Source organism: Perca flavescens, chromosome 11, assembly GCF_004354835.1.
Source record: "Perca flavescens isolate YP-PL-M2 chromosome 11, PFLA_1.0, whole genome shotgun sequence".
NCBI lineage: Eukaryota > Metazoa > Chordata > Actinopteri > Perciformes > Percidae > Perca > Perca flavescens.
In genome coordinates, this window is record NC_041341.1 from 10,598,167 (window position 1) to 10,670,255 (window position 72,089).

Consider the following 72,089-nt stretch of genomic DNA (forward strand, 5'->3'; position numbering starts at 1 on the left):
AACATTTCTGATGTGTAGGTTCTTATTATTTTCAGCCTTTTTAAAAAAAAAAAAGAAAAGTTTAAATTATGTAAGAAAGGACACAAGAGTCACACTTGAAGCACCGTTCATTAAGTTTTTCCTCGCACACTCATCATCCCACTCATCCAACCACTCACACACACACATACACACACACACACACACACACACACACAAAACACAGATACCAGCATAATGTCTACTTATTTATACCAAATATGTTTCACTTTATCTGAGAGAAATACATTTCATTTGGATAATCAACATTTTGGATGGTAGAACACTGATTCAAATATATGTGATGGGGTCTAATGTGAAAGGGGTGCTCAGTGTGCCAAAATCAATATGTGAGCTGAGGTGATGAAGTTGCCATTATAAACTAGAACAGGAGCAACTCATCAAACTCGCTGTGATCAGTGGATTCTCTTGCAAAGGCACATTAGCCTGTGTCTGCATAAATCTTTTGCATTGAGTTCACCAATTTTTGATGCGTTGAATGCAAACTGCTCCACAAAAGAGGCTTGCAGACAGCTGTGGGAGTAGAGTTGATGGGAAACACATCTCCTGAATTAATTGTGTGGCCACTTACGCATTTACCGTTACCATTGTGACTGACAAGCGGTACGTTCAGTGTGTTCCTGGCTAGCTAGCGTGTTAGCCAGGCTTAGTTAGATTGATTGGTTTAGCAACCAGCCATGTAGTAACTATGGGCCTCATTCACCAACATCTTCCTAAGTTTCTTCTCAAATTTGTTCATCACAAATGTCCAAAGAGAGATCTACGTCAGATTAATGAGGGTGTTCTTAAACCGCAGAATTGTTCGTACTTGTGTTCTCATTTTGGTGAACCCCATTGTCCTCCTAAATTGAAAGTGCGTGCCAGTTGATCTAGCGCTTAAACCCAAAAGATAATCTTGACAAAAAAATAAAACATACCTACTTTGGGTCTATAAGTAGAGTGAAAAATCATAAATTATTGGCTAGTTAGCTTAGCTAGCTTTATTGTTGTATATTATACAATACAGGATTGCCCAATGAGATGCAGGTGTAGCCCCCTCTACGCTACAAAGAAAGTTGTGTATGTGTTTGTATTCATATACACATGGAAAATATGTGCAATATCAATGTAACATGCAATCATAGTTTGTCCATGACCATGAGTGGGGAGCAGAGTGCAACAGTTAGACAGAGAGAGTCTGACTGTAATGAAATATGAAGCCGTAATGTATTTAACAAATAACCAGTTACAAGACTGTAATGCATGGGGAACATTCCAAACTGAAGAATAAATTGTAGAAACAAGCCACATTTGGACTGGATTTATTTCTCTAGGTGATAGTGGGGTGATTTTAATATTTACAAATGTTTTTGCCAATCTGACGGAAACATGCTGACGCCAACATTCAGGCCTATTTGAGAACAGGGGAAAATTAAAGCCGTCAGGAGAGCAAGACCCGGGAAATGCTCATCCAATGTGCTGTTATATTGTCCGCTACATGTAGATGCTGGCAGGATGTCCATGTCTATTACAGACCATATTTCACAGTGGTTAAAATGCCGTCCGGAACAATGAGTTAAATTACAGAGGGGCGCAGAGAATATTTCATTCTCCACTTCCCACCTTTAATGTTAATGCCACTGGAATGGGGCTATGGAATAAAAATAGAGCACCGTCCACCATGTTCAGATGCAAATAATATGCCTTTATATGAGCAAATCCTTTTTAGCGATTTAATATGTAAAATGAAAAGACTGCCAAGAAAATGAAACGATCATAAGATCTCAAGGACATTTCTAGTTTTCAGTGAGGTCACATCTGTAATAGGCTAATGTAGCTCTCACCTTCACAGTTTATAGGAGCAGCCTTGAGGGAAAAGGCCAGCCCGAGTCAGCCGAGCTGTGGACTTCAGGGAGGCCTGTGTGGGCCGCCTGCTGAAAGGGTGCCCTTCATTTCTAGACAGCATGCCCTTTTTAAAGTACAATCACAGATAGAGAGTGAGTGGCAGCCTCACTGTTGTCTGTCCCCGTCCCACTCACTCACAGACGTGGCCTCAAGGGTCTCATTTGCGCACACTTGTGCTCATGAGTCCCACGCGGGGGTTAAATTTAAGCAACAAAAGCACTTTAGGTAAGTTTAGGGGGAGAGTATAGTTTCAGTTAAATGATAATTTAACAATCTAAATACATGACAAATTTATTCTATAAGGGTAACAACAAGACTAGCTGGCTATCCAGCCATGTCATTGTCCCCAAATCAACATCAAGATCTTCACGAACAAATGACGTGCCATGCGTCGGTCGGAGCCTGAAGTAGCGAGTTTGAACAACTATTGGGGACGTGAGGCAGACGCTTATGTGACAGCAGCATATGTCTTGATCTCATCTTTTTCATATTCTATTTGATTTAATTCTGCAGGTGCAGCGCATTCATTTAGAACGGTGAACAGACAGTTTCACTGGAACTACTTAGTAGGTGTCCATTACCATGTCTAAATGAATGCCCTGTGGCCAAAATTATTATTTTCTAAGTTATTTTAACTTTGTTTCAAGTTTTGTTTAAATAATGCATATCAATATGTATAAACTGCTATTATTTTTTAAAAGTGTGTTGTGAAAGACACTATGGTATAATACACTTTTGCACTTTTACACTTACATTTTGACTGTTGCCACTGCTTATGTTTACATGTTATTGCTAAGATATCTTAAGTAAAAGAATGAGGCCAATAGTTCTGAACACCCACTGCAGAAAGATTTAACATTAATTGTGTAACTGCAGCTTGACTTCATTTGGAACAGGTAAGCCTTTCACTGCAGCCAGGGCATTTTCTACCATCTTCTCCACAATCCTTCTTGCTGTATTGTAGGTACTGATCCCAATGTGGGGTGTGATCAGCACATTAGGTAGGCCGAGGAGGGGATGGTCCCTGCACAAGATGAAGCAGAGAGGCTGAGTAATACGTTATTAGTTGTTACAGTAGTGAATCATTCTAGCTTTAGAACGTGTGTGGGTTTTGATTGGTCTGAGAGTGTATTTTCAGTGTAAAGGACCTTGGTAAAGGTTCAGGATGAGTCACATCTAATGCTGCTGCACGAATTGATCCCGACTGGAGAGCCTTAACTAAGGCATCCTGGTCCACAACTTGGCCTGAGAAAATGAAAAGAGCATTTTTATTAACTTGAACCAGTAATCATTACAGTGTGGGCAGGGGCGATTACAGATTTTTTAAGTGAGGTGGCACAGGGAGGACCAACAATCAGTCATGGGGGGCATTTTATCAGAATACAGCACAGAAAATATGCTTAGAAATATAGTAAATATTGGATAGGATAGAGCATAGTGTAATTCTAGTAAATATTGGATAGGATAGAGCATAATGTAATTCTGCTAAATAAAACATCACGTTCATTATTAGTTTCACTTGTTTTCATTTTGAACAAATTGTATATCAGAATACACACATTTTCTATAGGCCCAGTCTGCCACTTTAAATCGTTCCATGGTATCAGAATTTTGGATAGTAATCATGGAAATTGGTCATGTGACAAGGGCTGGGAAAATTGGCATAACAGGCAGCCAAGTGATACTGTGATCCAATGGAAATCACAACAGCACTCCAGCCCAATGGATGGGGGAGGGGCAATCATATTTCACACTTCTAGCCCGGCCCCTGAGTGTAGGAAACACATTGTTCCCACCTCTGCTGATGTTGACCAGTGTTGCTGTGGGTTTCATAAGGGATAGCTCTCTGTGGCCGACGAGACCCGTTGTGTCCGAGGTCAGTTTGACAGCTATCACCACAAAGTGCGACTTCCTCAGCAGGTCGTCCAGGCTCTCGCAGTAGCTCGCTCTAACTGCCTGCTCATCCTCCACATTTCTGAATAGAAAAATTAAGGAATAAACGTTTTCAGACTCATACACTAACAGTGCATCCAGTTTTTCAAGGGAGGATATGTTGTGTTTTTTAAAGAACGGTAGCAATCAGCTTCTTTTGAAAAAAGAAACATTGCTACAGTTGGTACAGTTTACCTTTTACCCTGCAAGAAAAATGCTACCTTGTTAAGCATTAGCTTGTTGTTGTCATTGATAAATAACGTGTTTGATTTCCTGCACAGTCCTAAAGAAACCTCATTATCAATAATGAAGTCATTGGTTATTTCTGTAAAATATACAACATAAAACATCCAGAATTTGTTTTACATGGCTATTAAAAAATAAACTCATTGGCGATGTAAAACGCAAACATTTTGAGGTTGTTAATTGTACCTTCTGGTCCTGTTGTGATACAGGATCTTCATTTCAAATCCTTTGCTTCTTTGGGCAATTTTGTAACCAATCTCTCCCATTCCAATGATCCCTAGAGTCGACCCTGTGACTTCAACTCCCATCAGACTTTGTGGTATGTGCATTGTCTTTGGGTCAATTGCTATTTGATGACCTATGAAAAAAACAAAAAGTCTAATTAAACATTTTGTGTAGTTATTACAGACCTCTGCAATCGGCTGTGACTAACCAGCTGGAGGCAGCAACAAGGTATTTATCCATCACCGGCTTCCCACCTGCCAACACAAATTGTTTTGGACAAAAACAATAATAACATATATATAGGTATATGTGTATATATATATATATATATATATATATATATATATATATATATATATATACAAATAATTGCAGATTTACAAATGATCTTTCAAGGTTTTGGAAGCTGATAATATGCTATGCTCCTTTGCCTAAAAGAATGACCAAATAATCTGCGTATCCATCTAAAAATTGCGGGCAAATTAGGATTAATTTCCTACTCAGAGACAATAAATATGAGCCCTGATCAGCAAGTTTTCCTGTAAACTGGAGCACACACAGATTGTGTTGCATTGGTTAACCTTTGATCTCACCGTCAAGGATCTTGCGAGCTGATGCCAGAAGCAGACCCATGGTCAAATCTGCAGTAGAGTCGCTGACTACGCCTGGCGTGTTGGCCACCTTTGCCCCGAGACTGTTAATGAACGGTACGTCAAGGTGGTCGATGCCCACTCCTCCGCTGACAACCACTTTGAGGGAAGGAAGCAGGCCAAGCAACAAAGGCTCGGCTGCAGGACAATACTTCCACATGAACAGAACCTGGATTTTGGGGCCGTGAAGCACTGGGTCTTCTAGAAGCTCTCTGTAGCAGATGATTCGGAAGTGTTGTTTCAGTATGTCAGCTAGCTCTTCAAGGTAACCGTGCTCGCCCCCCACCTCTGAGACCAACGCCCATGTTTTTTCCTCCGCCATCACCTGGTGTGACATAAGACATAAAAGTACTTTGTCATATTATTAGTTCAAATAGCACACTTCCAATTAGCTGCTAGTGTAACCTTAAAGGAACACGCCGACTTATTGGGACTTTAGCTTATTCACAGTAACCCCCAGAGTTAGATAAGTCGATACATACCCTTCTCATATCCGTGCGTGTTGTAACAGCGCTAGCTTAGCCTAGCACAGATCCTGGAGGTAACCGGTTCCAACTAGCCTACTGCTCCGAATAAGTGACAAAATAACAGCAACATTTTCCTATTTACATGTTGTGATTTGTATAGTCACATGGTGTACAAATAACAAGGTCATATGAGACACAGCCATCTTCTAACTGTATACAACCTGGGGACTATATTCTGAGGAAAGGCGAAGCACTGCTACTTCTGCTACTTGGGCGGAGTGATTTGCTAGCAGCACCTGAAGCCCCGTGGTGCGGAGCAGAGAGTTCGTTCAGAGTTGGAGTAATAGAGTCAACAATTACTAGATGGTAAAAGCATAGTGACCTTGTTATTTGTACACCCTGTGACTATACAAATCACAACATGTAAATAGGAACATGTTGGCGTTATTTTTTTAGTTATTCAGAGCAGTAGGCTAGTTGGAACCTGTTACCTCCAGGATCTGTGCTAGGCTTAGCTAGTGCTGGGGGCATCAGACAGAGTTACAACACGCATGGAGATGAGAAAGGTGTGTATCGACTTGTCTAACTCTGGGGGTTACTGTGAATAAGCTAAAGTCCCAATAGGTCGGTGTGTTCCTTTAAGTGACTTAGTGTACAGTAGGTAAGCTGAACATGCAACAATGTAAAATGTGTCAACAAGCAAGCATTTCCAACGACTAATTAATATTTCCTTGGGTTGAAATAAAGCTCTTATGTAAAGGGGTAAAAAAAACAATTTAGCCTCTGATTAATACCAAATTGCTAAATTCTCTCCATGAAACTTCCTTTAAAATGGTTAGGAAATTACATTAAAGTGTGTTATTATTCAGAGTTAGTTTTAATGAGGGAGACTCACCTTTTTAAGCCAAGCTCTGGTTTCAACCCTTCTGTCTCCTCAGAGTGATCCGGTAGGAGCTGAGGGCTTGGGGGTGTTTTAAAAACCTTTGACCAGTGTTGTGTTGTCATTTTCCCCGGGTGAAGTTGCAGATTAAACGTGGTAACCTAATGTGAAAACCAAACCCTGGGCTTTCTTCACCTTGTGGCGTAAAGAGGTGACAGGGGAAGGAATGTTGTGCTTAGTTTATAATTTACAAATAATAACGACATTGTTGTTGAAAGGTCCACATTTAAATTAGCTCGCCTTACAAATTAACTTAAAATAAAAGCAAGTAAAGCAAAACAAGACCAGAGACATCATGTCATGCTGACTCATTGCTTTTAGATTTTTTAAAGGCAGGTCTATCATAACGGGTAGTTTAGAGATTTTGCCACGGTTTGGTCTTTACATTTCTGTGCATTGATTAGCTAGCCTGGCTTTGTCAAAAAAAAAAAAAAATAATAATCAACATACCCACATCTCCAAAGCGCCCTTTGGTTTTTGTGCAGATTAAACTAACAAGATATAGTGTGTTAATAAGTGAGCTCAAGAGGTGCTGGTAGACACATTTTCTTTAACCTTTGGACAGAGTCAGGTTAGGTGCAATGCCCATCTATACTTTTCTAGCTAGATGTTAGTTCCAGAGATAATGTTTTTTTGCTTCTTTGAGTTCATTAATCTCCAATATCCCCCGTTCCAATAATTCCCAGAGTATATCCTGTTACATCCACTCCCATCAGGTTTTGTGGTATGTGGATGGGTTTAGGGTCCCCAGCTATTTAATGAGCTGTGAAGGAAAAGGACTTAAAAGTCTTAAACGTTTTGTTTTCTTATTTATTTGTGACCCCCCCCATTATTTTCATAAATAAAAACTGTGTTGCTGCTGCAAAGCTTTGTAATGCTAACACATAATTCACTGTTTCTCTAGGTGCGTACTGCATCTGAAGGCTATAACATGCCACGGCCATAATTAAACACATCTTAACCACTGTAGAGGCATGGTTCTATGTATGCCAATGCTGGTCTGTCAGTGGCACCGTCCACCACTTTGTGTGCATTCGTGGTTCCCAGAGGTTGAATCTTACAGACTCATTTTCCCCAGGCTCCACTATGAAGTTCACGTTTGGTTCAGAGTGCAATGTCTTGCTGGATGTATTGCCATGCAATTTGACATTCATGCCAGCCAAGCAAAGTGAGCAGGGAATGTTCAGCTCCAGGGTAGCAGCTACACATGGAACATGGCCTAGATTTTAGGGGCCATGCATCTGTGTGTGTGTGTGTGTGTGTGTGTGTGTGTGTGTGTGTGTGTGTGTGTGTGTGTGTGTGTGTGTGTGTGTGTGTGGGTGGGTGTGGTATGGTATGCTGTTGTTTCATTATGTCAGTTACCTTATCAAGGATGGTTTGTCCTTTCCCATCACCCTGAGGCACGGAACACAAAGATAAACACATTAGAACTACACAAACACTGTGTGGCTTGTCAATGTCATGAAGACGGCAGAGATGGAGTAAACACAACAATAATCTAAAGCTGTTTGATGGGCTTCTACGACACAACAACGTGGTATGCTCGTTGATATTCATCTTAGCTGGTTCAAAAAGCTGCCCTGTACCATATGTTGTTAGTATTTAAAGCTGTGTGTGCATTCCTATGTTGTGTGTGAATGTGGAGGACTGGTGGAATAACACTGAGTCATACAGCACAGCTCTACACACATGGTGTCACAGTATTGCATCATAGGGAGTTTTTTTTTACACCAGTTTCCAAGATGCCTAAGTCACTCAAATCACCTCTCATTAATCACACAGATATTACAACATGATTATGAATTAAACCAGTAAGACATCATACCTGCTTAGCATTTAAATGAAAATGGCAGCAAATGAGGTTCATAAAAGTGCATGCAAACTTAATAATAGTTCAAATGAATTAATTTCGCTGTTTCATAATCCCATGACATTAACCAAAAAGTATCTGCTCCTCCCTCCATCCTGTTATTCCTCCTCCACACCTGTCTGCTGTTCCTCTGCACCTTCTCTCATCTCACTCCATAGTTTCCTAAACACCCACTCCCACACTCCCTCTCCAATATTTCAACTCATTCGCTCTTCACTCATCCGGCGTCAGATAGTTTCAAATCGTCCCAGCTCCAGTGGTAGTTTCACGTTTTAGGCCGCTTGAATTGGGCATTCAAGTTTATCCCTTGTGTGTTTGATTTGCTTCTAACCGGATTCTCTGTGCCACAGGATCTCTGACTGCCTGCGTGCCTGCACAATCAGCTGCTTTGCCATGCTCTCATCCGGCCATCTCCATTACCTCTGTCTCCAAAAGCCAGATTCTCCCCCCACATCCATCTTTATTCTCTGCAACCAATCAATAAACCTTCCTTTATCATTCCAAACTAACATACTTGTCTCCCCAAGTTGATTATAACCCATCTGATCTGTATTCAAGTCCTTGCATCAGGAACATTACAGGTAGGCTCAAATATAAACAAACACAACCCTAAATAATCCATTCAGTTATTGATTTGACTTAGAAAGTAGCTTGTGCTTTCATCTACACAGAGCAGTGGAGCTTGTTGGTCATGATTCCTTTCATGTTTAACTCCTAATTCTTTCTCAGTATGGTTTGCCTCTATTTATTATGCAGCTCTTTTGATAACGGCAAGTGTTGCTGACGGGGGGGACATTTCCATATCCCTCCCAGTTATATTAGAAGAGAAAATATGACTGCACGGTTCACTAATGGTCTTGTCTTGAATCTGCAGACATACTGTAAATTTGGACCATAAAATCTAAAGACTCCATTTGCCATTCCCTGCTGCTAAAGCCCTGCTGAGCTGACGCAGTTTTTCATTTCCACTAATGAAAAGTAAAAGGAATGAGGTGCTGTATGGATTTTAAATTCAAGCAGAATTGCAAAACCGTGAACAGATTTATAAAGTTAGGTAAAAAAAAAGAAAAATTGGCTTTCGTAAATCACCACTTTTAAAAACAGTTAATTGAATCCATTACTTTAGAACTACTATGTCAAAACACTATGTTATAGGGATGATTCATAATTATATAATGTATCCTTATGATTCAAAAGTAATTGGGTTTCACACTTGAAAGTCTGAACCAAGGTCCGGACCAAGGTTCATGTTTTTGTTACATTGTATACATTTGATCCGGTAAGTTTTTGTTTCACACTGTGGTTATGCAATCGCACTAGAGAACTATACGTGACAAAACTATGTCCTTTCTTCATCACATACGTGCGCTGCATCTCCTGCCAGTTGTAATTGATTGGTTTGTAGACGGGCTTCGCCGTCCTCTTGTATTGAGTTTTTTGCAGCTCTTTTTTATTTGCTGCGTTCTTGAGAAGCAAGACACGGGAACTTTACTTGGGATTTGAGGAGCTGCAGCATTTATTAGGAGACAAACTGAAACCTACACTGTGAATTTACTACCACTTAACAAGTAAACTGCTGATTTATTCTCTGCTGTGATAGCCGACAGCTGTCTGCTCTGAGCACATTCACCATCACACTCTCTCATGTGGCCTTATATACAAAGCACTGTGCTATTCCTTAAAGGAGCTTCCCTGGTCTTATAACACGATGATAGCCTGCCAGAGCTTCCTGTATTTGGTCCAAAAGTCCGAACCATCCAAAAAATGCTTTCACACTAGAAACAAACCGGTTAATTTATACGTATGAGCTATAGTGGTAATGATTTCCCTCGGTATACAGTATGTCTACGTGTTATCACGCAACCGAAGTTCCACATTATGGTCACCTGATGACATTACAAGTCCTCCATTGTAAACAACATATGACTTTTTTTTTTCTGATGTGACACTGCAATGACGAGTCTAGAAATCAATATTTTATATTAGCAATGGATTACAAGATGGGTCATTTGTAACGATGAAACTCCCTAATGCCTACCATACACTAGAAGACTTTGAACAGACTTTGAAAAGACTAAAGTCTGACACCATCTCACATTCATTCACAAAGTCATTTAGTGTAAGGTCAGCATAAGCGCCACATATGATCTTTTAGCTTATGGTTTTAGTTATCTAGCAGCTAGAAATGTCAACCTCAAGGTGGTGCAACAGAAAGAGTCAGGAGATCACCAAAGTGAGTAAGATTTCTGCCATGGGGACCGTGATTACTGTGCGAAAGTTAAAGGTAATCCATCAAGTTGTTGTTGAAGTTTTTCAATCTGGGCCAAAGTGGTGGCGCGACCAACCATCAGACAGACATTAATGTACCTAGAGATTTAGAACATCAGCATAGCTCATATTAGGCTTTTGAGTCAACAACAAATGGTGTTTTTGTCTTGCTGTGAGGACAGGTAGGATCTTTGAGCTTGGATTCTCTTTAGCAAACTTGCTTACAGTTTGCGTGTGTAACAGGAATTCACTGAATTATTAAAAAAAAGGATGTAACCAGAATAAGCAGTTTGAAACAGAATCAGTGATGTAACAATGTTAACTGTGCAGTAAGAACCAGAGTAGTGGAAATTCACACCTTTGAAGAATCGCTGAAAAGTAAAATCTGATCTTCAAAAACAAATAAAAGACAAAACATCAGGTACAAGTGGAGCGGAAAATTTGAATAAACAAACTTGCTACTTGATTTGAAATTTTCTTTTTTCCTTTAAGTTGAGTGTACTCTTGTTGTTATGGCAGCGGGGGAACTCGTGTCTCAAAGTTGAACCAGCTTGAATTGTTTTACAGTGTACCTTTCATGAGCCCAGAAGAACACTATCAAAGTGCTTTGCACCGTCTTTATTCTACCTTGCATTGCTTCTGCTGAAAAAAAAGCTGTGGAGGTAAAATCCCACTGGAAATGGCAAAGTTTAGTCATTCTTTATTCAACTGGCGTCACACCTTTAAAAGAATTAAAAGGAATCAACAGGAGGAATTCCTCTGTAGAGACATTTACATGAGATTTGTAGGTAATATTTGGTATAAAGGCAAATCAAAGTTACAGGTTCAATACCGTGTTCACACAGAGACTCTGGGGATTCATTGCTCCCATATCAGTTTGTAAAACTTTGATAACATTGGAAGAAGAAAAACTGATTGTGTTTAGTTAGGGAATTATTAAAAGGTTTATATTTCTAGACACGCTAACAGAAATGTGAAATGTCTCGACAACTACTGGATGGATTGCCATAAAATGTGGTACGGATCAGCATAGTTCCCAGGGCATGAATCCTCATGACTCTGATATCCTGACTTTTTCTCTAATACCACCAGCGGATTAAACTGTTCCCCTCCCATCCAGTAAAATACTGTATCAAAACATCTACTGAATGAACTGGCACCACATATAGTCCAGACATTTATGGTTCCCATTGTCCCCAACGGTTTATACTGATGTCTTGACAACTATTGGATGGACTGCCATGACATTTGGTTCACCCATTCATGTCCCCGAAAGGATGAACCGCAATCACTTTGGTGATCCCCTGACTTTTCATCCTGCGCTATCATTAGGTCAAAATTTCAATGTATCTAATACTTTGGTTTATTACCAAACACCTGCGTAAACCAATGATGTTCCCATCAGCCCTCAGCTGCCTGTAAGCAAATGGTAGCATGCTAATCTAAGACGGTGAACATGGGAAATATCACATACCTGCTTAGCATCAGCATGTTAGCATTGCCTTGTAAGCATTCTGAAGTTAGCATTAATCTTAACAGAGCGCCTGGCGTCGTTGTAGACTCCTTGTGATGTATATATATATATATAAATATATGTGTGTGTGTGTGTGTGTGTGTGTGTGTTTGTGTGTATGTGTTAAAATTGGACTATAGTTGTTTGTTTATGTTTATTTTTGTTTTACTTACTGTATTTTAATAGTTAAATAGAATAACCTAGTTAAATGATATACATTTACATAACTCACTTATTTGGTTATGCATTCAGTCACACTTTGATCTAATCAGGGGCAAATAGGCTAACAGTAAACACTGTGGTATAAACTTGGAGCTAATTTGTTATTGTGAAATTTAATCAATGATTTTGGTCAAGTTTAAAGTCACAGGAGGCAGGCAACTCTTACAAACAACAAGGGTCTACAGAAACACCTTGCTGCTATAAGCAGTTGAGATACACATCTTTTGCCAAAGGATAAAAAGGATTTTTTTTCGTGTGTAGATATGTAGGAGGGCTGTTTAAAGGAGGATTGCTCTGTAGGCGAGCAGGTCGTGAATGGGTGAACAGCATTTCTTCTTTTAGCGCTTTCTTTTTAAAGCATACAGTGTGAAGAGGGAAAAGATCAGTGAGTGCTGTTCTTCACATGCTGGATTTATCTCTTGTGCATCTCATCAGCCCGAGAGTGTGTGCTTGGTGAAAAAGCTGAAATACAAAAGGACAGTACTCCTCTATGAGGTCAAGTTGCTAAAATAACATATTTTAATGTGGTTCTGTTTAATTCCCATTTGCTGACCATATAATACACTTCTACCCTACACTGTACTTTTTATAACCTTAGCTCTCATTGCTATTTAATAAACAATATACTGTAGGTTTAAATCATTAAGGGATTGCTGCTCGCTTTGGCCAATATTGACCTTGGAATTTGATATTAACACCACATCAGTGCTGTCTATATGGGTCAAATAGAGCCCAGTCTGATGATGAATGAGCATTGGGCTGACCTATAAGGGCTGAGACACTCTGGAGAGGAAGCTAACCTTTCAGCTCATTTACTGTAGCTTTAGGGTGCTTTCACACCTAGTTTTGCATTGCCAGACCTTATTCCACAGCGCTGTGGAGTAAAGTCTGGCTACACCACAGATTCATTCTGGGATAGGAGGAAAAAAACGATCTGCGTTGTTAGCATTTTGTTAAACCGCTGTTGGACGGTGCTAAGTGGCTCGCTACGGTGGCTCTGCAAATTAGTCTCGGGAAGAAACTTGTTTTGGTTGTCCATTTGCACCCCGCAAAAGAAAACATCACATGCAATATTATATAAAGTTAACTGTTCACACAATACAGTAACGTGAGCTATTTAAATTAACTGAAGACATGGTTAAACCTCATTTGCTCTTACCAGTGTATCACCCTTTGTTCGTCCACAGCAATCCCCGCCAATTGTTCCCAAAACCTCCCAGTTAGATAGTAAAAGCCGTAAAAATATTCTTTGTAAAATCTTTGAAATCATTCACAGAAAGAACCAAGCAGGTCTGCCTTATTGCGCGATTCAAATGTTTGTCAAAACCTTTAGCGATTTACCAATTTTAGCGAGTAACGTTAGCTTGCTAGCTCTGAGGTTTTTCTAGTTGTTAAGGAGCAAAGTCAGGCTTATAGTAGCTATTTATTTCAATTGATGCAGGCTATTTCCCACCTAACCTGTTTGGTAAGCTTTAACTGAACTCTGTTGCATTCGTCCATATAGTTTGATTAAGTGATTATAGCATGAATTCCAATAATTAACTACTGTTAAATCCATCTGTTGATGGTAAAAATGAGTTAAAACAAAGGTGTATTCAGCTTGTGTTTTGTCTTTCTCCATGTCCCCCATTTTTTTTACAACACGCATCTATTTTTATTGTCCTGCTTTTACCTGTACGTCATTATTTATGACATGGGAGGTCCAGTTGTAACCTTGATAATACATTATTTCTTAGTGAGCTCTTTGTGACGACCAGAGGAAATAAATAACCCAAACTGCACCTTAAAGTGCAGCATGAGAATAAAGATGATGATGGATGGCCGCCATCAGGACCGTTCAATGAATCAACTTGCAGTCCATCTCTTGGTTCATTCATTTGTGAGTGTAAACACAAAATTGATCACTCAAGATTATCATGTAACTGTATTCTTATATATTTTATATTATTTGCCTGCTATTAGTTTAAGTAGACATGTACTGTACGTTTTTAGTTTAGTTGGTGACCGTGTGACTGGGCTCACATGACGGAGGTTACTCTCTGATCACAGCTGTAGAAGAACCACCATAAGGCTGAACTAAACCTACTTCTAAATGTACTCTGAGTGAGAATGCTTTTTATGAAAGAGGAGGGACAGAGCTGTGGGTGTCTGCAGAGACTTTGGTTTAACAGAGTGAGAAAAAAAAAAAAAAGGATCAAAGTGCTCTAATGTGTTTTACAGAGAAATCCAGACTGAATCGATTCGGCTGAACTAAAACGGCGGGCGGTCTTCACACCAAACCACTGGGTTATTCTTTAGGGTCTGTTTATACAGTTTGAGCTGTGAAAGAACAAAAACAACTTGATCCAGAGTGCTGCTTTTATTTCAGCCCGAGTTAAGAGAAGAGATGAACTAAATATCTTGTAGCAATCAATGAGTATCGATCGATCTCCTACAATGTTTTTATTTCAAGCATAGCATAGACCAAATAGAGAAGTGGTGTGTCGTTAATGTAGAGAAGGGGGTGAAATAGGATACTGCGCTGTATGACGCCGCTTTGATTTCCTCCTGACCGCTCTGAACTCTCAGTGCTGTTTTGGTTAATGAAACAAGAAAAACAAGACAACATGCTTTTAAAGGCTTACGGTTGAAAACCATTTTTGAAAACTGAACCCAGTATTGAATTTGCATCTCAAGTAAGAATCCTGCTCTATCTCGTTTTGTTGGCAGAAAGGCCAACAGCCAGATGTGTTAGGGTTGTATTTTGCCACATTAAAGCTTGGAGTCAGTAACTGGGACCTGGCCTAACAACCCTGCCTCCAAGAAATGATGTTTATATACTAGTAATTTGTTTTGCCAAGTACGTTTTGCAGGGAAATTTAATTGGAGCCTGAATTATATGGCCTTGGTTAAGATCAGGGAAAGATTTTTTTTTTTATCAATTTAATTAATCCAAAAAATTTATTTCATGATCTAGCCATAGGTTATGTGGGTGCCTGATCATAAAATGTTTGTCCATGCAAATGCAAAACATTGTCAGTGAACATTTTACTGACACAGAGATAACCCTAAAGGTTTTTAGAAAGAAAACCAATTTTTGCACCAAGTAATTTAAAAAAAAAAAAGTAAAAAAAATAATTGGACAGTTTGTGAAGTTTCTTTCCTTCATTTCCACCCTCTCTCCTCTTTCTCTCATATGTTGTACATTTCTGAAGCAGATTCATAAAGCCTTAAGATACATAAGAGCGCAGATTAAAACCTTTTCAACCCACAAAAACATGGGCGAATTTATCTAATCGCATCTTTCCATTGAATTTGTACGCAATCACCACCACGTCTAGACTCGCTTTGCCAAACCTACCTCCACAGTACTGCGGAGGAGGGTCTGGCTAGTCCACACAGCATTCCGGGATGGGAGAAAAACGTGCTTGGGTTTATTGGCATTTCCTTAAACCAATCACAATCTTCTTGAGTGGCGCTATGCGCCAGACGCAATAACGGCCTCAGGAAGAAACTTGTTTTGGAGGAACATTTGAGATCCGAGGAGCAGTTAACCATAGTCCTCAGAAATCAACCAGAGTTTAGAATGCCAACACAAAGAAAGCGGGGGGTGAGGGACATCTGGCTGAAAAAAAGGACATCCGGCAGATCTTGCAGCGGCACCAGAGCAATCCCCTAAATTAATCGTCGTCGATATTGATTACAACACATCTAAAATTTGCCTCGCATTCTGTCTGAACACATCTTTTGAGACATTTTTCATTATATAGTCAATTATTAAGCAGCCTAGTTCTCTGGAAAGTTTGATCAAAGTCCAGCCAGTTAAAATTTTTCTGTTCTGTCAATGATTTTCTTAAAATGAGTGCAGTGCGGTGGTACAATATGTAATCAAGTCCAAGCTCCAATGGCCTACAACATTAATATAAAAAGCATGTACGTTCAGTTATTGCATTAAAGGACTGTTACATTAACAAAGGAGCATTCCAAATAGAAGCTGTAGCAATGTAAATCAATCTAACGGCTGAGATATTAGATCAGGAGCGTAACCAGAGGATGGGGCATGGTGAGAGCAGCATGAAATTAGATTTCAGGGAGGCAGCACCAGTGAAAGTGACTGGCTTCAGTTAGAATCTCTTCGTAGAAGAGAAAACTATGAGGAACATTCACCTCATAGGACATCTTTTTTAGGCTTTTGTTTCATGAGCTGTCACGAGGGAAGTAGGCTGTCGAGAAAAAAAGGAAGAAGGGCAGAAAAATCTCTTTGAATAAGGTCTGACGTCACTGACCGGAAAACATGTCTTTTTGCAGTGTCTGAGATAATCCAAAAACCACACGTTTGTGAGTTTAACTAAGATTTTATGAAAGCTCTAAGTCTATAATATCCTACAAAAAGTAGTTGGCATAAATATCAGCTCACTTAAACAGGGGTTGATCACCATGGTTACCGGGGTAAATCACCATGGTAACATATATATACTGCACAGGTAACCTGCCCCAGAGCAGGTTAACTTCAGAGTTGTTTTTTTTAAAAACAGAGCTTCTAAATAATGAATATGAATTATAGCTGCATTTTAATTGTGCAAAGATTTTTTTTATTCCTGTCAGTGTCGATGCGTTTACACTCTTTTTCCTTCACTGCTGCTCAGAATAACATGCGACGACTTTGACATGATATTTGTATATATGAAAAACTATACCGACTTGTGTCTTTTATTTGAAAATAACCGACACACACTGATGAATAATATGATGATTATAAATGCAACGTTTCTGTCAGATGGAACTCAGGCTTTTCTTCTACTCTCTCCTCTCTGCTTTGGCAGCAGAAACAGGCATTACTTTTAACTTTTATGTGCATCACATATTCATTATGGGTTGATTCATCATCAAACATAAAGGCAAAATATACTCACTCTATGTATAATAATAATTCCCGCACTCATGTATAGCCTTTGCCTTACTTTAATATTTGGGAATTAGTTGTAGTGTTTCCACAGCTTCTTATTCTGTAGTTATGTGATTCATGTATATTTAGTTGAATATCACTTTGCTGTCGCTATAACTTTCCCCACAGGTATGGCAGGCACTGTTTAATCTTATTTCATATTACAGTAAGTCAAATTCATGGTTATGATGATGTTGCTTTTAATTAACAACTCTACTTCTTTGACATAAACACAATCGTAGCTGGATTAGAAAACCCAGAGTTACCTGAACCAGTTTATAACCAACTTGGTGACACCAGTTATGCAGACAGCTCACTGAAGCCAGGTAACCCAAAGAGAGTTCACTCTCTCTAGGAGCCCTTGGTGGTAGGGCTGGGCAATATGTCAATATTATATCGATATCGGGATATGAGACTAGACATCGTCTTAGATTTTGGATATTGCAATATGGCTTAAGTTTAGTCTTTTCCTGGTTTTAACGGCTGCATTATAGTAAAGTGATGTCACTTTTTGAACATACCAGCCTCTTCTAGCTGTTCTTTTACTTGCCTTTAACCACTTAGTCATTATATTCAGTCCCCAGGACTAAGCTCAGGGTGATCGCGCTTTCTGTTCTGCTGCCCCTCGTCTCCCTGATCAACTCAGGGCACCTCAGACTACTGCGAGTTTTAAAAGAGGACTTAAAACATTTCATTTTAGCAAGACCTATGACTTTTAATTAACCTTTTAGTCTCCCGTTTTCATGCTTTAATCAGTCTTTTATACCGAGGCTTTTACCCTGTAGCACTTTGAGATTTTGAAAGTAAGAAAGTGGGTTAAAATAATATTATATAATATTTATTTTTATTTTTATTTTTACTGGTGATTATTCATCACAAATACCAACCAAGTCAACCCTACAATATCGTTGCAATAACAATATCAATGTAGTTGGCCAAGAATATCGTATTCTCGCTTTGTCAGACCTTCCTCCACAGCGCAGCAGAAGAGGGTCTGGCAAGTCCACACCGCATTCTAGGAGTGGAGAAAAACATGCTCTGGTTTATTGGCATTTCTTTGAATCAATCACAATCGTCTTGGGAGACGCCAAGCGCCGGACGGAGCCACGATGCCGCAGCAAAATAGCCTCGGGAAGGAACTTGTTTTTGTGTATGTTCAAAAGTTGTTTTAGTCGTGCAACAGAAACTCAGATTGGACAGATAGTCTAGCTAGCTGTTTGGATTTACCCTGCAGAGGTCTGAGGAGCAGTTAACCATAGTCCTCAGAAATCCACCAGAGATTAAAATTACAACACAAAGAAAGCGGAAGGTAAAGGAAATATGGCCAAAAAGAGCATAATTTGGCGGAAATTCCGGCAGCAACGGCGCAATCCCGGAAGTGAACCGTCGTGGATAAAGACAATAAGAATATTGGGATATCTGATTTTCTCCATATTGCCCAGCCCTACTTGGTGGTTTGGGCCCCTGGTCTGAGCTAACTGCAGCCAAAGACCAATGTAGTGGAGTAAACAAGCAATATAATATAATATTTCTCTCAATATAATTATCTTATTTTTGGTCCCATGTGAGAAATATGTAAATACTTATTGTAGCTTGGTCATATAACCTCTTTCCAGTTGTCCCATGTTAACTACAGATATTGACAGTCTGTTAATTAATTGGATGCCTATTGCCAACATTTATGAAGTGAACTGTTTTCACACCCACAGGCGAGGCAAACCGCATCGAGTTTTGTTTATTATGTCAGGAGCCATTAATTTGCTGCCAGCTTTATATTGAATATGTTATCAGAAACCTGGCAAGCGAGTGAGAGCGAAACAAAATGAGCCAATTTAATACTGTTTGGCAGGAGGAGTCAGATTTCACTGCTGGCTGGGCTTTTGTCTGACTTGGAATCTCTAAAATGAATTTGTGCGACCTGATTCTCCCGAGGTATTTGCACCTGTACCTTAATTTTATCTACAGTGCTTTCATTAGTGCTCCATGATGCAGAACTGCAATAGGCGTTGGATAATTTTCTGTTTTCTGACAAGGGAGCCCATTGTCTAATAACATGCTCTGTGTCCCAAGTCAAACGCATTTCAGTTAATAACAACCGTGATTTCAGCTCTGCAGTCACGTAAACATTCCTTTCATTTTATTCTGAGCTAAAGGTGGACTAAGGTTAGATAAAGTTAGTTGGCAACTCTGTGTTTCACTGAAAAGATCTGTTTATTCCCAGTGTTTGGAATAACGCTGTTGAAAAGAACGGCGTTAGCTAACAACGTTATTTTTTCAGTAACAGGGTAATCTAACTAATTACTTTTCCCGTCGTTACAACGCCGTTAACGTTACTGGACATTAAATGCAGTGCGTTACTATGCACTGATTGAATAAACTGTGTAATCCGAACGCAACCGTGGCTCGCAGCTAGTGAGGAGGTGGGTTAATAACGAGGTAAGCGATTATGATTGGCTAAGGCACAGTCATGCCAGTGTTTTTACACACACGGCAGCACACACGCAAACTAAACAGAGATTTGATGAAGCAGCAGAGATGGCGAGTCAGGAGCAATTCGATGAAAAGTTGGCGTTTTCAAGGTGGATATATAAGCACTACTTCAAATTCATTGTGGTCAAAGGCAAGAACGTGCATGTAATCTGTACATTATGTCCAGGAACTACTTTGTCGACATCCGTTGTAAGCAACTCTAATTTAATGAAGCATCTCACAATGGCACACGCATCTAAAGCTAGTGGCCAAAACACCGATACCTCCACCACAGATGATAGCTCGCCATCCTTTAGCAAAGAAGGACTCGGAGCAAAGTCCTCCAAGCAGCAAAAGCTAGATCTTTCTGCCTCACAACAAAAACCTATGACACAGGCTGAAGTCAACCGTATGAAAGGCAGGTATGTTGTTAAAAGTAGGCCTATGTGTGTCATATAAGTTTATATGGAGCAACTTTTTTTTAACAGTAACGCAAATAGTTACTTTCCCTGGTAACGAGCTACTTTTATTATAGAGTAATTCAGTTACTAACTCAGTTACTTTTTGGAACAAGTAGTGAGTAACTATAACTAATTACTTTTTTAAAGTAACGTTCCCAACACTGTTTATTCCACAGATGAAGAAATTGTGTGAATTGGGTATAACTGTAATCGTTACCTGCTAAATCACTCCTTTCACGGAGTTTAGTTACTGTCCGCGAGATGATCGTGGTGAATCAGCTGTTAGCCACTGGAGTGGTTATAATGACCAAAGTTTCCCTCGGTAAATCAAAAGTCTCAGTCTGTCCTAACTACACGTGGGGTCCAGACCTGGGTGGCTGAGGGAGCTGGCCATTATCGATAACTAAGATCAGAGTGTTTTCCTCCTTTATTCTGTTCCTTTTACTAACACACACACACACACGGACACAAGCTAGCCACGTGGCTCCCGAGCTAACGCTGCTAGTTTAACCACGTGGGGTTGCCTGGCAACCCCCCCTTTACCTGTTCAACCCCTCCTCGTGCACCCAGCACCACTATCGCCCTCTTGAGGCTAAATAGTTTTGTGCAGCTCACAGGAGTAGCCATTTTTGGAGTTGTTTTTGTGTTAGAACTACACTTCGACACCGCCCCTCCTCTTTCACTCACTCTCTCACACACTCACACACACGCACACACGGACACAGACGTGTCCATGCTGCCTTGTTTTTGGTTGTGATATTGTAAAAAGGTATAGAAGTTTATTTTTGAAGGATTATTGATTAGCTACTGATAATTGTGATGTTAATAAATCTTATTATACTTAATTAGCAGTTGCTTGTGATTATTTGTGTACTTGTTGTAATAATTGCTGGCTAAAAAGGTCCGTGCTCAAAATCACCCCTTCCTTTGATTCCTTTTAAAGGATTTTCACAGAAATGAGACTGTTCCACAGTTTGATTATTGGTCCCTGACTTGCATGGTGGTGCCCCGTTTTGATTGTCGATTTGATACAGTTATTAATAACCATATTCATAACTTTATTAATATTGATAAAACATCTTTTGATGATTTGCCAATGATCAAATCTGTACCCTATGGGAATCCAACACTATTGACAGTGAAGCTGTTTCCTTTTATAAATCCCAGTGATTCATGAGAATTCATTAAAAGAGCTTCTGCAAAGTTCGGACTTTTATCCCAAGTTGAAATATCCCATGTCCCTGTGGGATAGGGCTCGCCTGAAGTCAAGAACAAGGGGAAATTGATATCACAAAAAAAAACGTCCTCAGACTATATAAGGGAATTTGTGGGAGTCAGTTTGCATCATCTATCTTCACTGGACACTGTCTGTTCCCGTTCAGCACTTGTGTTGCAAAATGCTAATGGATGTCAACAAGGATTTAAAAAGAACCTGCAGCACTTGTTCCCAGCTTCCACAACGACCTCCTACTTCAAAACATAAAGGTTTCCCTTTTAGTTGCAACACCTCTTCTGTCTCTTTCTCTCTGGGAGCAGAGCAAGCACAAAAATATTAATGCTGACTTTTATGGTCATTGTACTGTGCAAAGCAATCGGCTGCAGGCCTGGAGAAAGCAGAAACAAACAGAGACTGTTTGTCTTTCTATATATGTCTGTATGGATCATGGCAGCATAAATGTGGTGTTAGGGGTCCCTGGGGCAAATATATGCTGCAGGGGGTGGAGGTGCGCTACCCCCACTGCACTCTGTGCAACGTGGGCGCACTAGAGATCACACAGTTCTTTGTAACAATAGTTTGTGATTAGGTGATGTGGTAGAACAGTGATTAAACACTACATACTGCATTACTTATGCATCATCTGAGCACAATATAAACTGACATAATCACAGTCATAATTAAGCTCTTTAAGCTAGACTTTGACACAGGGCTATACAACATTAGGTAATGGCCCTTCACACCAGAAACTGTCACAGCATAATATGTGCTTATAAGCACATATTTTGCAGGTACATTGGCTTGTTCGGCAAACTCCTGTCGCAAACGAGCTAACCAGCCAGCTGGGAACATGCTAGCGCCAGTCAGTCACAATAGCTCCAAATGAATAAATGTAATGAATAGAGCTCTCTGGCCTTATTTCTATTTTCTCAGTAGTGGGCATGAACGGGGATAAAAGCTCAGTCAGCGAGCTCATTAGATCACGCCACTAATGGACAATGAGTTCACACGGTTTATTCGAAAGATGTATTTGTGTCATCGACTCAGCTGTCTCATAAAATGTCCAAAAACATTACTTTTTTGTGTGCAGCAGTTTATACTCCTCAACAGAGGAGGTTAAATAAAAGTGGATGGTCCTAATAAGCCACAGTAATAGCTTCCTCCATTTTGGACTCTGACATCAGTGGGAGAGAGAAAGAGAGCAGACAGGTTGCAGTGAACACAGGATGCATAAAAAGAGGAGGCAGGGAAGGAGGAAGAAAGGACAGATGAGGGAGGAGGAGCTTTAATGTGCTTTGCTTTTTCTTTTTTTTTTTGCATGAATGGAATCAATCGGGAGATCTGGTGTGGGAGGTGGTGACGAGTATTCAGGGAAATTATGACCATGTGTGGCTCCCAAAAGATGGAATGTGAGAGGGAGAAAATCCTCACACCAACCACCCTCCACTCAGAGGGTTGGAGTGCTTTGGTGTCAACTACAGGAGCCAGAGCTCCTCCTACTGGCAGGTTTGGGCATCGCACTTCTGTAAGTGTGAAATTTAATGTCAGGTCCAAGACAGCAATAGCACAGCAGAAAGCATGCAGGACATGCACACGTGTAGCAGTGTATAAGCTGTAAGGTAGTGTATATGAACTGTAAAACAACTGGAGACTAATCCACATGCATCTAAATAGACATGTGAGATTAAAATGTAAATATGAATGATGGAAATCAAATTAGAAAACAATAACATGCAGTAGATAAAAGACAAAAAAAAACAACAAAAAAAACGTTTTAAAAGCCTTGGGATTTATTCTGTCAATCAGCTTCTTACTGCAAGTGATTTCTGTTCAGATTTAAGTTTTTCAATTTGACTTTAGTGCACCGATCAAGATTTAGCAACATTTGAATATGAATCAGAATCTGATGACAGTTGGTGGTTCAGATCAAACAACACAGTCCTGATGAGGCAGATTAGTTGTTAGATTAGTTAGTTAGAGTTTTTAAATGAGTGAATAAATAATACTTAAATATGTTGTTGCTGTTGTTGTTCTTTTTTCTTAATTAGCCTAGTCTCATTCTCATATAATGCCATAGACAAATACTTCAGATCTGAAGTGTTCAGGGGCTTTAAAAACAAAATAATAAAATATAGGAATCCAATAATGGCCATGAAACATTATTAGCAAAATCCAGGCTACAGTGGTACAGCTTTTAAGTTTATCTTAAAGATATCAACGCTTTCAGCTTTACTCACAGACCCTCCGGCAGGCTGTTCTAATAGCTTGCGGCAAAAGAACTAAAAGCATTAGCTTTTTAGAACAACTAAAAGACTTGTGTGAGAGGACCTGGGGGCTAATTTACCAGATTTGCAACATGCAATCTACAATTTGCAAATTAAGTTTGTCCTCCCATTTTACTGTGCATGAGTATAACAGACCTGAAGTACTTGCAAAATCTTCCACAATTTGCAATTGGCAATTTTTTTGCAAATAGAGCTGGGCGATATGGAGAAAATCAAATATCATGATATTTTTTACCAAATACATCGATGACGATATGGTGCCGATATTGAAGGGTTCACTATTGGTGCTTTCACAAATATTTACACAATGAGAGTTTTGATAAATAATCACCAATAATGTGGATACCATGACAAAATTATAAATAAGTAAGTAAGTCTAGTAAGAAAATGACATCACTTCACTGTAATGCAGCCTTTAAAACCAGGAAAAGACAACACGTGTGTCATATCACGATATTACGATATCCAAAATGTAAGACAATATCTAGCCTCATATATCGATGTCGATATAATATCGATATATTGCCCAGCTCTATTTGCAAAATGTGACTTTTATGAAAATTAGACCCTGGTTCATACTTTGCAAGCATGTCATACGAATATGTTCAAAACCATGCAGTGCTATATAAGCTGGTCAAATTATTTAAACAGCAATTCAAAAGAAAAACTAAAGGCAACCACTGTAAAGAATTTAAAATGTGTGCTCTCAGTCAACACTCAGGCTGGCAGCAGAGTTCTCAATCAATTGTAACTGAGTTTTGACTTTGTAGCTCGGTGCTACTAATACACAGTAGCCTATAAACAGCTTAGATATTACAGCTGGACAATGAATGGATATTGGCACAATATTCCTTCAGTAAATACAACCAGATAACTGTTCAGACTCAAAGGGAATGAGAAAGGTAACTCATATCTCTGGCGAGCCCTTGCTCTGAATAAAGCTGACTCACTGGCTGTGTCAAGGCTAATCAAAGAGAGTCTGGATGGTGGATTGGAGCAGTAATACTCCAATTACACACACATAGTGTCAACACTCACACTGTGGTGCTGTCTGCAACTGCTTGAATCAGAAAAAAAGGCGAGGGAGATAGCTGCTATTAAGACCTGACTGGTACATGAAGAGATTGGGTCTATATGAAGGGAAAAATACCCTCGGTCTGTATACAGAAGATCATTTAAGGTTGGGAGTATTCATCTAAGGGTAAACTTCTTTCACAGCCTCCTGCTCATCACTCACCCAGATATTTGGGATCTCTTAGTAAGTCAGAATATTCTGTTCTTTTATCTATGATCCTCTCATCGTTCTGCAGCTTCTCAGAAGCTTTGGAGGTTTCTGGTACCTGATGATGCAAGAAATGGCAGCTGTGTGTGTGTGTGTGTGTGTGTGTGTGTGTGTGTGTGTGTGTGTGTGTGTGTGTGTGTGTGTGTGTGTGTGTGTGTGTGTGTGTGAGAGAGAGAGAGAGAGAGAGACAGACATTCGTTATTGATTTAATTATTATTCAACGTTTAACAATCACACGGCGGAAAGAAGCTCTGATTGTGATGAACTTGCCTCTGTCAATCTATTGTTTCCTTTCCAGCATGATGAATATGGTTATCGTCCAATTTGTCATCCACAAATTTTCTTGGAGCCAAATACTCCCACTTCTTCAGTAGCTCACACCCTCAGTATTTGCCAAGATGATGGTGTTACATTTCTCAGCCAAATTGTGAGTGATGTGCTTGTCTGCATACATTAACACTAGTTACAGTTTCTGTTTTTGGTGCTGCCCTGTTGTGCTTCACAGCTCGGTCAATGCACTTTGCTGACTTAAACAAACAATTCACTTGGGATAGAACAGCACTTATGTTCGAAAAGGACAACTGGGCTTGCTCTAGGCATCTGTGTAACGTCAAGTATTCACATAGGAATGGTAGGATCCTGTGGACATCAATAAACATGACACTATCCTCTACAGAACAATGTAGCACTGTTGACATATTCTGTTTGACCGTTTCTACATCCATTCTGGGGCTTGATGTAACCATAGACTAAAGGTAACAGGTGTTACAGATGGTGCCCATAAGCGCAATAAGAATGAAGGAGTCAACCGATTCTACTTTGCTTTGCCAAACACTTCCTGCAATCGCTTCTTTTTGTATCGTCGGTCTTTTCTTGTAATTTGTAGCCAAGTAAACAAACCATCAACAAAAGGTAGGCTAGTATACTGTTTATTGGGGTAGGCTGTGTACAGTTGAGACATGTGTACAGTTGAGACACCTTAAATTTGTGATTTTTGCTGTGCACATGCGTTGTCCTCTTTGATCGGGGTACATTTGAACAACGGATGCATCTCCGATCCGAAGAGATCGGCAAAGTTGGGGTTTTTTTCTAAGGGACTGTTCTTTATTTATATAAAAGGGCCACCGGAGGAGTTTTGGGATATTTGGTAAAAATAGACTTGACCCTCCCTTCGCCAGTAAAAAAAATTCTATGACCTTCCCCATCAATTTGAAGAATCCTTCTGTACTTATTAGCACTTGGTAAAAATGTGCAGATGCCATTTATTTTTATAGCCATGACATACGTGATTAAACCTCTGCTTTCTCATCTTATGCATCACACTCCTCTGTTATGGTGTGGTGGCCATTTCAGTAGATTTACTCACTAACACTGTTATGGAAACACAATAAGCATGGAAACTAAATGCACGCTTCCTCTCAGTTCCATCTGGTAGCGGGGGCCGAGACTGAGAGCTACAGGGATAAATATGCTCCAAACAAGCCACTAATTTAGCTGTTTTATGAATACAAAAGTTCTTATTATCCTTATGTGACTGTTAAACATAACTGGTAGCCTATCATCACAAACGTTATTCTGTGCCCTTAAAACTGGCATATTTCATGTTATTGTGTCATGCAAGGTCATTGCAAAATCTAGAGAAATGTGCGAGGTGACAGTTGAGACACACTGTATCAACTGTCCCCCGCTACACATGCCATCGTCATCAAGTGACGCGAGACAAGTTTTCCTTTGTTTGTGAAGTGTGTGAAAAATTGGAATGCAATTATTGAAAAAAAAACATGAAGCATTAAGTTGAGTTAAACTACCAGTATTTAACGTTTTAAATGTCCTCACAATACGTATTTATCCACTCCAAATATTCCATCTTAATGTGCATTTTTGTCTATAGGCACACATATATTATCCCCAGTGTTGGCTTAAAAACTGAGGTTGTTGGTTCAAATAGCAAGAAACAACATCCTATATATACCACACACACACACACACACACACACACACACACACACACACACACACACACACACACACACACACACACACACTTTGAAATTGAATGTGAACCAGGAAGTCAGCCTGCAAATTAAGTCTGTCAAGTCACAGTAACTGACCGTGACACTTCCATTCTTGTCATTTTTCCTTTCAATGTAAAGTCAGACAGGACAAAAAAAAAAAAAGAAATTAAAACGTCCACAGTTGGAGCATGCAAGAAAGCAATTGACCATTCACAAATTGTGTACTTGATTGTAAAGAATGTTGGCACTTTACATGATGAAATCAACATTAAATTAATTTAATTCAATTGATATACGAAAAACAGAGCCATTTTGATGTATTATTTGTATTAATCGATTGTATATATTGTTAACAGTTCATTATGATAGTGGGAATTAGGTTTTAGGGTGAAAGCAGTGGAAAACATTGACTCAGGTAGGCTACAGTAGGCTACTTAAGTACAATTTTTACATACTTGCACTTTGCTTAAGTAATTATTTTAACTATATATTTTATACTTCTACTCAATAACATTTCAAGGGGGAGTTTTGTATTGTATTGTATTTGTTTTGTACACTTTAACGTCACAACCTTTATTTTGAAAACACATCGGAAAAGGGCTGTATGCTAAAGTAGTACACAGCAGTGGCTTATCTCTGTGTAACTTGTATCTGACACACAGGAACTATAAGTCCCCCTATGCTTTCTGACAACAACCGTAGCAGTAACGCCTGGATAATTACGGTCAAGTAAGCCTCAATTTCTTTATTTAACGTAAGATAACGCGTTAACGTTACTTTTATTTGCAAAATGTTATCGAAAGCTCATGTTTTTACTGTACAGTTTATTGGAATGTTAGGGCACCAATTACTTTACTTTGCCTACTGTGTTAAGTGTTTTGTTTCCTTATTGTTTTCATACTCGTTATATACAACATTTGACAGCTAACGTTATTTAAAGTAACAACGACGTCGTTTGGGTGCGTCCTCTCCTTACAGGCATGGCTGTGTTTGAGAACTGCTCCATGCTTTTTGAGCTGAAAACTTTGCCCTTCAAGGAGAAGACTAAGCTGAAATCAGCAGTAACAGAAAATGGAGGCAACATTTCCTTTGTGGTCAATAAACAGGTCAGATGATCATGTGATTATTCCCCACCAGCTAAGGTCTTTTTAAAAAAAAAAAAATAAACATACTCCTCCAACATGATTTATGTGGTTGCAGCTTGCATGATTATACAGTATATTATCCTAGTGGGACAATATTCATATACAGTAATAAAAATCACATCTTTCTTTTTGATTTCTGCCTTCATTTCCCACAGTGCTCTTTGATTGTGACCAGTAATGTGTCCAACCTGAGCTCCAACAGGCTGCGTAGCATCCAAAAATACCAAACGCCTGTGGTCGGGGTGGATTATGTGTACAGCTGTCTGGAGAGAGGTGTTCTTCTGCCTGTGGATGAATACAAGCTGGATACTTCCTCTGCTTTTTCACTTCCTCTTCCTTTCTCCTCCATGATGCAAAGTCCACTCTCACATCAAGGTATTATACTTATATAGGCAGTAATTGTTTCCATAAAAGCACACAGAGCAGATGCTATATGCAACAAATATTGGCAAAATAGAAATGTTGCACACTGATTTATGTTTTAGCTGCAAAAATAACTTTGTCAGTCAGGTCCACATGAAATAAAAAAGATAAACATGTAGATTACTGTTGGTTTTAAACCTGTGTAATGTAGCAATGTTTTGCTGGAATTTCGTTATGTCAGGAATCAGGATGGAAATTCTATGTGAAATAACAAATCTTCCAAACCAAGTTGAAGAACACAGCTTGTCATGATTATTCAAGTTCAAGTTACTTTATTTATTTCCAGAGGTAGATTTCGTTTGCAGTAGAGTCACACATCATCACATTATCCCACATCCTCACATTATCACACATCATCAGAAAAGTTCTTATTGGTCCAGAATAAGATAATACATAAACCTATATAAAAGACAAGTAAACACTTAAAATATAGCCATAACTTATTACAGTTTATAGTGGTACATGGCATTCTAATGTGGCCCATTACAAATGCAGAGCATCTGTATCAGTTAAATAATTATTGGACAAATGAAAAAATATCTTCTTGATCCAGGAAGTTCAGGTCTTCGTTTCATGGAAACATTTCAAAATGCACTTGTTATTCATAATAATACATGAATAGATGTCTGTTTTGCCATGATAAAAAAAAAATAGTGTGGTAGTCAATGTGTCTCATTTGTTTTAAAGTAAATTGGAGAACAATTGACCATTTAGCATTAGTAGCAATAGCTATGGTTGGATAGACAAAGACAAATGCATCAAACTCAAAGTAGACTTAAGTTACCAAAATCCCAAAACAGGAAATCACACTTCTGCCAATGCTGCTATAAAACAAAACTGGATAGGGAACCAAGGCTGTGCAAATCTGAATTTGATTAGCCTGGAGCCTGGCCAGAAAATCTTCCACACCGTGTATGTGACGGATGGTCCCTAGAAAATGTTCAACAGTACACCCCTAACCCTGATGTAAATGCACATTATTGTCTATCAAACTTTAAAGTTCAGCTGTTTTAAAATGTGCAGAGTACGTGTACGTAGTGCAAGTTTTCACACTGTTTGCGCAATCAGAGATGTGCAGATGTAAAATGCTAATCATTCATTTGGTAACAGAGGGCAGACTAACGCAGTCTGAAGCAGGACTCCACCTAGTTCCAACGCAATGACTCACTTATTTAGTTTCACACAAGTCATGAGTTCATTGTCTTGTAGTCAAAGGTTCAATCGATTTGTCCTCCCACTTCTGTTTCCACATCGGCATATGGATATTCTGAAAACACAGTGCAGACTCAGTCAGCAGGTTTAACTACATAGCAGCTTTTGGGTTAGATAAATAGTGTGTTTGCTCATCAGGTGTGTGCATTACTTTACTTTGTTACACATTGAGCTTTGTTTCTTTAGAGCTAACTCAAAGCTGCAGCAGCGTTGTGTAACAATCTATTTGTGAAGTGCATTTGTAATCCATATGTCACCTTGCTTACATAACCTGTGTGTACTCAGGTTTAAATGCCTTTATTGCAGAACAAGTGAGGTGGGGTGTGCCGTTCATGTGTATGTGTTCTGTCTTGGGCGTTGTCCAAAGTACCAACGAGCAAAGCAGTTGCTGAGCTGTCCAAAGGCCCAGCCAAACCTGTGGACTCTGTCCTCCTAAATCAGAAGGCAAGGTCTCCAGAGAGGAGTGGAAACATCCTGGAAATGTTCAGGTGGGAACAAGGATCATCCTCATGTTAGCCTGCATTTGCACAGTAGTGTGTTATATTAACACTGTGGGGTTAGTGATGAAAGGAGATGATGACATTCAGTAAAATCATATCCATTGTACAGATAGTTAAAGGTACAATGAATTACAGTTCCATTTTTAAAGCCTAATTTATGGTTTGACTTAGTTAAAATAAACAAGTGAGGCCTAATCAAGCTGATTGGTAGTCTGTTCCTGTATATATATTTTTTTGCATTCCCTGCTCCTTCATTTAAAGACTTAAAAAGGATTATAGTACTGCATAGAGTAGCTTTTGCACACTCACAGGCAGGGCATGCTTTGCCACCTGAGAATGCAGTCCACGATTAGAATAATTTTCATACAAAATGTTATTATATTCCTTCAAATGTCAATGTTGTCCACTCAAAGATGCAGTTGCACCTCTAGAAGAATAACTCCTGCTCACATACCTTTTATCACAAGAGTTTTAAAACTAAGTCATTCAGTCACAATTCTTGCAGAAATAGTTTTAAAATAACATACACAAATTGCATTAATCTTTGAATGTTTTTTGTCAATTGTTAAATTTTACAGAATTTATACTGAAACTGATTTTGATCTTCCAACGTATCCGGAAGATTTTCAAGTGGCGAAGTATTCAGTCTTTGAAAAGGTAAAGCTGCTTAGTTATGTTTTGCTTCTCCACTACTGCTGCTACAGCACTGCTTCAATTACTAATATTAATAAAATACATTTTCTCTCAAGAAAAACAGCAAGACTTGGTGTGTGCTGGAGCTGCAGAGTTACAAAGGAGAGAAAGGATGGCAGTACCGTGTGGTCAGGTACTGGAAGGACGATATAGGAGCCAAGGTATGAAGTCCTGTTTTATGTTACTGCTTGTACTCATGTCAGCTCACAGATTACTTCATTTGCTTGTTAGTAATTTGGTAATATAATAATTTTTGAGTGCTTGAAAACAAAAAATAACTTCAACCACCAATGCATACAGTGCTTTACACTGTATATATCTGCCATATCACTATTTGTTAGTATTAACATCTTAAAGGTGCTGTAGGTAGGATTGCAAAGATCCAGGACTTAGCCAAAAAACTTGAACATCGACAACTTCTCAGTCCCTCCCCCCCTTTCCACTAAAGCCCAAAATGGTCTCCTAAGCCCCTTCCCCCACAAGAGAGAATGAATGTGTGCATGAGCAATGATTGACATGCAGATAGACACTCCCCCCTTGCCCTGATTGGTGCATCTGAACAGGGAGCAGTGGATTTTTGCAAATCACACTACAGGCTGTAGGATTTATTTTATTTTTTTAATTAACTGCTTCATGTAGTTCTACTGGAAGATAGGGTCAGTTTCAGCAAATATGACAGAAAGTTAGTTTTATAAGGCTTACCTACTGCATCTTGCTCTTCAACTATGTTTGTGGTGTTTATCTGTGTTGTCTTAATTTACCATTTCCTTTGACATATTAAATTGTTGAGTTTTTTATGCTTAAGTGATATACCTATAATTTCATGATGGTTCTGCACTCTGTTATTCAGTCATTTGTCTCATGTTGCTTTTAAAAGGTGCATATTATAGTGTTAGACCTTTTATTGATCTACCTATGTGACCTCTTTGCCTTAAACATGCTGTCAACTGTAGAATTAAACTGAAGTTAATAGGTATTTGTAGTAGTGTAATTCTAAAGTTGTTCTTCAATTTGGCCCCATCAGAGTAATAGCTACTAAAGATGTGGGACTCAAGTCAGACTTAAGTAGAAGAATATCTTGCATGTTGGAAAAAAAAAAACATAAAAACACATGCCTGTGTTTTTTGTGTTACCAGAAGGCGGCGGTGAGGGATATGCTGGTGTTTCTGTCCACCTCAGAGGAAGCTCTGGAGGTGTACAAGGCCCTGAGAGAGAAACTGCAGGCTACTGGTCTGCAGCTGAGGAACAACACGCCTTCGCAGACCGGGGACCTGGGCTCCGCCCCCCTCCAACAGGTCTGACACACTCGCTTCAACATTTACACACATTTTACTGTCTTTTTTTTTATTTTTGTCTTATTAGTCTTTAAGCAAGAAAATAAAAGCTGCAGGCAACTATGATAAGTGTACCATACTGTAACTTAGAATGCTTTGCTGTAAGGCATTGTAGTTTTTAGCGTAATTGCATGATTTTATTACGACATGATTTGAGTAGCTGTATTTTCTTCAAATCTGAGCATACAGTATCAACCTGTGGTGGATATTTTTTAAGTCAATCTTCTGGCCAAACACTTTTTGAGATGTTTCTTTAGTTTAATTTTACAATAATTTATGCAGTGTCAATGCATCTCGCCAATTATTACACATTAAGATATTATATTTAAGGTTAATAACAATACATTACTGTAAGTCACCATAGTAAAAAAAAATACAACAATACAAATTGTAATAATACATAAGACTGCATAATTGTCTTGAGGTTTACATATCTGTAACTAACTACATTGACGTAGCCTGATAAGCCTCACATCACCAAACTTTAAAAGCAACCCGTTGTAATACTAGAATGTGAGAGAGAGAGCCGGGTCTTACAACACAATGCTTTAAAGACTTGTATACAAGGTTTACAGTATGTTCTGCACACATGTTTTGTTCTGACTTGACAAAGGTATTTTCTGATTCACAACAGTATCTTAGTTAGTATGGATTTGAGCTGGACTTTGTGTTGCTATGATATCTGATGCCTTAGGAGTGACTGCTAATGAGCTGATCAGTTGATTTACATGTGTCTCGTTTGACTGGCAGCTGCTGCTGGAGGAGAAGCTGAACACAGGAAGCTTATCACAGGAAGTGGGCGTGTTTGTGGAGCTGCTGTGGACTGAGGCCCTGGGCTGCCTTAGCAACATCCTCCGAGTTCCGATCGATAAGCTCAGCCTCAACGATGTAAGGTTTCTCTCTGCGGGCTGTTCTGCAAAATCTGCTGTCAAACTACTAAAATGAGCTGTCATGTCAGCCTGTTGTCTGTTTCACCTTTCAGGAAAGACTCTCATTGTGTGTTTGTGTGTTGTGTGTGTGTGTGTGTGTGTGTGTGTGTGTGTGTGTGTGTGTGTGTGTGTGTGTGTGTGTGTGTGTGTGTAGGTGAGCAGGGCGGAGGGCTTGTTGCTTCAGGCTCAGAGGAAGCGGAGAGAGGGAAATACTCATGAGGTGGTGTCTCTCCTTGGTGAGGTTTACGTCCTGCTGCCGCACATACAACCACTGATTTACCCCTTGTCTCCCACTGCCAAGTTCATCTCTCAGAAACTGGACCTCTGTCAGGTAAGAGAACTTACACACATGCACAAACACAAGCACATGCACCAATACAGATACAAATAAAGAAGATAGAAATAAATAAGAAAACAATCATGTAGGTTTAATAACAAGGTCTCATAAGTAGGTTTTGAGTCTGGGGCGTGTATTAAACATACTGAAATCAGTCAGTTAGCATGCTAAAAAAAAAACACTGCTGTTGATGGACACTGTTATCCCACGATGCAATCCACAAAGTATTTATATGTGCATTTATTGTATGGTAATGAAAACATCTGTTATCATCAAGTATTATGAAATAATTTGTCTTATTTAGTTTCAAACAATTGTAGTGTGTAGCTAAATAACACTTTTACCATTCGACCACAAAATATTGATAGACGATAACAATAAATACAAAAAGTTTAAAGAGTTTGAGCCCCCCCATTTGAATTCTGAAATACATGGCACTACCTTACACCCATAAAACCAAGTCCACACTGTCCCCTGGGAATATCCGGGCTAATGTGAAAATGATTATTTTTCTTTTTGTCAAGTTAATCAAAGATGTTCTGAACGTGAGCGAGATGACTCTGAGGAGCCCCACGCCGTCTTGTCTGGGGAAGTACCGCGCTCTGAGGTGCAGCATTGAGACTGTCCCCCCCGGCACCGCCGAGTTTCAGGCTGTGACCGCTCTGCTGCAGGACAGGTAGCGTACGCGCATCCGAAATGCTTTTGTGTCTGATGTCCTGGAGGGAAGCAGAACCCATTTTCAGTGATGCAGTGCTTCGAAACGCCAAAACACACACTTCTATTCACAAAACCTGTTGCACATATAGATCTAAATACACACCACCAGTTATTTGTGATCCCTTCTAAGGCCATTTATTGTCCATCCAAATCCATCTAATCCATATTTTTTTCAGATGAGTGTGGCATATCATTGCCCTCATTGTCTCGATCTGTGCTTTGCAGCAAGGTGCAGGTCCAGCAGGTTCTGTGTGTCCGCAGAGGGGTGGAGCTACAGACGTTTAAGAGTGATATCGGCAACATTAAGCCCCTCCTCCATTCCAGCAGCCCCAGCAACTTTGTGGGACTGCTGTCTCGGTGAGATCCCACAGACAAATACACACACGCGCACACACACACACACACACACACACACACACACACACACACACACACACACACACACAATTATATACAAATTTGTCTTTTGAATAAAAAAACAACAATGTGCAGTAAGGGAATGTACCAACAGAGAAACATTATATACTATATTGCTTTAATTGCATTTAAAATGTATAGGCTACCAGGGCTACCAAAATTAAGCATTAACCCTCTAGTGCTATTTGGAGTTGACACTGTATAAATATACTGTATGCCGTAACATTTTACAAGTTTTATACAGTAGATCATTACTTAACATTCACAATTTAAATCATTTAATCAATATTTAGCAAAGTAGCTTGTTGTCGTCTTTCTATTAATTCATATATTACTTGGTGATGTGACCGGTACGCTATAGTGCAAGTCTACTGTACATCTTCAGCAGAACAACAAATAAATCTGACTTGGACTTTTATTTTTTAACTCCGTATTTTCACTTTCTCTTCAGTGGTCTGCTGCTGCCCCGTGTTGGAGTGGAGCATCATGGGATAGAGAGAACAGACGTTGGTAATCTGGGAAGTGGAATCTACTTTAGTGATGCCATGAGGTTAGTAGAAAATCTGTAATTGAGTGTTGTTTCATAAAAATATTCAATTAATTTTGACAACTAACACCATCTTCTTGATAATACTATTTTGCCCTGAAACGTAAAAAAATAGAGCTGCAAAGATTAAACGATTATTTGTCAACTTTTAAATGAATCGCTAAAAACTATTTTGATAATTGATTAATCGGTTTCAGTCTTTTTCTTTTTTTTTTATGAAAACAAAGTAAAAATTCTTCACTTCTCTGTGACAGTAAACTGAGTATCTTTGAAATATTGACTAAACAAGACATTTAAGGATGTCCTATTGGGTTTGGGGAAAATTCTTTACCATGTTCTCCATCCACAGCACCAGTTTGAAATACTCCAAGCCCAGTGAGACAGACGGCTCTCGGCTGCTGTTGGTGTGTGATGTGGCGTTGGGACGATGCGAGCGGGTACACAAGAGAGACCTCACACTGACCCAGGCTCCTGAGGGCCACCACAGCGTGCACGGCGTCCGCCGCACCCCTAACACTCCCTCTGAGTTTGAGGTAGGAGTGGTTGCGTGTGACTAGATATAATAGTAGATAGAAAGATAAATAGACGGCTGGACATACCTCTAAATTAGCTGTAATATCGGACACAGATCGTGATTATGAGATAATGAATGTAATCAAAAGATTTTTAATTCTGATTTGGACTCCTTGCCACACTGCCATGTGAACACAAGGTTTAGAGTTTTAACTTAACCATAAAGAAATGAAAAAAGTAATTGAATAAAAGCATGTTTACAGTGCGGTGGAAATTGATGAGGAGTGAAGAAATAGTAGTTTGATGAGACCAAAGGAGTCTTTGTCTATTTTTTTAGCACCAAGGAACAAAACCGAATTCACAAAGTTAATAGTTTGAGCTGAAAGGGCAGAGCTCTGCCCCCTGCTGGACGGTGGTTCAGAGTCTGACAAAGAGTAGCTTAAAGGGGTGATAGAATGCAAAACCGATTTTACCCTGTCATAGTTGAATAACGACAGTTCGGTGGGTAAATAGGACATACATAGAAGCTCAAAGTCCCACTGACACCCCTTTACTATGAAAATTTCATATTTTGAAACTGCCGCTGAAAACGGGCAAATCCCAACAAAGCTGGAAGTTGACGTCAACCTCCCAAAAACCGGAACCTTTGTCAGCCCATGGGTGTATTAAGAGAATGGTCACGCCCCAACATTTACATAGGCTACACAACTGACCTGAGATCAGGTAGTTTTCTGAATCTAGGTCGCGCAGATCTCTGCTATTCCATTACAAAATTCACTTCTGAAACTTTTTTATGCGAGAAATCAACTATGTAAGGCTCAAATATGGGCCGTTTTACGAAAATGGATGGCTAATTGCAAATTTTGTCCGACTGTGTGTCGGAGTTCAGCGCCGGTGCTGCCTGTGTTGTTGCCTCGCCGCCTGGCCTGTCTTCCTTTACACACCCCGGCCTGCTCTGAGGAGCTCCGTCACGACTGGCAACCCACAGCACTCCATACCCGCTCAAAGTCACCGGTTTTAGGATAATGGACTACTAAACGCTGGTGCTCTGACAGAGCTCCAGGGCCTGCAGCTCCCCTCTTCCTGCTAGCTAAATGCCCGGTGTGTGTGTGAGTGAGAGCACGGTCAGCGAGCTTGTGTGTAATTATCATGCGTTGTTATTTAAACAAACGATTGGGGAAATAACATTGATAGAGCCTGCGGCTGGATGTAGCTCTATCAATGAGAGCTAGCTCCTCCTAGAATTCCTCTGAAATTCACAAATATTCATTAACTTGAAATCGGACACCGTGTTAGCTTTATAAGACATTTAGGGAGATCTTGTTTAAGTGGCGTGATGAAATTCAAACTGTAAATATACAGGAATTACGCCAAAAATGAAGCTAACTATCCGTGATTTGTAGCTAGCTACATATAGCTAGGATTGAAGGGACAGTCATAGATAACGAAACCCCCACTGTTCACAAAAATTCATTAACTTGAAATCGGACACCGTTGTTAGCTTTATAAGACCTTTTAGAGATATGTTGTATAAGTGGCGTGACAAAATTCAAACTGTAAATATAGCTAGTTATGCTGACAGCCAGCCAAGATTAACTGGAACTGTCGTAAGACTGGTGTAACAAGCTCGCTGACCGCGCTATCACTCTCACACACGGGCCATTTAGCTAGCAGGAAGCTGTTGTTTACTACCCTTATTTTTTTATTTTTTTTTTTTTTTTTTACTTTATTGAAAAGTACCGGTTCAGGCACCGTTTTAAAAGTATCGATTTAGCACCGGAATCGAAAAAAAACCAAACGATACCCAACCCTAAGCAGGAAGAGGGGAGCTGCAGACCGGGGTCTGTGGAGGAAGGCAGGCCGTGCAGCGAGGCAGCACCGGCAGCTGAACTCCGACACACAGTCTTACCAAATTTGCAATAAGCCATACATTTTCGTAAAACGTCCCATATTTGAGCTTTATATAGTTGATTTCTCGCTTAAAAAAGTCTCAGAAGTGAATTTAATAACGTAATAGCCCGACGAACAATGTATAACTTTGCAATGAGACCTGCTGTCGAGTCTCTCATGGGTTTCTATGTAGTTTGCTCATACCAATCAGCGCGTAGCTCATTCTGAATATTCATGAGCATACCATATTTGGAAGAAAAGCTCTTGTTCCAAATAGAGCCATATTCACAGGGTAGTTAAGGGCCTAATAAAATAGCATTTGGGCAATTTTCAGCCCAACCAATGTTACATACCCCATTAGGAGACCTTAAGGAACAGTGTAAAATACCTTTATATAATCATTCTATCACCCCTTTAAATCATCCCATTTTATACAGTGGGCTTCACCTTCAACCCAGACAAGGTAAACCTAGGCTTCACCTTGAACCCAGACAAGGTAAACCTATTCTTAGATATGCCATAAAAAGGTAAAGCTATTCCTAGATATGGCATAAGAGATGTCTAACAAGACCTAGTGCGCTCTTTCGAAAACTGCGGACTATTTCTGCATATTTGTCTTTCAGCTTAAAGTCAGCGCACCATGTTTAAACCACAACTTCCAGTTTTATAAACAAGTGTGCATCTGGAGATATACCAAGCCACAGTCTGATGGCAAGGTTTTGCAATATGTGCATAACAGAAAAACCACAATTCCACAGTACCATACTTCAATAAAGACATACATGTGTGAATGAAATGGACAATGAGTGACTTTACCTATTAGTTATATGTAAATTGCTAAAGATTGTCCGTTAAAACTGTCTTGTGTGTAAGTATCGTCTAAAAGCAGCGGGTGTTAACCCTTAAAATATACTGTTGCACTCTTAATGGGGGTATTACTTCAGACTTCTTGTGATAATATGTGACATCCCTCAGCCCTAACACGTCTAGACGTCTGTGCCCGTGTGCACTCTAACTGCGTACTGTATATGATTATACTCCAGGACGACGAGTACGTGGTTTACAGTCCCGATCAGGTGAAACTGAAGTATGTGGTTCAGTTCAGTGTCGAGGGAGAACAACTGAAGGAGTTCAGTCCTGCCATCGACACCTCAGCTGAGCTGGGTCTGCCCTCTTCAGACCAGCAAGAAACAGGTATAGTTCTCCTAAAGGTTAGGAGTTCATATAACAATCAAATCTGATATTGTTATACTACCATATTGTTTGTGGTGATTGTCATGATTTTTTTGAGGGATTAAAACATGATTGAAAAACCGCTTTGATAAACTTAATGAATTGTGTTGTTAGCATAATATCAGAGTACAATATTGCAACCCACTTCTTGAATTCGGGAGTGTTTTACCTCAGACAGCAGCAAAGCTAAATAAGGCAGAGTTTTGTTAGCTTTTTTACCTTAATGAGAGAACCGATCTTATTGGGCAAGGGGACACCAAATCCCCACAATGTTTGGCATTGAAAGGATCATGGTTTGGCTATTGGTGGCTTCTGTATGAAAGAATGTATATCATTATTGGCCTTCAAATTTGCAAATAATTGTAAACAACACATCTTTCTGCAGTGATTTTGCCTACAGGTTTTAAAGGCATTGTACTAAGCATCTCCACATTCTGGCATTCCCATATTACCAAACACATTTTGGAGACAACTATCAACACCAAAGATGTTGTTTTGTCTTGCAAATCACATTTTAGCAAGTTGTTCTAATTGATCACATTTCCAAGCAGAAGTAACTGCACTGACGGCATTCCCCAAGAAAAGTCTGCCGGTCTTTAACTGTTGTAAATGATCTAAACCTGAATCAAGTCTTAAAGGATGTGGAATAAGATAAGATGTTTTGATCACACATAACATCTTATATACAGTATGAAACAATAGAAAAATAGAGACTTGTGGTCACTTTGATTTGTAATTAGTTAAACCTAACTTTGATTTTTAAGAGATCTCTGTATTGTTGCAATTGTATTACATTTATACATATTGTGTCTCCAGAGTGCATCTTGGACGATCAGGGATTTGAAAACATCAAAAACCCACTGGCGGATGTGACAGCTGGACTGTTGGACAGTTCTGGTCAGCAGCTCCCTCTGCAGGCTGTACATGTGAAGTGCAAGCTGATGGATCTGCTTTCTCAGGTGAAAAAAAACCCAGTTCATTAATTTTCTGTTAGGTTGATGACAGCTCAGTGATCTAATGGTTGATTCGATTCAGCTAAAAAGCATAATTAGCTGAGTTTACTATCATATCTGTCCTCTTTTCGGTCATCTTTTTAGGTCATCATTTTCCAGAAATACACCAACCTGAGCCCTGTGCCCATTGAGGCAAAGTATGTCTTCCCGTTGGATGATTCTGCAGCAGTGTGTGGATTTGAAGCTTTCATCAATGGGAAACATGTGGTGGGACAGGTAACCTAACTTAACTATCACATATTTCTATGGGGGTTTTTTTACATCCAGATGCAGTATTTCCTCTTTATCTTATCTTATTTCTCTAATATTTATGGTTATTCTCAGACGTTTACTGAGATTATATTTTAAATGTCCCTTTTGTAAATGACACAGAAGAAAATGGAAAAGTTCAACATATTCTCATTAAAGGTGCTCTAAGCAATGTTGGGTGACGTTACTTCTTGTTGACGTTTTCAAACAAAACAAGACTAGCTCGCCCCTCCCTTCTCCTAATCTCGTCCCCTCCCCCTCCCTTCCGTGCTTCCGCACACTAATGTTGCGTTCTTTTTGTCCACCGAACTCGATTTACAAGTTGTTTTCCGGAGTTACGAACCGGAAGTTGCAAAAAGAACGCCACCGAGGTCGTATATACGACTCGTCAAGTCGTCTGAACTCAGAGGACCCCGAGTTCACTTTCAAAGATGGCTACGTCGTGCATCACACATCACACATTTTAAGCACTTTTGTCTTTGTTGTAACCAAATGAAGAAGTCGTACACATAGCACTGTATACTGCTACCTATAGGCATGTCGCTACAGTCTTATTAGGACTTAAATACTCCTAATAAGAATGCAACAACCCGCAGTTATTCGTTTTTTGACACGGATGTGACGTCACACTCGAGCTACTAGCCGCGATTACAAGAAAAAAAGAACGCACCATTACCCCCCAGCTCCCACCCCCAACTCCTTCTTGTCGGTTAATGGCTGGAACACTGTTTGTTTTTTTAGATTTATGAAATGTTTTTTCTCAAACATGTCATGTCCTTTTGTCGATGATCCCGTTGATGAAAAAGCTGTATTAATTCACAGAGAGTTTACGTCGGGAGATGATATTGAGTCCTGACTATAGGATTATAATATAATATTATATATTATAGATAGAATTTTTTCACAGTCCATCAGATATGTAGATACCTTATCCGTCCTCATATCACTAACATCCACCATCGTGGACATGCTTTAACATCCAAGCAGTCTCTTTGTGTCGCATTACGTTTCTTTGCAAACGGCAGTTTTCTTTACTGGTGTGTATACGGATCATACTGTAATAGTAAAGCCACTGTATGCAGAGCCATCAGAAAAGTGTGACTCTCTCTGAAACGTTTTTAAACGTTTTTTGTAGTGTTCCCTGGATACAAACCAGTGAGAGCCATTAAAAAGAAATAAATGATTATAAATTATAGTTCTGTTAATGATCATGGTGCTGCAGCCTCAGAATGGGATTAGTATAGTTTACTTTTTCGCCCGCAGGATTGCACCCAAATGAAATTATAGGTGTAATACAATTCCAGTTTTCACCAGTAATATTATAAGTTAACTGTGATTAAATATGAAATTAAAACACTTTTAATGCTTACGCATTGACTCAAGCAGCAATTTTCTCCCAAACCAATTCTCTCTCTATTGCAGCAGCAGCCGCTGTCTTGCTTTTTTAACGAAATGCATGTTCAAACCTATGGTTCAAACTCGCTGTTTGTGCGCATGAGTATTTCTGCCGACCCGTTTGTTTGTGGTTGTTACCATGGTGAATCGTAGTATCAAGGCTCCATTCATACTGCCTTTTTATTGTGGTGGTGCACGTGCGTAACCCTGAGTTTCCCATCTCAGGGTAAATCAACTCAGACATCAGGGTTAGACTCAGAGTTTGTTAAACCTTCTACCTGGAACGGACCCCTGGTTGGCCAGTTTGTTTTTGTTGCCGTTTGTAGCGCCTGGGCTGTCTGCAGAGACTGCATTCTTTTCACAGTGTGTTCAGGTGACCGGCAGCTAGCAGATGGTGAGGAAATGTTTGCTATATGTGACAAAACATGTTGTAGCCTAAGAAAACGTGTCACATCGCTTAGAGCACCATTAAAAGCCAGATTAAAAAGATGCCATTTGGATTTTGCATCCATTTGATCACACAAGATGTTAGTTAAGTTCAGTGAAGTATTTTTCCCCATCTTTGTTGCTTTGTTCTCTTTTCTGATTGACTGCTCAGTGATCAGATGCATTTTCAGGGTGTCATTGTATTGTAGGCAGCCAACCTCACCCACCAGTACAAAACTGAGGATTATTTGTAAAACCAAATTTGTTTTTTTGTGTCCGTTTGGATCTCAGGTGAAGGAGAAGGAGCAGGCTCGCAAGGAGTACAAGCAGGCTATTGAGAGAGGCCATGGAGCCTACCTCATGGACCAGGACGCCCCCGTATGTCCACCCTGTGCACTCCAGCAAACACATATCATTGTGCTGATTCAAGCTCTAAATCCAGCAATCTCTATCTTTGAAATAATAGACTGATCAATCAGTATTGCAAGATATTTATATTTTTTTTCACATTATTATTTCATTAATGTCATCGAATCATTAAATCAATACATACAAGTGTATAAAGTTGTGAAGTGGGAGCTGTGGTTAAGAAAGTGTTTTTCCCTTATTTTGTATTCCCATAAAAAACAAATTCTTTCAACAATATCCTTAAAGTTGCTTATGAAAACACGGACTCTACCAATTTAAATGTAACAATCATATAGGTTGGGACAACCAGCTTCAATTATTTCAACTTTGTTTCTGAGAAATCCTGCTTATCCATAATTTTGGCACAACGGGCAACTCTAAATACTACAATACCCATGAGCCCCAGCCAGCGTTGCTGTGGAGAAGAATCCAGTCCGAGGCAACAATGAGATTGGTGGCAAATCAAAAAAACGCTGTTGCAGCAAATGTTGTGCACCCGGCACAACATTTGCTGAATTCATCCAAATTGCCAAAATGCACCTTGGGAGTCGTGGTTAACTTCTCCACTTAAATGTATTTGTACATAAGCTTGAGGTTTCTACGTTGTATCAAAGGACCAGATATTTTCTAATGCACTTGTTAATACTTTGTGCAACTTTGTCTATGTAAAAAAATAGGAGTTTTACTTCTGGAACCAGAGGTGCCCAGAATAGCTCTTCCTACTTTGCATCTCTATTTCGGCACTGGTTGTAATGTCATTTCTGTGCTCGTTGCAGGATGTATTTACCATCAGTGTTGGCAATCTTCCGCCCGGTGCGACTGTCCTCATTAAAGTTACATTTGTGTCTGAGCTGATCGTCCGGGACGGGAGCATTCTCTTCTCCCTCCCTGGGAGTGTGGCTCCGTGGCAGGAGAGTGCGGCGCTAAACCAGACCACACAAGTAAGGAGAGCCTGGACGGGAGGTCCAAACTAAAACTAAAAACATTCCTCCTCCAAGTGTCATTTGTTTTTCTGCAGGCTGTCCATAGTGTGAACAGCAAAACATCAAGAAAACAATCAGATGATGTATGCATGTACAAGATTTCTTCTCCTTATTTTCCTTTCGTTGGATGTTCATGTGTTTTCTATTTGACACAAGTTAGGCAATTAAACGTATGAGATATTAAATATAGTGGGATTCGCCTGCAGTGTTTGGTCTTCAATTTAAATTGGCAGCTTGCCTTGAGCTGTCTTACTGTTGCATGAACCATTCATCACCGGAGAAATTCTAAACTGAGGCTGAGAAGTGTTACTCTTTCTGTTTATTGATTTATTTCACTGCATTAGGCCTTTGCCTTTCTATGTTGGTTATGTGAGGGGCTCTGAAAGCAAAATGACTGTTAGTGTTCTTTGTTTTTTCATTGCTTAACAGGTCACTGTGGAGAAGGTGTGTGTGACTGATGAGGCAAGGTGAGCTGACACCATCTTTAGTGCTGAATACTCATTGGTGTAGTTTGGTGAAGCATTAGATATATTGGCTAGTTGATCCACAAATAATTAACTGCTGACACTTGTATTAATCATTTGTCATGTATGCAGTAAAACATTTTGGATAGAAAGGTGTGTTGTCCTTCTACTCTTTGGCTATATGTCCTTCCATTTAGTGTCTTTTTAAATGCACGTTTAACTTTGTGCATCTAGAGGCTGTGTTCAAAGTGTTGTTTCTTTTCCTCAGAGTGTTCACTCTGGACATGTCAGTTGAGATGCCGCATGAGATCACCAACCTACAGTGCATCACTCACAAAGTCAAGATCAAGGTAATATTGGTGTTTTAACATTTAATCATATATTTTGATTATGCAGATATTGTTACAGTACATGGTTGTCAGGCGGTGATGGCACAGTGGATATGACAATGCCTTTGGTGTGGGAGATCTGGGTTCAATTCCCACTGCGATACATCAACCAATGTGTCCCTGAGCAAGACACTTAACCCCTAGTTGCTCCAGAGGCGTGCAACCTCTGACATATATAGCAATTGTAAGTGGCTTTGGATGAAAGTGTCAGCTAAATGACATGTAAGGTAATGTAATGTTTTATTTCTCTGTCTCACTGGGTTCCTACACATGTCAAGAAAGTCTACAAATGTATCAAAAAAGATTTTAATGTTTTTTTCTTTGGACTTGAAAAGTTTGGAAATGAAGCAAAAATTCAGGCATGCCTTAAAAAAAGTTTTGAAATAGAAGCTGTGTCACTTTGCACAGCGTATATGTCGTGAAAAGATGCAGTGTTTACTGTTTCATATATTTATATTTGTAATAATGGGGTAAGTAAGTGTAAGTGCTGAAATAATGACTGGATAAATTGATAAGCCTAACAGCAGATAATTTGTTATAATTAACACAATATTGTCATAATTATGTATTTCTTTTAAATGTCAAAATACTAAAGATCTGCGTGTTACAGCTTTAAGAAAATAAACATGTTTTTCTGGATTATATCAGATCAGAAGTTGTTTTGTCTCCTGCTTCAAATGTGTAAATCATTTTAAATCACTGATGATGCAGAAATGTCATACGTTTGATATTTTTCTGATACTAAAAAGTTGATTAATTGAAGCTATGCTTGATAGTTTAATCCATTAAAAAGGTGATCATTACTTGCAAACCTAGTCCCTTTCATATTGCTCATGTTTATCCTTTCTTCTTTCGTTGTATGTGTGTGTGATTCTCTAGAGAACCGACTGTAAGGCGGTGGTGAGCGTGCTGCCAGGAGAGGTCATGGGACAGGAAGGTTTCCAGCTGTCAGTCACTCTATCTGAGGTCCACCTGCCCAGGATGTGGGTGGAGAAACACCCCGACAAGGACAGCCAGGTCTGTCTGTCTCTCTGTCTGCATGTCTTCCTTTTTTTACTTTCACTCTGTGTTACCTTTTTTCAGCCAAATCTCGCTCTCTCCTCTAGGCGAGCATGTTAGTTTTCTATCCAGACTTTGAAGACAACTCCAGTTCAGCATCCGATGAAGTCATCCTCTTGCTGGACACGTCTGAGTCCATGAAGGAAGAGTCTCTCCGCATGGCCCAGAAACTCGCCCTGCAGGTCCTCAAAACCCTCGACCACAACCTCAGACTCAATGTCATTTTCTTTGGCACAGGTCAGTTTGACCCTTTTACCTTTATTGTGTATGTAGTGATAAAAGCATAAAATAGACAGAAGAAGTACAAGTTGGAAAGGTAAGACAAAAGTAATCTATTTTTCGGTGATCGGTTAGAAATTCTGACATGCAGGAGTGTTTCAGCACTTCATCTCATGTGAGCTGATTGTTGTATACAACGGCAGGGTCTTTCCTGGCTCAGAATGGGCCTTTGGGGGGGACTACGCAAGGCAGTAAGCATGATCAGTCCGCGTACAGTTACCGTATTTGACAGAAACCTACGCAGTTACCTGATGTTATTTTCTGAAAATTTGATAAACACGTGTAGGATGCTTGAGTAACTAAAACCCCAGTTTACAAAACTGGTTAAAATATATTAAAGGTGCTGTAGGTAGGATTGTGAAGATCCAGGACTTGGCTAAAGAATTTGAACATTGACAACTTCTCAGTCCCTTCCTCCTTTCTGCTAAAGCCCAAACGGTCTCCTAAGCCCCTCCCCCCCACAAGGGAGAGTGAATGTGTGTGCATGAGAAGTGATTGACACACAGTTAGACACCGCCCCCTGGTCATGATTGGTGCGTCTGAACAGGTAGTCGTGGATTTTTGCAAATCGCACTACAGGCTGTAGGTGGTGCCAGAGGAGCTGGATTTTTTTTAAATGACCTGCTTCATGTAGTTCTACTGGAACATAGGGTCAGTTTCAGCAAATATGACAGAAAGTTAGTTTTATAAGTCTTACCTACTGCATCTTTAATAATTTAAATTACTTTTTAGTTTAAACCTGTCTAATCAATTTCTTATAGATCATCATGTTAATGACTATTTTGCAAAAGTGCTACAGTGGTCAGTAGATATTTTCCTGACGTTTGCAGTGTTTTGTCTGTCAGATCACACAGAAGCTTTCCTGGCAGCACAGCCGTATGTTAAAGCCCGTCCAGCAGCCGAGAGCTTCATCAAGGTGAGTTATGACTGGCACATTCTTTCATACTGCAGTTCAACCTGGAAGCCATTGTCATAAGGATTATTAAGAGGTGTGGTTGCAGAGCTCTGAAATGAAGCAGTCATATATTTTTATATATATATATATAGGTCTAAAAATAATCTAAATAAGAGAGCTTCTACGAAAGCCCTGAAAGGCAAGGTGAAAAAAAAAAAGAAATAGACTTCCAAAGACTTTGCTTTTCAGGGCTTCCATGGGCTGCATATGCTTAGACTAATTCAGCAGTATAATAATACAGTACGGTATAATATCTTACACTTTTCTATTGTATGAGTTAATATACTGTAATATCAATTAACAAAAGAGATATAAGGCAAACACAAAAGAGTGCTTCTTTTTGTGCACTCATTTAACCCTTGCATATTCATTCTAATCCTGATGGGATAAAAGATCATTTGGAACGGTTTTCTTTTGCTGCATTCATGCAATGTTTGCAGAATAAGAAGAACAGGAAATCACTCCCATTATTCAGATGGGAGTGTTCACGCATTGTTCCAAGGTGGTTAGTCCTAGTGCTGACCTTGTTGTCACACCAGATAAATGGCATAAAAAATGACGTACTATGAAAATAAGTGAATCGATAGTTCTTTTTAAGTGGGAAATCGGAATTACATGCCTGAGGCTGATGTGTAAGATTTTCCCTACTTCTCGTGATTACAGTTAAAGTGATGTTTCGGAGTTATTTCACCCTAGTGTCCTTTGCACCATGACACCACCACCTCGAGCCAAACACCACCCCACCCCCCCCCCCCAGAAGCTTTTTTCGCCTGGGTCTAACATTGGGAGAGTTAGCGTAGAGTAGCGTTATCAGCTGAATAGCTTAGCGCAGGGGCTAAAGGACCCACGTTTGTATCTGGTAAATGACCCCACTAATAATGCCCGAAATGATACCAAACGTCGACAGTAGTACATACAGTTTATGTACTCATAAAACGATGGATTGTAAAGTTTGTAAGTACACCAGAGGTTTATGAACACTTGCCTGCTGGCTTCTGCTCTCTGCTGTTGTTGCTGCTGCCGGCAATAAGATGAGTGCTTAGGGACGTCTACAAATTACAACACCGAAAAGAGATGCAACAAAAATATTTTTTAATTTAACTTTTTTTTTTAAGTAAGTGCTGTAGTATAACAAGCAGGAGACAAGTAATAACTGAGATAAGTTTGGAGATATTAAATTATTTAATCATTAAATTAATAAATATTTTTGTTGTATCTCTTTTCGGTGTAGTAATTTGTAGACGGCCCTAAGCACTCGTCTAACTGCAGGTAGCAGCAGCAGCAGCAGAAGCAACAGAGAGCAGAAGAGAGCAGGCAAGTGTTCATAAACTTCTGGTGTACTTACAAACTTTCCAATCCATCGTTTTATGAGTACATAACCTATTTGTACTAGTGTAGAAGTTTGGTATCATTTTGGGCATTAATATTGGGGTCATTTACGAGATACAAACGTGGGTCCATTAGCCCCTGCGCTAAGCTATTCAGCTGATAACGCTACTCTACGCTAACTCTCCCAATGTTAGACCCAGGTGAACAAAGCTTCTGGGGGGGTGTTTGGCTCGAGGTCATGGTGCAAAGGACCCTAGGGTGAAATTACTCCAAACCATCACTTTAAGACAATGTGACTTGAATGCCTGTGTGTTCTGAAAGCCTTGCTCCTTTTCCTCCTATCAGCGCTCCAGCCCAGTCGGGGGCAGCACTGAGCTTTGGCGGCCTCTGCGAGCTCTCAGCCTGCTGCCTCCATCCCGCGGCGTCAGGAACCTGCTGCTGCTGTCGGACGGCCACATCCAGAACGCGGAGCTCACCTTGCAACTGCTCAGAGACAATGCTCAGCACAGCCGCCTCTTCACCTGCGGCCTCAGGTCTGAACGGGTCCAGTGGTTATAGGACAGGTTCACAGGGGGTTGAACTCTGAACTCTAAAGACCAAAAAAAAAAATGTAATACAGCATTTGTCCGGACTGCAGTAGCAGCTACCATGCTCTGCACGCTGAGTTTCGTTTGATTACAGACATTTTAAAGGCATCTGTTTATGTTTCTTTGTCATTTCAGCCCGACAGCCAATCGGCACATGCTAAGAGCCCTGGCCAGGGCAGGGGGTGGAGCCTACGAATTCTTCGACACAAAAACCAAACACAATTGGGCAGAGAAGGTGAGACTGACCATTATCCATGAGGTAACAGTAGCCACTGACTATCAAACAGATATAATCATACAGTATAGTCATATTTTTCATCATTGTTTGTGCTGCATTCATGTGGTGTCGGAATAATCTCAAAAATGAGTTCCCCTGAAAATTCACACTGCATTAACGTTGTGAGATAGGGCATGCCTTTGAAGTGCCCTTCTAGTTTGTTGGAATTTTAGTCTTTCTCTAAATATACAAAGTATCCACAAATTTCCTAAGAGGATTTTTCCTGAATTTTATTATCGTAAACTGTGACAAGCTCACCTTCACATAGAGCGAAATAACCGCTGTTGATTCATCTGTTTGCCCTTTGTTTTGTGTGTTTTGGTCACAGGTGGCGTGTCAGGTGAAGCGTATGTCGTCTCCTGGCTGCAGTTCAGTGTCAGTAAAGTGGCAGCAGTTCAACCCAACAGCTGCCCCTCCTGTGCAAGCCCCCAAGCAGCTCAATGCTCTGTTCAATGACTGCCACACCCTGGTTTACGGCTTTGTTCCGCACTGCACTCAGGTACCCAGTTTATACACACGATTTCAAACCGCTGAATGCTTTTCTTTTCTTCAGTTGTTTGCGGTTATTTTTGCATTATTCTGCATCTCAGTTAGGGCTACAAGTAACTTATTTTAAATCATTTAAGTTTTGATGAAAAATTAACACATAAATAAACTTAACAAAATACAATTGCAAATGCTACTAATAACTTGTAAAACATTTTTTATTATCCAGTAATAAAAACGAAAAGTGCAATAAATCTAAATATATTTTATTACAATAAACTAGTAATTCCATGAAAATAAAAGAAGAAACACTACAGCTTAGCTGTAATCAGTTTATCCATCTTTGTTTTTCTTTTGATTCATAGTTTAGTCTATAAATACCCAAAACTAGTGAGAAATGCCCATCACAATTTCCCAGAGCTCAAGTTGATATCTTTAAATCGATTGCTTTCTTTGACAAATAGTCAAAACATGAACATATTAAATGTGCAATGATATAAAACATTGTCAAGCAGCAAAGCATCATATTTAATAAAATATAAACCAGCAAATATTTCACATTTCTTCTTAATGAATGACTCAAATGATGTTGCTTCACGCAGGCCACCCTCCTTGGAAACCTGAGCGGTCAGGAACTCAAAACCATGGTGTCGACCAGTGAGCTGCAGAAGACCAGGGGCACGGTAAGTACACACACAAACACACACACATTCACACTCAACAGTCAGTCTCAACTAGTCTATATCCACTATGTCTCACATCTGGGATTGCTCCGTTGCCATCGGAAATTCCAGCGGATTTGACTCTTTTTGGCCGGATGTCCGTTACCTTCTGCTTATTTTGTGTTGGAATTCTAAACTATGGTTAACTGCTCCTCAGATCTCTGCATGGTAAATCCAGACAGCTAGCTAGACTATCTGTCCAATCTGAGTTTTCTGTTGCACGACTAAAACAACTTTTGAACGTACACATGTTCCACCAAAAAAAAGTTCCTTCCCGAGACTATTTCGCAGAGGCACCGTGGCTCCGTCCGGCGCTATCCGCCTCCCATGACTGTTGTGATTGTTTTAAAGAGATGCCAATAAACCAGAGCAAGTTTTTCTCTTATCCCGGAATGCTGTACGGACTAGCCAGAACTTCCTCCACTGCCAGACCCTCCTCCGTGGTGCTGTGGAGGAAGGTCTGGCAATGCAAGGCTAGTCTCAACAGTACCTGCTGTATAGATTTAATGTCATTTGGGGAATCTGCTTGTTAACTGAAGTAAAATAATACTGTAACACTATCTTTCAATCATTCATTCATTCAACCTTTATTTAAACTCGAGAGATCCTTGAGGGGCAGCACTCATTTACAATGACATTGAGTAATTACAAAAGAAAGTGCTGTATTGTTCCAGGAGTCAGGTGCACTAAAGTTAATAGCAGCTTTTCCATGTTCAGACCGAGCTTGTGGAACAAACACAACACACACATCGTTCCAATTTTACCCTGAAGATACTGATGCAGGATTATGGTGATTGTCATTATTATGATGAGGCAATGATTATGATGTGTGTGTGTGCGGGTGTGTGTGTGTTCGTTCAGTTTCTTCACAAGCTCACAGCGAGGGCCCTCATCAGGGATTACGAAGACGGAAGCCTGGATACAAATGAAGCTGAACATGAGGTAATTGTGTGTGGGTGTGTGTGTGTCCGTGCGTGTGTGTGTCAGTATGTTGACCTATTATTACTGTTCCAGGGGAAGAAAGCGGAGTTGAAGCGCTTCATCATCGAGTTAAGCAAGGAGTTCTCCATCCTGTCTCAGTTCACCAGCTTTGTGGCCATCGAGGAAAGGGTTTGTTTTATTTAGAGTTATTTGTATTCATCTCCCTCACCTGCTCACTTTACACCCTGGATTTGAACGTGTTGTAGCTCCCAACCAAAACCAAACTCGTCTACCTCGTTTTAGGACTCCGAACAAACAGAGGAGGGCTTCACGGACATCCCCAAGTTAATCGAAGATGAAGATGTGGACTTCCTCCCCTACATCAGCTGGATTTCTCCTCAGGATAGTAAAGAGGATCAGTTAGCGGATGATAGTTCTTCGGAGAGTGAAGAAAGTTTGGTAATGTCACACTGCGTATAGGAGAAGGAAAGAGCACATTGTTGTTATTTACTAATGTCCCCTTTATGATCTGCATGGGTCTCTCTGTTTTAGGATGATGAAGAGCAGGGGCACCATGATCTTATGAAGGTAACATCATATTGTGTATAGTGTAATCAGGGGAGAAGGAATTGGCACATTTACATGTTGTGATTTACTAATTTATTAATGAGCTGCTGATGTCTCTCTGTTTTAGTACGGGGTAGAGTCTGAAGTGTATGATGTTTTGGTTGGAAGTTGCCTCGAGTCAGCAGCTGTGTATGAAGAATGTTCAGATGAAGTGATGGTAACATCATACTGTGTATAGTGTAATTAGGAGAGAAGGAACAAGCACATTTACATGCTGGGATTTACTAATTGTCACTTTTATGAGCTGCATTTCTCTTTCTGTTGTAGACGGATGGACGTTGTCAGACAGAGGAAATAAAGGCTCCAGTTTATGCAGCCAAGGTTAGTCCCGTCACGCCCAAGCTGCAGCTGCACACCTGCTCTATATATATATATATATATATATATATATATATATATATATATATATATATTTTAGATAGAGCTGTAATTTGTAATAAACTAATACAGTAAGTAACACTTAATAGGTTCACAAATTTTAAATACCATCACGTTTGTTTTATTATCGAGGCTGCAAAATGCATACTGCTCCATTCATTTGCTTTATTGATAAATAAAGTAAAATAAATAAATAAAATAAAGTTTGCTTGATCAAGGATCTTTTTTAGTCGTGTGCACAACAATAAAAAAAAAGTACTAAAAGCTTAGGCCTCAGGCACCTCTTATAATGCTTATTAAATACATGAAAAGAGAAACACAAATCTGAACCTGAGACAAAAAAATGAAAATATAAAAAATAAGTATATAATGTATGATAGAATTGATCTAATTCATTTATGTTTGTGAACTACAATCAACTTTTAGTGGTGTTTTAAAAAGAATTGTGGTTCAGTTTTCATTTGTGAGCTAAAAAAATGGTTCTGTCTTGTTTTTTGTTTTCTTTATTTCTCTTCTCTTGTAGGGTGTCCAGATTAGGGAACTCATGGCAATGAGCTACCGAGAAGCGTGTCCCCAAATTTTACGTAGGCAACTCCTACCGGACCTAGCCTATATGGTCCCTCCCCCTCCTCCTCCTCGTCCTCCTCCTTGTCCACCCGGTGCTTCACATATGCGACCCATACTTATGTCCTCTGCGGTCCCCTCACCTCCCTCTTCATTGTTTGGTTCAGCCCACTCATTTGATCGTCTTCCTGGTGTTCCTCCACCTACGTCTTGCTCCTACAATGCCATGCCAGCTTCTGTCAGTCAGTCACTGGGTTTACCGAGTTCAGACAGCTCAGGGATACAACATTTCAGTCAACTACAGTCAGCGATGCACAGTTCCTTTGCACCTAAAATCCCCAGAGGCTTTGGCAGCATGAGACATACCACATCCTCTAACTCAATGGATATGTCTTCTACTGCACCTTCTCCTATGGCATTTTCTCCTATGGCATTTTCTCCTATGGCATTTTCTTCAGCAATGCAGATGTATGTACGACAACAACAACAACAACAACAACAACAACAACAACAACAACAACAACAACAACAACAACAACAACAACAACAACAACAACAACAACAACAACAACAACAACCAGATTTTAGTGTCCGTAACATGTCCCTTTTGCCTCAAGTCAGATGTTTTGAAAGGAGTCTTCCCGTAACACAAGCATGTTTTGGTAGTTTTACATCTCTAAAACAGTCACGTTTTGATCCAAGTTGCTTTCTGCCTCAACACCAACCCATTGAACAGGATGTTGGTGTTATATCTGTTGAACCAGAAAATCAAGAATGTATAAGTTCAAAACTGAGAAGAGAAATAAAATCAATGCAGGAAGCAGACGTTCTACCAGCACCTGCACCTGATGGATATGTACCTCAGGCTCATTTAAGGAAGGGATCGCGCCTTGCTATGATGTGCAAAAGGCGCCGTGCTGTGCCTTTATCCCAACCCCTCGAGTGAGTCCCACAAAAAAAAAAGTTTCCTACTTAGAAAACTCATGTTTGCATTTCTGGATGTAAATGTGTGTTTTTTTTAAATGTACAACTGCTCATCTTGTTTCAGGGACAAGTCAGCAGATCCTGAAGTGCTGCAGCTCAGATGGACAAAGATCTTCCAGATGCAGCATTGGGTAAGATGTGATTTAAAAAATAAATAAATATGCTGACGTAACCGTGTGTCTAAATTAAGTCTTTTCTTTCCCTGCTGGCAAATTTAAAATGTCAGCTTTGACAAAGGTTTATCAATTGTGTTAAAGGGGAACTAACTCTAGGACCACTAGCTGTCACAAAGGCGACATCTCACTTTGTTACAACACTGGAACCATTTCTTTCCAGTGTTGCGAGCAAGCAAGTAAGCAGAGTCGCTTTGGATTACAAAAGCAGCCGCTTTGTGTCTGTTTTTAACAATATTTCTGTACAGTTCTTCCGCAGTGTAAAAGTTTATTTGGATTAAATGTAATTAATTTTACCAAAGGAGTTTTGTTACCATCACTTAGCAAGCCGTTTCAATGCTATCATACTCGATGGTGGAAAATATATTCAGATCCTTAACTTAAAGGAACACGCCGACTTATTGGGACTTTAGCTTATTCACCGTAACCCCCACAGTAAGACAAGTCGATACATACCCTTCTCATCTCCGTGCGTGCTGTAACGCTGTCTGACGGCTCCAGCATTAGCTTAGCCCAGCACAGATCCTGCAGGTAACTGGTTCCAACTAGCCTACTGCTCCAAATTGTGACAAAAGTGACAAAATAACGCCAACATGTTCCTATTTACATGTTGTGATTTGTAGAGTCTGGCGTGTACAAAAAAACAACGTAACATGAGACACAGCCATCTTCTAACTGTAAACAAACTGGGAACTATATTCTCAGACAGGCTTGCTGCGAGCATATCACTCCGCCCAAGTACTATATTCTTCCGCCTGAGAATATAGTTCCCGGTTTGTTTACAGTTAGAAGACGGCTGTGTCTCATGTTACGTTGTTTTTTGTACATGCTGTGACTCTACAAATCACAACATGTAAATAGGAACATGTTGGCGTTATTTTTTCACTTATTCGGAGCAGTAGGATTACTGGAACCATTCACCTGATGTTCTGTGCTGGCCTGATGCCGCTGGAGCTGTCAGACAGCCTTACAGCACGCATTGAGATGAGAAGGGTATGTATGGACTTGTCTAACTCTGGGGGTTATGGTGAATAAGCTAAATTCCCAATAAGTCGGCGTAATTTTTTAAAGGTCGATTATAATTTTTTCGTTTGTCTTCTACAGGTTGGAAGCGGAATTGTCCATTACATTACATTACATTATGCAAGTTTGCCATATCGGGTCGCCTCGGATCTGTAGTTCAAATGAACTGGACAATGTAATGTAATGGACAATTCTGCTTCCAACCTGTAGGGGGACCGAAGTGGGAAAAGTTCTCTAGTGTTGCTTTAAAAGTTTAAAAGTAGTTTAAAAAGTTCTCGATTAGTTGTTTGCTCTATAAAATCTCATGAGAATTGCGAAAAATGTAGGTCAGTGTTTTCCAAAGCCCAGGGACGCCCTGAAATGTCTTGTTTTGTCCACGACTCAAAGATATTTAGTTTACTGTCATGAGAGTGAAGAAAGTAGGAAATATTCACATTCAAGAAGCTGGATTTAAGAAGAGACATTTTTACTTTTATTTATAAAAAATACTCAAACTGATTAATCAATTATCAAAATAGTTGCTGATTAGTTCAATAGTTGGCAACTAATTTTTTAATCTTCGCCACTCTATAACGTATTATCAGCAACATGTACGTATGTAAGTATGAAACAAAGGTACTCATTTGTGCAGTCAAATCCTCAGTGTTTTCCTCTAATATCTGATATTTCTGGATTAATATTCCTGCTGCATTAATGTGTATGTTGCATTTTGCTGCTGTAGATGTCCTTTATACAGTATACTGTTGGGTAGTTTAATCTACAGTAATGCATCATATTCTATAAGATGATGATATGTTTGTAGCGTCGCTTTCCTGTGAGAACCACATATCTCTAAAAAGTTTAAAAACTTTTCATGGTGTTGGAAAAACAGCCCTGTTTTCAGCTTTGTGGCGATGCATTTTCCATCTGATCCAAAAAGCCTTTTAAAGACTTTAATTAGCTTTAAGAAGTAGGTGAATTTTCTCAACTCGTAAAGGAACACTTGGAGATGCTTGGTTCTCACTTGGAAAGGAAGGAGATGAAAAACGAATCTAAAAAGTAACTTAAGTGGTCAGACAAAAGTAGTGGAGTAAAAAGTAAAACATTTAGATGTAGTGGGGTAAAAGTATAAAGTAGCATAGCATTGAAATACTTATAAAGTAAAGTAAAGCACCTCAAAATTGTACTTGAGTACAGATCTTGATTACATTTATTTAGGAACATTCCACTACTGATCATTCTGTATAACATGTGTAACATATTGCTTTTTTTATTTTAGTAGATGCATACAAAAACATGTTTTTTAGCTGTCTTTTGACTTTTTATTTTCTTTTTAAACCTTTTATTTATCCAGGTAAGTCGCTTGAGAACAAATTTTCATTTGCAACGACGATCTGTCACATTCACTCATACCTGGAAGCTGCCCGGTACAACCACAGTCTGATCTGCTGGCCACTGAGCAGCTCCACTGAAGAGGTTGGGGTTAAGGGCCTTGCTCAAGGGAACCTCAGTGGTGGTAAATGAGGGAGGGACAAGCGCTGCTCTTTCACTTTCCCCACCCAGATTTTATCCTGTCGGTCTGGAGATTTAACCGGCGATCTCCCAGTCACAAGCGCACTTCTTTAACCTTTAGTCCACCACTGCTCTAACCGTGCTTGCTCGTACTTGTAGTCCTTGGGGAAGTGGGACATTGATGTTTTGGTGGCATGAATTCTTAGTGTCATTGTGTGTTGCAGAAGGGCTACTGGGAGTTAACCACAGAACTGGGTGAGCTCGTGAATGTCGATGCAGACCTCTTTGCCAACGTCTTCCTGAAGAACAAGGGCATCCAGTCTCTAGGTGAGAGCTCTCACAACCTGTTTCAGGCCTTTAGAGTGGAAAAAGTTGTCATTATGTTTTCTTCCATCTTTCCTGAACTAGAAGATTGGGTTTGCACAGGGGAGATACTTACAATATTTGTTTAAGTAAAAGTGCCATAATGTACTTTTAAAGTGAAATGTAACATTTCACTTGAAAGTAAACAAGAATTCAACATACTCAAGTACATAGTAAAAACATGTTAACAGTATTTAAGCTATTGCCAAAGGGCAGGTTGATCTGAATACTGTTAAACTGGTGGGAAGAAGTATCAAATGCATTGTCGTGACCTATCGGACGTAAATGTCTCATCTTTATTATTCTCTAGAATCTTGTGTTTTTAGATCATCAAAATGTGTTGAAATATAACCCGAAAGTTATCAAATCGCTTTCCCTGTATAAACGGTAAACAACCAAAATTCAAACTGCAAGTAGCCTTACTGAAACGTTTTATTTACAATTTAAAATAATTATTCAAAGTAAGAAGTTTTCCGAACCATCATCAGTGGATATACCTTAACCATAACCTCAAAAGGGGCACACATTTCAGTGTGTGAAATGACAAACATGGTGAAAAACAAGTCAGTTCTCATACGACAGCTCTGCTTTCAACAGACTTTATTAACATTGTAAGCCAGTAATTGAGTGAAGGAAAGGGTAATTTCCCCCAAATCACAATCAACATTTCCATATTTCCCCCAGAACGATGCAGGCAGAGTTTAGATTTTATTTGTCCAGGTTTTAAGATTAACCTCTGCTTTTTCTAAATGCAATTGTTACAGTAATATTTCTTTCCACGTCATTGTGGCCGGTTTTCATCGGGAACTTCTGCTCAGTTCTTCTCACTGTACTTTACCACTTTGTGTGTATGTGTGTGTGTATCTGTGTAGGTGTGAGGGCCCATGAAGACATCCTGAGGCTGGTGGCGACTCTTCTGGTTCTGCAGCTGATGAGGGAGGAGAAGCTGAAGGAGGGCAAACTGCTCCGCACTCTCTTCTGTTTGGAAGACTCCCTTCAGCCAAGGTCTGTCCAAAACCCCAAACAACATGAACATACTTTTTTTTTGGTATTTGTAAAAACACATCAACTGAGTCAAGACATTAAGGCACACCCTACAATCAACATGCATGTTCAAAACAGGGCGTGTAGGGAGAAAAACAAGTGTGATGTCTTATGTTAATGAAATAAATCCTACTCAACCTTACTCACATGAGGTTAGATTAGAAATGCATGTGTTACAACCTACAGTAGATTTAAAAAGTAAAAAGATATGATGAATCCTATATAAAAAAAACTATTGTTCTCAGCCGTTAGAGTTTCATCATTTATTATAATTTTCTGTTCCCAGATTGCCTACCCTGTTTTGGTAACTACTGACTTTTTCTTCCAGGCCCGAGCGGTGGGAAGAGGTGAAGAGGGCGGTGGACTGGGTTTGCTGGGCTGACCGCCAGTACCCGTGTGTCTACAGCCGGCTGGAGTTTGGTCTGAGCTGGGAGACCTCCACCCGTCAGCTGCTGGGTTTCGAGGGCCTCCCTCCCTTCTCACCTCTTAGTGGTCTGAAACTGCAGAGGACTGTTGGGCATCTAATGGTCCACTGAGCACGCCAGCATAACTAAGGGAGCATGAAGAGAAGATAGTGTGAGAGAAATTCATAACACTTTTCCGTTTTTCAGGGGATTTCTTTTTTTTTTTGTGGGGCTTTTGTGGGTCGGATTCAAACCCACAGCCGCTGCCAGGGACTCGGCCTACATGGGGCGCACACTCTACTGGGTGAGCTAGATGTCGCCCCGGGATGAGATTATCTTTGCGATTTATTTCTTACATATGCATGATTTATACTCACTTTATACACTAAAATAACCAGGTCCAGTTGATTTCTTCAGTAATCTAATTTCTTTAAACTTCACGAATACAAGAAATGCAGTTTTTTTTTTAATCGGTGTAGGGGTTTGGAGATTTATATTTCTCCTGGTTAATTTCTTGGACATATAGGGATATAGTAATAACCGGGTTTCTAACTGCTTTCTACATGTACGCATGTCTATGACAAAGCCTTCAGACAGGGAAATTATCACTGTGACAGCAGGGCATCTGCGTGTTCAGAATATTCCCATCCAAAATTACACTAAAACTGAAACTACCGTAATACCGCAGTATCTAGAAGTGCAGTTTCCTCTGAGCGTTAAATTAGACACAGCTGTCTTCCCACTGACACAAACACACACACGCGCGCACACACACACACAGACACACACACAGACGCATACGCATACGTGAAAAAATCACAGCAGTCAAAGTCATTTTGTGATATTTCTGAATAAGGTCAGAAGTGGACCAATGTGATGACTGACCTGCTGCATATGTAACCTGGTTTCTCTGAGTAACCTTGTTACTTGAGTGCATCTGAATCTTTTGTGTGTTTTATAAAACTACTGTACCAAATAATACATATACAACTGCAATACATATACAACTGCCTTTCAGCACCTTTGATTACTTTATTGAATGATAGAAGTTCAAAAAGAAGAAAATACAAACACACTTAACAAGGAGTAAAGATGTACATGCTGTTTTCACACATCATGCTGAGTCCACACGATAGCTCTCTGAAGTTTTCACTTGTTAGAGCTAGTTGTTAGCCTGAAGCACCAATGACTTACAGCTAGTATCCGTGTGCTATCAATTAGGATATAACACAATGGCAAGTATTTTATCACATCATTTTATTATGAATATTTAGATGAGCTGCGCACTGATTGGTTGCACACACACAGACACCCCGCTGCCCAGCACTTGCGCGCACACACACACACACACACACACACACACACAAACACACAGACACAGACACACTGTCTGTTACCGATAAACTTCCAAAAGTACAGACGTGCCAAGACATGCCGGGCGAGAGCAGCGGCTGCAGCGCGGCTTAGCCGAGAGAAAATATCCCCATCTGGCTTCAAACTTCATTTGTGCTCCAACACATAAACTCATCAACTAATGTTACTGTACAAAGCACCAGATACACAGTGTCTTTACAGTTTCATCCTCCAGTGTGTCGCGCACACACACATCAATGCAAAGTTTCGACACTTTCATTACAAGCGGGTCTGCGAAGGTGGAGAGGCCGACCGGGAAGGCAGCAAACCCGGCAGGCAGCCGCCGGCTGTCACGGCAGATTGTGGAGCTCCTCAAGTCCGACACAGTCATACCAAATTTGCAATTAGCCAACAATTTTCATAAAATGGCCCATATTTGAGCACTACATAATTGACTTCTCACATAAAAAAGACTCAGAAGTGAATTTAGTAATGAAATAGCAGACGAACAATGTATACAATTTCTGAGATCTGCGCAACCTAGATTTGGAAGATCCAAATGGTGTATGTATTTAGATGGTGTATGTCAATTTTGGGGCGTGACAAAGGTAGAGACTAGAGCCAAATAAGGTACAGCTGAGTTGACGTCAACTATTAGCTTTGTTGAGATTCGCCCGTTTTCAGCAGCAGTTTCAAATTGTGAGATTTGCAGAGGAAAGGGATGTCAATGGGACTTTGAGGTTCTATGTATGTCCTATTTACCCACCGAACTGTCGTAATTCAACTATGACAAGGTAAACTCTGTTTTGCATTTTATCACCCCTTTAAAAAGCCTGCTTTGACACTTCTCTTTTATCTCAGCAACTGCTTTTGTTCTTCCCTTAAAACCTAAAGAGGAATATAGAGATATAGAAAACCTTCCTGAAAATTATTTTCAAATTGTGTCAACTTCTTATTTTCATGATCAGCAGCAGATAGAGTGCTCCTTTGTTATAATGGTATCTGATTTCTCTGAATGTGTGTAATCAAGAACAGAATAAACAATATTTCACAATGTTCCTTGAGTGCCTTAATGTTTCTTTTTGTGTTTATGACCATATTCAGTTAATTCTGCAGGAACCCTCTGTTGTCTTTGACCTCCCGTCCACACAGACACCCTGTACGCTTTGTCTACTGGTCTGAAGATGATCTCATGCTGTTAGGCTTCTTATTACACCTCTTTACAGGATGAGATTTCCAAATGCATTATTGCTCATTGGGTCAGGAAGTTGATGTCTCTCTATTTGAAATGATGAATTTGATTGTCACAGTGTACTTGAGTTTAGCTTCACAACAATCACACCAGAGGCAGTGTCAAAGTCAGAGGAAACCCACAATTCATCCTGTTGGGTTGTCTTTAGGCGCGGGAATCACCAAAGGCCCCACAATACGATATTATCACAATACTTATGTCAATTCACTTCAATTTTATTTATAGTATCAAATCATAACGACTGGAGACACTTTACAGATAGAGTATACTCTATCTGTAAAGTGTCTCCAGATAACTCGAACAATTTTTTGTATTTCAGCAGAATACTGAAAGCAGCAGTAATGCAGAACGGCGTACACTTTAGCATCTGTTATCTTTCGCAAGTAATATAATAATATAATATCACGATATTCAACAACTTTATTGCATATCGCATCTTTTTCCTCATATCGTGCAGCCTTAGTTGCTATACACGTATATTTTTTTCAGCAACTAGCAAGGTCATTTTGGGAAATGCTAATTTGCTCTTAGTTAGACAACCTAAGACAATTTAAGACTGGAAGATACATTAAGACAACTGTTAGAGGGACTGGCACAAAATGGGATACAGACAACTAGAAAAAAATATCGATACATGTTAGTATATATTAGCTATATCACATATTCCGTGGCAATGCTATTATATAATTTGCACATAAGAATTAAACTTTTTGGTACTAGAATGATAAAATCAGTTGCCTTTTCAGTCGACTAGATGGTGCAGATAAGGTTTTGTTTCTGGTGAGGTCAGCAAGAGAAATTGAACTTTTTAGATAGAACAGATGTTGACAAAGGTAAATTGCAACAAATCACAGAAAATCGCAATATGTTTAAAATCGCAATAATATTGTTTGGTGACAGTGGGAATAACTGGAATTGTTGGGTCTTTGTAAATTATAGAGTGTGGTCCAGACCAACGTAGGTCTGGTCCACATTCTATAATTTTCTTTCTATGATTTTCATTTCTCTTAGGGCCTCTCCTAGTTCCCTACTCATTGATTCACTCCTGTAGAAGTCTGCAACTCATTTTGAATCAAAATTGAGAATAACTTTAGTACTCACAGTATGTACGGTATGTGTTCATGTGTGATCATTACACAAATATAGAACTTTATGTAAATTGTTTTCATTACATCTGAAACATGACTACATGACTTCCTCTTCTTTATGGGAAAAAGGAGAAATTATAACCAACAGGAGTTTCATAGTTTACATGTAGTGCAGTCTGTCCTGCAGCGCTGACCCTTCAGGAAATAGTCTGACACCTCATAAGCGATGGATGACATGTATGCCAATGTTGAACGTGACAAGTCTGTTAACCTAAGACCTTCAACAAATCAGACAGGTAAGAATGTTCAGTCAGACAGAGAGGCTGACACACTGATCTGTATATTATCATCTAATTACTGTTGTATGATTAAATGCTCTTCTCTGTGTTTAGGTCCCAGGAGTTCAGAGAGGAGATTTCATGGAGCTGTTGTTCTCTGTCTGGGGCTGCTGAGTGTTTTCCTGCTGGCTGGGATCATCAGCCTCGGTGTCCACTGTGAGTTTAAATCCCATTCAGATGTTAAAGTGTATAAAGTAATTGTTTTGTAAACAATCAATCAAACAACACCAGCAAACATCATTTGGATGGCTATTATAAAGTTGCAACTGATGCTTATAATATTTAGTTAATAATTAATTAGTGGTTTATAAAGCATCAAGTAACATTAATTTGGCCCCATTAAATCTTTTTTTGTGATCCACAAAAGAGATGACTATTATTTGTTTACTGATTATAGCTATCTAAATATTGTTTATAGAAGCTTTACAAAGTGTGTATTAACCATTAACAAGGTATTATATTTATCAGTTTCAAATAATAGCATTATAATAGCAATCCAAATAATGTTCATCAACAGTTTACAAAATATTTCTTGCATGCAAATCATTTCATAATTTCATTTCACTTTTTATAACGTATGCATGAAGCTACTATAGGACAGCACTCCAATTTGATAGACAACAGACGTTTGGGGCAGCGCCCTTCCTCAACGTGTGCACAGGCAATTCCAAACAATACTCCACACACAGGTGGGTTTAATTATACAACCAATACTGCACAGGTGGAGTAAATCATCCACAATTAGCACATCAATCCCAACGGAGGGAGCCCCAACCAATCCACATCACGGTGAGGAAACACAAACCAAAACCTAATAAGCAGTGACAAATAATGTTGGTACCTGAAACTGAAGAAAACTCAAATCTACAGGAAAACCAAAACCAAACTAAAATTACATAATCAGGCCAAAGAAACCAACAATTAATGATAAAAAAACACATAAATTATAGCATAACTAATAATTATCACCATTAGCACTGTTCTACTCCAAAAGATGTAGATGCTTTCCCTAGATATGTGTGTTACTGTCTATTAACTTTAAATCCAGGATCTCTTTCTGATCTGTGTTTGATTCACTGTCTTGTGTTGATTTTCTCGTTTGCATTGTGTTCCTTTAAAGCCGTTTTGTTTTCATTTTGTAAAATTATACACAGAAAAGAAATCTAAATGAAATAGTGAAATCAACAAAACAATCATTTCATATTTAAATTCCAGCATCAACTTATTTGTCTTTTTTGACACAAGCAGCAGTGACATGTTGTGTCTCTACACCTGACAGACTGAGTTATGTTAGTGATAAAACTGCAGTAGAAAATATGCTTACTGAAGTCTGCTGCAGAGTTCACTGCACCCTTTGACATGTCATAGGTTAGTTAGTATGATTATCTATCACCATCATGGGGCAAAAAAAGGAAATGTAGTTTTGTGAAATAAATTAAACATGACATGAATGCAGAAGTTGTTTTGTGTTTCTGAGAAATGTCTCTTGATTATTTTAGACCATGTGTCATTACGTGGATCAGCTGCAGAGCTCTCCTCTATCAAAGCCAACCTGACTGAGTGTCTCCAGGCCAGTGAGAACAAGTCTTCTTCCCTGACTGAAGAGAGAGACCGGCTGAACTCCAGCCTCACTGAAATGGTTAAAGAGTTGGACAGGCTTCAGCAGAGTGAGTGCTTGCTTCTGGTATTTAGATTTACTTGCTGTAACATTTTTTTCAGATTCAGATAACTTTATTAGTCCCAAGAGGTAATTCAGCTTTACAGCCAACCCATCCATTAAGAGTTAAAGTTAAAAAGGTTTTTTTACTCAGTCACCCTGCATTGTGATGAGATCTGTGATTTTGGTAGGGCTGCCCGATTTGAGAAAAATAGGCTCTCACCCTTTGACATCTCATAGGTTGGTTAGTATGATTATCTTTCACTATCATGGGCAAAAAAAAAGGATATCAAGGTTTGGGAAATAAATTAGACATGACATGAATGCAGAAGATGTTTTGCGTTTATGAGAAATGTCTCTTGATTATTTCCAACCATGTGTCATTACGTGGATCAGCTGCCAACCTGACTGAGTGTCTCCAGGCCAGTGAGAACAAGCTGTAACATTTGTATTCAGTCCCCCTGCATTGTGATGAGATCTTCTTAGTTTCGTCTTTATGATTTATTAGCCAATTTTAGTCCAAAATTTAAAATTAGACATTTTATGACTCAAACCTAAATTTATGGAAACAATACATGATTATAGACCCAGGCAAAATTGTGTCATTTTTCCTTGCATGTCGCTACATTGCTGCATTATAGTCTCCTAAGTGTCAATTCTCTCTTGTCTGTGCTTGATTGCGCAAGAGTTACAATGTATACGATGATCATTAGTAGATAATAGATCTATAGATAGATAATCTATATAATCAATTTGGTCCAAAACCAGTCAAGTCTCAAACAATCTGATAAGGTTAAATTAACCAAATGAGCACCATCATTAAAATAGTCAACATCTACAGAACTACATAACACATTGACATGAGTCTTGTTGTCTTATATATCTTGTTTGTATCTTACAGAGAAAACGTGTCCAGCAGGATGGAGGATGTTCAGTTCTTCCTGCTATCTCCTCTCTGCTGAGTCTGGTTCCTGGGAGAAAGGCAGACAAGACTGCAGAGAGAGAGGAGCAGATCTGGTGGTGATAGAAAGCTCTCAAGAGCAGGTACAGTTCATGATACTATACAGTGTAGAGTCTTTTATCAACTCCTACATTAGGCCAATACGGTGGGATCAGGGGAGAACTTGCTTGGACGCGTGTTCTGCATGCCAATAATCAATGTCCACAATTTGTCTGCATTTTGGTACTGTGACCTATTTATTTCCAGTAATGGCCTGCTTACCGTCGCACACGCACGGAGTCCATTTCATTTCATTTGTGTTTTCCACACCCCTGTGTACTTGTGGCGGATTACCTTTATGCCTTCCCAAAGGCAATGCTCCACACTCAAACATAAAACTGCACATTGGCATAAAAACTGCACATTGACATAACCAACATGGTAGCCTATACAAAGTGGTGAAATGGCTCCAACACACCGGCCCCTAATTGTTAATGGCAGGAGGGCATAAACAATTCAATAAATATTACATAATGGAGCCAACAAACCATTTGTATAAATAAATAAATCAACCTTATAAATCTGAGATGTGGCCAGTAGTATCTGAGTACTACAACTTATATTTCAGCCTCCTGCAGAAGGCCTCCTTTTCTTTGATCTTCTCTTTACTTGAGTCACCTTCAGCCAGCTGCTCCTCCCCATCCTCAGTGGAGGATGACTGCAGCTTGGAGGCGGCTTTGGGGGTCCTTCCCTTGCGCTTATTTTCATAAGACCTACTCCCCCTGGTTTTCCCTCTCTCAGGTGAGTTGCTGTCTTCCTCTTTTGATTCACTCAACTCAACTAGATTTTCTCTTCGCTGTGGCTGCTTTACTTTTTGTCTCCTTCTCCTGGTCATCTGCTATAGGTTCATTAAAATCCTGGTTGTAATGATTATTTAGTAACTCCTCCAGCCTTTCTATGGAGATCCTGTTAGCAGTAGCAGTGTGGCTTCTCTCACACCGCTCATTACTGCATCCTTGAATGGGGCCATTAATAACCCACCCCAATAGGGTCCTAATGGCGTAGGGTCCATTTCCATGACGGTTTACAACTTCCCAGGGTTCAAGCAGTTTGGAGGCATTGGTGCCTATCAACAACTCCACGTCCGCTTGTATGTGAGGAACATCAATACCATCCAAGTACGGCCACTTAGCCAGTTCCTCTTCTTTGATGATGCAGTCTGTTCCTACAGGCATCCTTTTCTGAGTGGAGACTTCTGGTAAGTCGTAGAACTGCTTTCCAGTGAGACCTGCAATCTCTACACGAGCCAACCTGTGACTGGAAACTGTTGAACTTGAGCCCATGGTTCGTAAACTGATTTGAGTTTTCCCTTTCACTCATATTTAACTTCATCATCAGGTTTTCTGAACAAAATGTGGCTGTACTGCCTGGATCAAGAAATGCATACGTTTGTATGACTTTGTCTCCTTTGCTGAATTTTACCTGAACAGGTAGGATGGATAAAATACCATCACTAATCCCGGCCCCTGTATGACCACGTTTGCACAGAGATCAGTGCGCTGTTCACCGATGTTTCCTTGGGCTGTTTATGATCTGTGTTGCTTACTCTCACCTGATGGTTGATGTGAAGGACGCTGGGATGGTTTTGGCTGCACATATTGCAAGTCAAGCGCTTATCGCAGTCCTTACTCATATGCCCAATGCAGAGGCAACCAAAACAAACTCCCTTTTCTTTTAAAAAGTTTATCTTGTCGCTATGCGTTTTCTCCTTCAATTGTGGACACCGTACCAGTGGGTGATCTTGAGAGTAACACACACAAATGTTGGTGTTTTTGCAGATGAACCACTTTGCCACTGAACTGGATTGTACTTTGTGGATTGTTCAGATGGAAGTGGGTCGATAGTAACAGTGGTTGCAAAACTGTTTCCTGTAAATCTTGGCTTTGACTGTGACGTCATCCTGTTCACATTTTTGTTCGTTGTAACGAGCTACGTGTTCTGGATGTCCCCAAAGATTGGGTCAGACACTATTTTGACTTCATGCTCAACGAATGTGACCGTATCCATGAATCTTGCCCTGCAATTGAATTTCTCCAGTATTTCACAAGCAGAAACTCTCCATTTTTGCTTTAGCTTATATGGAAGCTTTAGAATCACTGCTCTCATATTCGCCGGCATGTCCAGTTCGCTCATGCAGAGCATATCCTCCATTGCATTACAACATTCCCGCAAAAACAGTGCATATGCTTGAAGAGATTTGACGTCCTCCGGTTTTACTCCTGGCCAGCTTAGGACTTTCTCCATGTATGCTGCGGTGATCTTAATGTAACCGATGTGATCTCTGCGTTGTGTATAATTGAAGACTTCACACTTGCTTCTCAATCTTGTCGGATTTATTCTGGTAAACAAAGAATTATATCCTGGTCAGCCACGTAGGACACAGCGTACACACCCAGTCATTCACGGGCACACTCCTCGTGCACTGGCCTTTTAAATCATGTACAATGGCGTATATAATATCACAACACGACATTAAATTGAACAAATATGTGAACAAAACAATACAATATGTTCCTGGTAAACAAAGAATTATATCCTGGTCAGCCACGTAGGACACAGCGTACACACCCAGTCATTCTAATTACAGATGGACAAAAGCAAATTAGCGACCTAGCATGCTACGCTAACTAGCCGGCTAAGCTAACTAGCATGACCTCAGCACTTTCTGTACATTGCCCGAGATAAGCATTTCATACAGTACTTTAGGTATACATAGCCGTCGCTACATTCTACTGAAGTATTTATGCATCATCATATCAACATGGTGTGTAAATGAAATATTATTAAAAGAAACAATTAAAATGTGCTTATGACTGGGTGCAATCCAACCTACCACGGGCACACTCCTCGTGCACTGGCACTGCTAAATCACGTACAAGGGCATATATCTACAGAGGAGATGCCCACTGATCAACCACAATACAGAATGCCAAGAAAACCTCTTGGTATTGGATGATTAAACCCTGGCAAGTGGAATCACTAAATAACTCTGTTACATTAAGGTCATTATAGTTGTTTGGCCATAGTATAGCCTCTGTCTGGGGCCATATACGACAGCTACGAACTAGCTCTTTTGGATGTCCTCTTGTGTATTTATCCAGGAAATACAAACAATCCCCTTTGTTGCTTGCATTGCTCTCCACACAATTTTCGAATGCTCTTATACATGATTTATACTCCAGAGGATTCCCAGCAGTGTATTGTTGTATAAGCAACGTTGAGATTTCATTTTGCCTTTGCAGTAAGTCATACAGTGCTGATGTTTCATCCTTTCTGTGCAGCTGTGGAGCAGACTTACTGACATTTGGATTAGTTAGTTGCACATGAGGTTCACTTAATGGTTTTCCATGATTTGCCGTTTCAACATACATATCCTGACTGCTGTTCTGTGTTGCACTATAATATGCATGTTGTTGCATTAATGGTTGTTGTTGCATGGGTGGTGGTTGTTGCATGTCCAGAAGAGTAGGTTTATATTCATCCGCTTGTGGATTTAGTGTGATGAATCTTTCCTTTAACATTGCTCCTTTGTAATGAATTTGGAAAGTGGTGGAATGGTCCTTTAATCTTGGTCCTTTTTCAAAATAACATTCCATCCCATTTGACTGTGTGTTTGAGCGAGCTTCGTGACTGAAAGATGATAGTACTGCTAATTTAGCAGCGGAGGCAGCCATTTCCGTATTGTAATGTCATGAGAGGTGTTTCTTTGTAGCAGGTGGGGTGTAGGGCAGAGACAAGCCAAAAAGTGGTAAACAGAGGTTTTATTTTAAGCAGTCTTTTCAGAAAATAGGCCAACGAAAAACAGTAACTCAAACTAAAAAACGTACTGGGAGTAAAACTACTAGGTTTAGCAAAGTCCTGGTAGCTTAGGTTCTTTCCCCATGAACTCTGCTTTTCTTCTCTCTGCCTCTGCTCTCTTTGTCTTCTTCCAGTGCATGAGCACCTGCAGTAATCAACAGGCTGAGGCATTTGCACCTCCCTGTGCAGTGCATTCTGGGAGTTGTAGTGTGGGTGGCGGCCATTTTGCCACTGGGTAGCCACTCCTGTAGAGGAAAATAGCGTCCCTCTACCACACGTCCCCTTGTGATGCCACATAATTGATCTCCAGCCTTTCCTTTTTTCTCCTTAGTGTCTCTGTTTGCTCTTCCAGAGCGTGCTTCTCCTTTAAGGCTGCTGCGCGAGCTTCAAGTGCAGCTCTCTCTGCCTCAGCTTGAATGCGTGCTCATGCAGTAGAAGATGAACTGCTTTTTGAGCTGGCGTGACTTTTATGGTAAGATTTTTGTACAGAAACATTCGTTCCAACATAGGAAATGCTGTCATTGGGTTTCACTTCACACTCATCACAATCCATATTCATATTTTCAGCAGATTTGGGAACGTCTGCATTTGCCAACCACTTGTTCACGTTTTTCACATACTCAATAACACCCAGCATCTTTGCTTTGAACCATATCTCGTCTTTCTTTTTCTGCAGGGGGTAAAAGTTTTAACAGAGATGTGTGCGTTTCCTTTGCTTCATTGCACAGAGTTGTGTATTTGTCAAAAGTTCAATGCACCTCAGCCTCATATTTTCTGTCCTGCATCAACTCTTGAATTTTTAAAAACATAAAACTGCACATTGGCATAAAAACTGCACATTGACATAAGCAACATGGTAGCCTATACAAACAAAGTGATGAAATGGCTCCAACATACAGGATTTACATATTTTTTCTAGGTAATATTTAATTATGACGATTAGATTAAATTATGTAAACTGGACATATATTGTGGTTAAAACTAAAATAAAATGTGGATTTCTTTAACAGACGTTTCTCTCTGAATTCATAACAAAAAATACCTGGTATTGGATTGGTTTGACTGACAGAAATGAGGAGGGGACCTGGAAATGGGTAGATGGAACTCCACTGACTCTGAAGTAAGACTTAACTGTAATTGTATACAGACATAACATGTATAACTATCTTTTTATATTTTGAGTACTAGAATTTAATTGGTTTGAATTTCCAGCAGACATTTTTCACAAGCATAGATGCTTTGCATGCATAAATATATAGATCTGTTTATTATTGATAATAAAATTCGAATCAACCTAAATTGTTCCTTCCTTTGCTTAAAGGTCCAATATGTAATATATTTACTGTAATAAATCCCAAAATGACCCCAATGCATCATCAGATATTAAGGAAACATACTAAGTTGAAATACAGTCTTTTCTTACAACAATGCTAATGCCAGTATTTTATCCTTTTGAAATTCCGTGAAGGAATTTCTGTTTGTGTTTTGTCCTGTGTGTTGGTATCAACTGCCCAGTTTGACAGCCAGGCCGGTTTGCCAAATATACCTGTAAACACGTAAACCTAGCACGCTACAGCTTTAACGTTAGTACAGCCATGAAAGCAGCAAACAAACAAACAGGGTCAACAGAGAGATTCTACCCGACCTAAAAACAAACTGCATGTTTCTAACAGTTGCGTGACCAGAGACGTAATAAACCCCAGTTAAATATTGGAGATGTATTTGAAAGATGGAGACCAAGCTTAGTGCCCAAAAGGACACAGAGTTGGCTAATTTCCTCCTGAACAGGTAAGCATTAGCTTCAGGCTAATTTATCACAGCTACTAGGGGCAGCCATTTGTCATTTCAACATTTGTTTAGCTAAAGTACCCGTGTTGGTTACTCGCAAAAAAATATAAATAAAATCAATATCAATAAAAATTGAGACACAGCCAGTAAAGTGATCCTGACTGGTCCTGGCTAACGCCGCCATGCTAACCCTGCTAACGTTACCGGAGGACCATTGGGAAGAGAGGACCGTGAGTTTGCAGTGTGTTTAGCGATTGTTGCCGTAATTCTAAGCCAATAAAGTGTTCAGTAGTGGAGAGGACAGCAAGGTAGAGTTATTCTTAGCAGTTCTCACCATAATTCTAAGCCTAAGAAGCATGTCTGTCCATCGGGTGGAGAGGACAGCGAAGTTGTTGCATTTTTTAGCGGTTCCTACCATAATTCTAAGATGAAAAAGTATGTCTGTCAGTTGGTTACAGAGCTCTGCCTGAGCATCGGATTCTATGACTGTCAATATAGCCAGCATCTAACGTTAGCTAACGTTACTCCGCTGTGCTGAGAAGTAATGTCTGGTTATGTGAGACAAGCATCTAGCAACATTGTTGTGGATGCTCCTTCAGCGCTCTTTGGAGGAGGGTCTGGCAAAGCGAGACTGTGGATGCTGGCGATTGTCAATTCAATTCAATTCAATTTTATTTATAGTATCAAATCATAAAAAGAGTTATCTCGAGACACTTTACAGATAGAGTAGGTCTAGACCACACTCTATAATTTACAAAGCCCCAACAATTCCAACAATTACAGTAATTCCCTCAAGAGCAAGCAGTGCGACAGTGGCGAGGAAAAACTGCCTCTTGGGAAGAAATCTCGGACAGACCCAGGCTCTTGGTAGGTGGTGTCTGACGGGCCGGATGGGGATATGATAAACAGTGGCGATAATAGTCAAATTAATAATGGAACAGTGACTTCGAAGCAGCAGGGTTCAGCAGGATGCAGCATGACATTGCAGGGCACCGCTGAGCTCAGCAGGGAGTGCAGCAGGACCATGGCGACAGCTGCAACCAGGATCTTGGTGCCAACGTTCCCCAAGGAAATTACGCTGGGGGAAAAAACATAAGGACTCCCCAGAAGCTAGGATTAATAACAAGCATTTCTGGGACGGGATGCACACAAATGGTAATAGAAAGGGAGAGGAGAGAGCAGCTCAAAGGAAGGAAGGAAGTCCCCCGGCAGTCTAAAACTATAACAGCGTAACTAAGAGAGACAGGACATAAGGAGAGGTAGCCTGTTCGGGCTTTGAACTCTCCCCTGCCGGATCGGGCTTTGCTGGCCTGCCTTCCTCTACTTTTTTTATATGTTTTCAATCTAACAATTATGAAGAGAAGCAGGTGGGCCAGATAGGTGGACACTGCAACTCCTCACTCCCTAACTATAAGCTTTATCAAATAGGAGAGTTCATTCTTGAATGAGGTGACAGTTTCTGCCCCCCGAACCCAAATTGGGAGCTGGTTCCATAGGAGAGGAGCCTGATAACTGAAGGCTCTTGCTCCCATTCTACTTTTAGAGACTCTAGGTACCACAAGTAACTCTGCATTCTGGGAGCGCAGTGCTCTAGTGGGACAATAAGGTATTAGGAGCCCTTCTAGAGATGATGGTACTTGACCATTTAGAGCTTTGTAGGTCGAGAGAAGGATTTTAAAATCAATCCTGTATTTTACATGAAGCCAATGCAGAGAAGCTAATACAGGAGAAATATGATCTCTTTTCTTAGTTCTTGTGAGAACACACGCTGCGGCATTCTGGATCAGCTGGAGAGTCTTAAGGGACTTATTTGAGCAACCTGATAATAAGGAATTGCAGTAGTCTAGTCTAGAAGTAACGAATGCATGGACTAGTTTTTCAGCATCGTTTTGCGACAGGATATTCCTAATTTTGGCAATGTTACGAAGATGGAAAAAGGCTGTTCTTGAGGTTTGTTTTAAGTGGGCATTGAAGGATATTTCCTGATCAAAAATAACTCCTAAATATCTGACAGTAGTGCTGGA

The 72,089-nt window shown here is 39.8% G+C and overlaps 2 protein-coding genes across 2 annotated transcripts; one reads left to right on the plus strand and one right to left on the minus strand.

The window, feature by feature from the left end:
* Positions 1-2,781: 2,781 nt before the first annotated feature.
* Positions 2,782-5,298, minus strand: LOC114563617 (probable 2-ketogluconate reductase). The gene is made up of 5 exons (XM_028590416.1): positions 4,920-5,298; positions 4,288-4,459; positions 3,720-3,898; positions 3,072-3,168; positions 2,782-2,947 (listed from the first exon to the last, which is right to left on the minus strand). Exons 1-5 carry the CDS (start codon positions 5,296-5,298, stop codon positions 2,782-2,784), a joined length of 993 nt encoding a protein of 330 aa, XP_028446217.1.
* A 22,250-nt stretch (positions 5,299-27,548) lies between these two features.
* parp4 (poly (ADP-ribose) polymerase family, member 4) lies at positions 27,549-58,848 on the plus strand. The gene is made up of 38 exons (XM_028590417.1): positions 27,549-27,637; positions 27,887-28,014; positions 28,209-28,428; positions 30,056-30,176; positions 30,767-30,845; positions 30,938-31,042; positions 32,018-32,176; positions 32,966-33,103; positions 33,299-33,475; positions 34,006-34,157; positions 34,424-34,555; positions 35,067-35,165; positions 35,512-35,695; positions 38,609-38,759; positions 39,615-39,757; positions 39,896-40,027; positions 42,173-42,259; positions 43,066-43,230; positions 43,702-43,739; positions 44,005-44,086; positions 45,005-45,142; positions 45,232-45,421; positions 46,309-46,379; positions 48,093-48,280; positions 48,470-48,569; positions 48,940-49,110; positions 49,700-49,780; positions 50,681-50,761; positions 50,834-50,929; positions 51,044-51,199; positions 51,293-51,328; positions 51,435-51,524; positions 51,635-51,688; positions 52,269-53,251; positions 53,358-53,424; positions 56,205-56,307; positions 57,216-57,348; positions 57,716-58,848. Exons 2-38 carry the CDS (start codon positions 27,889-27,891, stop codon positions 57,921-57,923), a joined length of 5,436 nt encoding a protein of 1,811 aa, XP_028446218.1. The 5' UTR covers positions 27,549-27,637; positions 27,887-27,888; the 3' UTR covers positions 57,924-58,848.
* The last annotated feature ends 13,241 nt before the right edge of the window (positions 58,849-72,089 follow it).

Coding starts and splice junctions, on each gene's coding strand:
- parp4 (XM_028590417.1), top strand. CDS start 27,889: ATGGCTGTGTTTGAGAACTGCTCCATGCTTTTTGAGCTGAAAACTTTG. Junction 50,762..50,833: donor CAAATGAAGCTGAACATGAG/GTAATTGTGTGT, acceptor TTACTGTTCCAG/GGGAAGAAAGCGGAGTTGAA. Junction 53,425..56,204: donor TCTTCCAGATGCAGCATTGG/GTAAGATGTGAT, acceptor TGTGTGTTGCAG/AAGGGCTACTGGGAGTTAAC.
- LOC114563617 (XM_028590416.1), bottom strand. CDS start 5,298: ATGGCGGAGGAAAAAACATGGGCGTTGGTCTCAGAGGTGGGGGGCGAG. Junction 4,460..4,919: donor AGCTCGCAAGATCCTTGACG/GTGAGATCAAAG, acceptor TTTTTTTCATAG/GTCATCAAATAGCAATTGAC. Junction 3,169..3,719: donor ACTGGTCAACATCAGCAGAG/GTGGGAACAATG, acceptor TCATTTTCTCAG/GCCAAGTTGTGGACCAGGAT.